This window comes from Ambystoma mexicanum, chromosome 13, assembly GCF_040938575.1.
Source record: "Ambystoma mexicanum isolate Mex_15411 chromosome 13, UKY_AmexF1_1, whole genome shotgun sequence".
Taxonomy (NCBI): Eukaryota; Metazoa; Chordata; class Amphibia; order Caudata; family Ambystomatidae; genus Ambystoma; species Ambystoma mexicanum.
In genome coordinates, this window is record NC_090938.1 from 604,348,634 (window position 1) to 604,420,722 (window position 72,089).

At 45.6% G+C, this 72,089-nt stretch overlaps 1 long non-coding RNA gene across 1 annotated transcript; it reads right to left on the reverse strand.

Moving 5' to 3' along the window:
• Window positions 1-14,547: 14,547 nt before the first annotated feature.
• LOC138520638 (uncharacterized) lies at window positions 14,548-54,702 on the reverse strand. Its single transcript, XR_011282829.1, has 3 exons — window positions 54,544-54,702; window positions 27,852-27,956; window positions 14,548-15,868 (listed from the first exon to the last, which is right to left on the reverse strand). It is a non-coding gene; the product is annotated as an uncharacterized lncRNA (long non-coding RNA).
• Between the last annotated feature and the right edge of the window lie 17,387 nt (window positions 54,703-72,089).

Sequence of the window (72,089 nt, forward strand, 5' to 3'; positions counted from 1 at the left end):
AATATGCAACCCTTTTAGCTTCTTCCTTTGGGGCTTTGTTCCCGCAAGAGATAAAATCTGGTTGCTTAGTGTGCGCTGCGCACTTAACGACCGCTATGACTACTGGGAGTTGTAGTGCCTTAATAAGCCTATCCAATAAGGATGCATGCTGCACTGGAGTGCCATCTGGACCGAGGAAGCCCCTCCTCTTCCAACGTACTATCCCTGTGTGTACAGTTGACGTCACATAGTGGTAGTGACTGTACACCATCACTTCCTGTCCTTCCTGTTTCCCGAGCGCAACAATGAGCGCTACTAAGTCTGCCGCCTGCACTGAAAAGCGAGACGGTAGCCTTGCACTTGCTACAACTTCAAATTCTCCATTTAATCAATGTCTCACAACTGCAGCGCCTGAATGCCTTTCCCCACTAGTCTGATCAATTTTCGAAGAACCATCAATAAAGAGAATCTCCCTTCCCGCCAAAGCATTTTCCTTCACACAAGGTATATCATCATAAAATTCAACATAATTTGCACAGTCATTTACATGATCACCTTCTTCTATTGGCACAGCTATAAACGTGGCAGGATTCACTATTTTACATCTTACAATTGTAATCATTGGCTTTGAAATCATTACCTCATATGCTGAAGCTCTTTGAGATGTCAATGTGCCTTTGGGTTTCTCTAAAATGGCAAACAGAGCATGCTCCACGAAGAGAGTCATGGTGCAACCCATAACTATACTTGTAGACTTCTCAAATGCGAATGTGGCGGCAGACAAGGACTGTTCACAAGGAAAGTGTCCTCTCATAACTGGGTCTAATTTCCCACTGTAATAAGCTAGAGATTTGTACCCCAACTTAGTTCTCTGCGTAAGCACTGCTGTCATGACTGTCCCATTTGTGTGCAAAAACAAATAAAAGTCCTCAGCATAATTGGGAATTCCCAAAATAGGGGCTGTACAAATTGCTTTTTTCAGTTCCTCAAACCCTTCCACCATTTCGTCAGTCCATTGTATTTTTACTTTTTCCACCTGTGCTTTCTTTAAAGCTTGCAGAAGAGGTCTTGTGTATGTACTGTAATCAAACACCCAGGCTCTGACATAGTTATATAATCCCAAGAATGTTAGCATCTGTTTTACTGTGTTTGGTTTTGATATTTTCATAATTGCCTCAGCTCTCTCAGGCGTCACTTTCTTTCCTTCATGTTAAATCAATTGACCTATATATAACACCTCTTCTTGACAATATTGCAACTTCTCCATGTCTACCTTACATCTCTTATCAGCTAGAATAGTCATTAACTGAACATAATCTTGTCTACAATCATCTTTTGTGGTGCTACAAATTAGAAATGTCATCTACAAACTTTATCAGGCAGTCTTAAGATCAATATTGACTAAATCCATCTGTAAGACCCTATTAAAGATTGATGTGGACTCACAGTACCCTTAGAGCAAATGAGTATGTTTCAGTTGGGTTTGGTGGAACTTATATCAAGTCTTGTGAGTCCTTGTGCAACAGGATCAAGAAAAATGCATTGTTCAAATCGATTACCGTGAAATATCGAGCTTCCACCGGGGTACTACATAGTATCGTCGCCAGATTAGGAACGAAAGGAAACTCTGCATTTACAATCTGGGTAATCAGTCTCATATCTTGTATAAATCTCCATGACTCTCCTTTAGATTTCTTAATTGGATACACTGCAGTTTTAATAGGACTATTCCAATGGCACCAGAATTCCTTGTTTCATCAGTGCTGAGATATGGGGTACTGCTTTGCTCAAGATAAAATCGCTTTATTTTAACCTCCCCTATTCCCATCAATAAACCTCTGTTATAAGGGCCTGTGGTCCCAAAGACGCTTGTAACCCTTTCCAAATATTCCTGAAAAAATGCTGGACATTGCCGCATTATCGCCATTCGCTGTGGAATTTTCCTTTTCTCTATTCTTATCCAATATGTAATGCTCATAAAGAAGATTACTTCATTGTCTGTTTGTTCTTCCCTGAACATGTGGTCATCAGTTATGCCAGTCAATCTAACCCCTTCCTCGAGAGCTATTACTGTTCTCCATGGTCTACACTCATCATCTACTCCCTCAAGCATTGTCATTTCCTTTTGTACTATGGCTGCTTCCAATTCTATAGGGATAGTTTGTCCCACCTCTTTGTACATAGGTATTTGTGGTCTAATCTAAACAAAAACTTCTCAGGTATCCTCACAATTTTTCCCACTAAACCAGTTAGCCATGTCAATAGAATGCTCACTCCATATAGAAAAATCTCTGGATCTACTGGAACGCCTCGCAGAGCCACTTGCCAGGTGAATGCCAGTATAGATTCTCCCATGTTTAAATAGTGTGTTCCTGGAGTGGAACACACTGTTCCTTGATCAGTGAACGAAATCATCATGTTGAGTTTTGTCATTAAATCTCTTCCCAAAATGTTAACTGGTGTCTGTTCTAAATATAACAAAGGAACAGGCATATCACATTCTCCTATAAAGACTGTTTGACACAAGAACAAGTCTGGCGCTGAGATTTCGAAAACAGAACGCAATAGTTAGTTGTCGATTCTGCATTAACCACCTCGAAACCTTAAAACATCTCACGCTGTACTGCTCTGATCTGAACCCTGCACTTCGGACAAGTAGTTAATCAATACTCCACTCTATCTGGAGAAGAGCTATGGTTGAAATTTGCGAACCCAAGAGAAAAAGACGTCTTCAGCCTGTCAAACTTTCTGCATAAACTGGAAACCATGCTACCAGTTTAAGACTGAGAAAGACCGACTTAAGAACTGCAACTAATAGAGAGGAAGAGATGTTGAATATGCAACTGCAAAACCAACTAACAGACACCGACTTGAAGAAATCCTGCCAGGAAGATTGTGTGCGCTTATGTGTGAAGTTTCTCCTTTTCATGAGTGGAGAGACTTCTGTAAACTGTGTTTCGCATGATTGCTCTCGACCTCTCTGCCTTTGTAAGATGTGTATGGAGGGATCACAAATCTTTTCAAAAAGTTTGTATAAACTAAATGAAATAAATAAAAATAAAAAATAAATAATAAAGACTGGTAATTCATTAGTAAAAGGAACTCGACTCGCAGCTCCAGAGAACCCTTGAGCATTCATGGCAATTCCCGACATTGGATATTTTCCCTCTCGTATACATGAACGAGTAGCTCCAGTGTCTACTAAAAAAGAAAAAGATTTGCCTCCTATCATCACATCGTCCCTTGGATCTTCTTGGGGGTCTAGTGTCACAGATAGTACTGAACACATCAAGTCACCCTGTGAGCTTTCCTATTGTGGGTACAGGTTCCTCCCCATCCCTGTGAAAGGATTCCCTTCTACCATAGTGACACCTCCTGTCCTGGGTGTCAGGTCTTGTCCTGTATTCGCATACTGCTTTATCTGCATAGTGGCTTATTGCGACTGCCCTTGTGGTGGATTCATGTGCAGTCATTCTTGCTGTTGCGCCTGCTGCACCTGCAGCGCTTGTGTCTGATGCAATGTATGATCTCAGGTGAACCCTTCTCTAGTCTGTGTACTATATGGTGGAGGATAAGTTGTCCCACCTCTTGAAAATTGGCCACTTTGTTAATTTCCTTGGCTTCCACATACACGTGCAATGGGCCCTGTCATCCCACAAGTACAACATACTGGAGGTGCCCGTCTGAGAAGCCCTCCTTGAGTACTTTGTTCCTCATTCTATGTACCTTGAAACCCAACGTGATTATTTTCAAATCCTCCTCCTCTTCCTCTATAGTCTATACGACTGCCGCGTGGCGCAAACCCATATCCACCTTGATCCATTGGGGGCAGATTATTCGCCTACGATGTACTCACTGCTTTCTTCATTCCCAATCCTTCTCCGCTTGTCAATACCGCCCCTTTTATGGCCATTTTTGAGAATTTTTTCTGAACCAACTTGGCTTCCTCAATTTGCCTATTCTCATCTTTCTTCTTATTTTTCACTTGTAATACCTGACAATGGTGTACTATTGTCAACCGTATCTCAGCCCAAAGCTTTGCTTCCATCCCCACTTGTTTCTTCATCTGTCTCTGTACTGGCTCAGGCAACCCTTCACATAAAAAGTGGTAAAATAATGCCACTGTCTTTTCCCACGGCTCGTGCTGCCATTTCTCCTGAATACCCTGAATGTAAGCAAAAGGGTCTTTATCTTTCTTTATCTTATGTGCCATAATTGCACCCATATCTGATGTGTCAGGATACTGTACCCTGAGTGCTCGTCAAACATCTGCTCTACAATGATTAAACGGCACTCCATCATGCCCTGATTTCTTTGCTGTCACACTTCAATACCCCGCTCTTCTCCATATGTCGTTAGCTCTCTCCCCAAGAATGGCAGCCAGGAGACTGTTTATGTCCCCTATGGCCAACATGTTTCCTCCTGTCATTTTTTCTAATTCATATATTCATTTCTCAGTGCCCGAAGTCAAACTCGGGAGTTTACACTTTAACTTATCCTTGTCCATGGAATATACTGTGGTCTTGCTCCACCTTTTTCCAATAAGGGAAACTGCATAAACCCTGCCCCACAGTCGTATCCTGCTATTAGTCTATCCCTGACAGGGACGACCGTCCCTGGCTGTCTCCTTGTGGGTAACAACCTTAACCTGCTCACATATGGTGGCGACTCTCCTTTCTCACTGTACGATCGTCCTCGGGGACGCTCAGGATATGCTATAGGATCTGGTATCCTATCCTTAGGTTGTTCCAGATCAGACCATCTCACTTCCTTGTCCATTTGCAGGCTTCCTTCAGGGGCACACGTGCTCCCTCCTCCTCCCTCGAGGGTAGACTCTTTCCTTGTCTGACATGTCTTGTCCCCACCTAGTGTGACTATCATTCCCTTCACAGTTATCCAGATTCAGTCTACTTAAAGAAAATGCTCGACGTTCATCACTGAAAAGGCTTCCCTCCTCTCTTCGTGATCGAGGCATTGGGGATCGATCATCGTTCCCTCGAGTTCCATACTTGCTATTTTGCCTCAACTGTTGATAGACCTTATGAATCCTTTCTCCAATGCTTTCCACATCAAATCTTTCTTCATCTAATGCAACTCTAGATACCCCTGGCATTGCTTCCTTTGTTGGTAGGAACTCTTCTATTCTATCCCATCGTATTATTGGTAATCCCACCTGGCACTTGGAAAGCTTTAGGTGATACTGCACACACCAGTCCAACCCTGGATGGGAGCTAGACCTGAATGGAAGCTACAATGCCGCTCTCCTGCTAACCACTCATCTTAAACCCTGTGACGTATGAATACGCTTCCTTTTATGCTTACCTGACTTCAGCCTGATTCCTGCTCCAAGTGTGACTTACCTGAGGAAGCTGGATACTATAAAAACCCATTGGATTATGCCATTACTTAAGGTATGACACAACCCCACATCAGGAAATGATTCCAGTTGATGGGGGAGGGGGAGGCTGCCAGGTGTATTATTGAGTACCAGTAAAATAGGTAATAACACCTACTTGGCAGTGCTTACAACCATGAAAGCTTTATCACAAAAAGCTTTATAAAAAGTAATTTAAAATACTAGTTTGCAGCACTTACAAACATCAAGAAGTGATTCTTAAAAAATTATTATCTGTGGCTGGAGGCGATCAAATAAATGCTCTGTTTTATGTATGTGTCGCTCTTGCTTCAATAGTTTATGAAGCTGCACAGCGGGTTACCCAATGGCATGCAGCAGGAGGAACACGGATCACAGAAGGGAGCTCTTAACTCAGTGTGCTATCTAGCCAGCTCAATATTGATTAGGGTGAGCAGGGCATGATTGTTCTTGTAATACGATATACCAGAAAAAAATACGAGGCAAATGGAGTCCAAATGTAATTGATTGTTGTCTGGATTAGTTAGAATACAGTTTAGCAAGGGACAGAGCAGTGACACCTCTCTCCTCCAGGTTTACCAGCAAACTGAAGAGTCACTTGGTAACATTACAGATGTTGACAAAAGGCCCAGCCCAGGTACATTTGTTACCTGAAATAAGCAAAACCCTTTTCCATAGTATTGCTGCAAAAGAACATTTCACTGTGATTTTCAAAGGTGTACTTATTTTGAGTCCTTTTTGCACTCAAAGGGTTCTATGAATTGAAAAGGCTGTGTGCACAGAGCCTGCAGGAATACTTGGCTTTTGAAAGTAGCAGGAATAAAGAAACTGTTGTACACTGTATAGCAAGAACTTCGGAAGCCTTCCCCCCGTCTTGCCTATGGTGCACAGGAGAGAGAGTAAAACAAGCTCATCAGTTGCCGAGTTACAAGGCGGCTAATGACACCATTTTCTTCTCATGGGCTGCTGGGCCTTGGTCTCAAAAAGTGCGCTTGTTTTCCTTGGTTATAGTTTACAGTCCCACTGCAAGTCTGCCCAGTCCCAGGCTAACTTGTTCAGGGTGAATATTTCACTGGTCCCCCAACAGACTGCTAGCTGCCCACCTTGCATTGTCTTTGTAAAACATTGGCACACATAGAGGCCTTGCTAGTGGAGGGCTGAGGGGGCTATAGCCCTGGGTCTTTTGGTTGTAGCCCGGGGACTACAACCAAAAGGCTTGCTAGCCCCAAGTTCTGATAGTTCTGACATTAGCGTAGCCCCTGATGTTTTCCAGACCTAGCAACACCCCTGGCTTGTGGGTTCTCTTTAACTTCCCCTGATGCCCGGGGGCAGATTCACACCAGCCCCGGCCACCCACCTGCTTGGCCTGCCCCTAGAAATGGCCCTGCTTCTCCGTAATCATTCCCTTCTTCCCCTCAGTCCCGCTCTTCTCTACCATCCATTGACTGTATCCCCACAAAGTCACACAAATGTCATCCTGGTCCTTCTCAAAATGTCCACTGCGGTCCCTCCTCGTCGGTCCATCTCTCGTTGACCTTCATGTTCCCAGTAAAACAACTTCCGTACTCGCCTGCCTGCCATGTTTGACTTTGCATCACTCCATAGTCGCATGCTGCTGCACAACTCCTTTCTCCCATGGCGCACTGCGGTGGGTATCATCCTTCATTCACAATAGATCCTCTAAATGTCTGAAGCATATTTTTCGTGCTTGTTAAATGTCTCAAATAATTCAAAACTGTACACATACAGTTTGTTTGCAATTGTTACTGTGATGTTGTAAGTGATTTCAATCCGGCACGTCACCTAAGTCTACGCCAAGCGTGTAATGCGCAACTGAAATTCTTATTTCTTTGTGTCTAAAAGTTTTTTTATCCTGAATGATGTACCACTCATATCACACCCCTCTCCTAGAACCCCCCCCTCATCCCCGGTCACACTGAACCAGGAATCAGGCTGGTTTGCAAAGTTAAAATATTTATTTATGTAGTTACAAATTAATCACATTATGTTTAATGGGTATACAATAATCACCAATGGGCTGATGTAACACTAACAATCTCTTTAATCACAATGAGTAATAATGAGCAAAAACAATCCAGCACAGAAAGAATACTTTTGTCTGTGTGTTCAAATCAAATAGCAGTGTGGTTACTATTTCCCCCTGCACACCCCTTAACCCCCCAATAGACAATGTAAGAGATAGGAGGAGAGAGCATGTATTCAGGAATGGCAGAATTCAAACAAAATAACAATCCCAATTCCCCCCTGCAAACACAAAAGAACAACGGAATTGATTGGCAAGCTGTCAAAATGGTTTTTAAAGTTATCTAGAGAATGGATTAGGTAAAACACTAAACATGGGCTAAATTGCTAAAATTGTTTAAATTCTTATGGAGCCGCTTTGGATAGTTGCACATAAACACTAGCCATGATTTAATACTAAGAAGCAATGTGAAATCTTAAAACTAAGGTCGGAAGCAATCAAAAACTGTTTTACACGTGTCAGAAATTCCCTAAATGAAAATTCGTGGCAAACTTTTCCATGCGCGATAATCGTGATTACGGGAGAACTATATGGATATGGAATGCAGATTTAGATGCGAATTAAAGCTGTGGATGTTAGCTGTTAGCTACAAGCAGAAGTTGAAACTTTGTTTCTAGCATAAAAACTGAACAAGGTATGGACGTTTTAGTGGAGGTCGTTTTTCTGAGACAGGCGCAAGAATGGGAAAACAGGAACGCACTTTTAAAAGACAAATGGATTTCTTACACTAGGGGATGACTATGAAGAAACAAATACCACACAGAAGCACAGCCACTGGATCAGGGCGACTGCCTGCCGAGGAGCTCGCCTTCTTTAGATGAAATATATCAGCGCAAAGATAGTTACCATATTCGTTATCATGGCTTTTTCTGAGTTGGTTGATTCGTTTATTAGGGCCCAAAAGCCTCGGTAGTTCCTTTGATTCAGTGCCTTCAGCATTATTTCGGCATCTCTTTGCTCCATCTTTGCTCTGTGTTGTTTACACCAGTTGTTATATTGGTTCTTCGCTCTTTTTGTTGAGCCTTGAATCATTTCTCCTTTTATCGTAAGAATTTCTCTTAAGGTTTTCCTTAGTTCTCTCTTCTTTCTCGCTACTTCTGGGTCGTACGTGTGCCTTCTATAGTTTTGAGTCTTTTTACAGAACTTATTTTCAGTTTTGTAGATTTCTAGCAATTGCTGATATTCGATTCCAACAGTTGAACTTTTTACTTGGCATCTTTGCATTTGGCCAGATATCTCCTTAATGTCCGTTTTTTTTAGCCTTAATCTGTTTCTCCCTAGTCCCACTGAGATGTCACAACACCACTGTTCCCTTTTCTTAACTTTGATCCATTTCCATTCTGTCGATATGATGTTATGGTCACTTTGATTGTCTTTGGTGACTTTGAAAGAGATTATTTTGTGTAATATGTTTTCAGAGACAAAGATATAATCTAATATAGATCTCTGGTTTCCTCTTTCCCATGTCGGCTTTGCCGGAATGCCTCCTCTTGTTGCTCCATTGAGCATTGAGAGATTTCTGAGTGACATTTCTTCAAGCCAACAATCATTTTTGTATCTTTCACTGTCAGTCTTTGTTGTTCTCTGTTGATATAATTCAATTAACTTCATATTGAAGTCTCCACACAACAAAATTACTGCTTTTGAATCAGTTGTCAGAATGGAATCGATGGCTTCGATGATGTCATCCTCAAGCTTTTGATTTGAATTTGGTGTTGAGTTCCAATAAATATTTAGCATGTGCACTAGGCGTGAGTGCTTCTCTTTCAGCTCCACTTGCTCTAAACAGACTTCCTGCAGGAAAGGTGACCAGATGCGGGCCAATTTGATTTTTAGACCGCTTGTTCTCTTAATTAGAGTCAATTGACCTGACATTGGCCGCCCTTTTTTTTGTTTTACAGCTGGATTTATTGCTACTTCGAATTCATCCACACATGGCATGGTGGTAATCCATGTCTCTTGTAAGCATATCAAGTCTGCCTTTTCTAAGATTGCAGGAGGGGAATTTAGGAGATGTGAAAATCCTCTAGTATTCCACGAAGCTACCACTAGCTTCGTTATCTCCTCGTGGCATTAGCTCTTCTTTACATTGTTTAGCGATTTTGCTAGCCAGGACCAATTTTTCGATTCTCCTTCCACATCGATTCGTTCTAAATCGCTGCTTCTTTCCTCGTTTGATTTGTCCCGATTTTCTATTGTTATTTTGGTTTTCTTCTTTCTTATCTCGTCAGGTAAGCATGATTTTTCTTCATCGCTATCTTCATAGGTTAGCTTGGCGTTATTAGCGCACTCCTGAGTTGCTCTATTTTCTATTGTTTTATTTGACTGCAACTCTATTTCTTTTATTTTCAGTGCTTTTACATCTTTTGTTTTTTCATAACCTTTGTCCCCTAGTGTGTTGTCAACTTCATACACTTGATATCCCGCGTCCAGAAGTTGTCTTTCGCTCATCATGAGTAGTTCTGCGTCTTTTTTGTCGTTGATGTGTAACAGCACAAATTTCTGGTTCATATCAGGGATGATTATTGCTCTTAGCACTGGTATTTTTTTGAATTTCTGTAGAATGGTGTATCGGTTCAGAGGAATATCACTTTTTTTACATACTATCTTTTCGACTAATATTCTGTATTGATGGTTCGTTACATTCTCCTCGACATTTGTGGTGTTTTTCCATGGCTTAGCTAGATCTTCAACGCTTTCCTTGTTCGCCAGTTCAGCTCTTGCTGGTTTCTTCATTTTCTCTTTATGGGATTCTAGTTCCATTTTGTTGTTCTCTCGCTCGTTTGTTGATGAGTCTTGTGTTTCTTCCTTATTCATCAAGATGATTTTTGGGTTCAGCATACTCTTTCGCCTTTTTTCTTCCAAAGTGAGGAAGATTAGAGGATCTTCAGCTTTTTTGTCAGCTTTCTTTGTTGCAGCTAAGGCTTTATTAGGAGTTTCTGGCCACAAAATCACTCTTTTGCTTGTCATTTCTGTTTCTCTCTCGTTCTCGCACTCTTGGGCATGCAGTTTTGGTGTAGTTACCATAGACTCGGGGACCCCTTGCCCATTGGCTTTGTTAGTTACTTTGGCGTTCCCTTCTGTGGTCTCTTCTTTATTTTCGTCTCCATCGGATATGCTGTAAATTGAAATATTCAGCAATTCTTCATCGTCACTGTCGGAAGCTAGCTTGGCTATGCTTTTCATCTGGGAGTTGACTTCCTCGTTCCGAATTTCTGATTGTGCCTTTCCATCCACGGGTACAATATCATCAGTCTTTTTTTTCTCTTTCAGTGCCGGTTGCTCAGAGTTATTCACTGTTATATTTAGTGCTTTAATATTCCTAAAGAAATTTGCTGAGCTACGAGTATTCTTACTCTTTTGAGCTTGTTGATTCTTTGTTTTTCTTTTGCAATCTATTTGTTTTGGATTGTCTCTATTTGTCTTCATCCCTTTGCTCACTCCCAATGGAGCTTTCGATTGCTCAAATATGTCGAACCACTCTCCATCCGTCTTTTTTGCTGTAATAGAGGTTGCATTGCTTGTTGCTGCCTTTCCTTTTACATCATTGTAATTTTGGTTACTTCGTGGCTCTGGATCGGAGGAGACTAGTTCTTTGACGGCTTCTAGTTTCTTTTGGGAAGTGGTCCTAGCCACCTATTTTTTCAGGCGCTGCTATTGCTGTAGTCGATTTAGATGACCTTTCTTTCGAACTTATCTTATTCTCTCGGGTTTCTTTCCGTCCGTGGTCACAATCTTCCGCACTTATTAGTAGCACCTTGTCATAAATGCAATTTTGCATAGAACCCTTTTTCTCAGCCTCTCTCGTTTTCTCCAGAGGTTGTTTGTTTGTTTTAGGAATCTCACTTGTTTCCAATGGTTCCAGATTGGTCGTTGGATTTGTGCTCGTTTGATCTTTCTTAGGAGCTCGCTTTTCATTTTGATCACTCCTTCCTTCTCGTTCATTTTGGAGAAGCGTGAGGGCTTGTCTCGTCACTTCAGCTAAGAGTTTCTTGTCCTCAGAGTTGTTTCTTAACGATTCTTTCAACGCTGTTATCAAAATATCGTTCCCTATTTTAGATGACAGAATCTCAGATGACATCTCCTTTAAGTCAGTCTCTAGTTTTATCATTTTAGAGTTCAATAGGGCAATCAGAGTCGTTTGGTCTCTACAGTTCTCATTCAGGTTCTCAAACAACTTCAGCAATGGGGCTACAGCGGTCGTTGTAGCTGACATCAAAATGGGACTCAACTTTGAAATTGTTGCCTCAATGTAGGGCGAGATATCTTCTGGGTCATTTCTTTCCTTCGGAAGTAACTCATTAGACTTCCGTCGCCTTAGATCTTTGAGGGTTATTGCCTCAACCTCACCCTCTGAATCTGAATTTAAGGAATAACAACATTTTGTCTTTTTCGGGGATGGCATCTCTTCTGTTTTTTTTTTGTACACTTATGGTTCTTCCTTGGGTTCTGCTTTTGCATCGTTTATCCACACTTCCCTCATCACTCTCAGAGCTTTCTCTTCTTCGACTCCTCTTTTGAGACACTGTGATTTCTTCATTTCTGGATTCGAATGCTGGGGAGTTTGCTTCAAGGATCAATACTTCATGAATGCTCTTATGTTTAGGACATTGGATCTCCACGAGACGTGGGCTACCCCCATTAGAGCTTAATTGTGAAGGTCTCCGTGACTGTATTAGACTGGCATTCATCCTTGCCAAGTCTTTTACTACTTGGTCTGCAATCCCTAGTGAATTTCTTCTTTCTCCTGGATTTGTATTAATTTTCGGTCCTGTGTTCTGTAGTGCAGTTTTTTTCCTCCATTCATCTTGGGTTGACCATGTCTCAACAATTTCGTCCATTCTGTTAGAGGCATCAGGACCTTCATTTGCTTTTGATTTAACTAGAGGTGGTTTGTGCATCTCTGCCACCTTTAACCATGCCAATAGTTTTAGTGATGAACTCGAAATTCGTTGCTCATCCGAGTTCGAGGGTCTTTGATAATTCGCAATGTTTTTAATCGTGAGCTGTCGCATGGGGCCAGTATCTTGGGTCTGCTCGCCGTGCCGCGGCTTACAGGGAGTGGTAGACTTCTCAGACTGCATATTCTCAACCTGATGAATCATTGCCGGACATGTTTCAGTGTTCATATCCCGGTCCGCTTATCCTCCGACTTTCCATTCACATCCAGCGCGTTTTCTGCCTGGGCCCCCTCGCCTTTTCCTGGTGTCACACAAGGTTTGCTGTTCTGTATCGCTGGGGATCTTGGTTGCTGATCTCCATTATCTTGCCTCTATCCCACAGTAGACCCATCATTATCTTTCTCTTCATCTTCATCTAGCTCACTTTCACTTTCGATGTCATTTCTTACGTCTATGGTTTCGTTCGCAATGTTAGTGCCTCTCTCTCGTAACAGCTGAACCGCCACCACGTTCCCGCGGCACGACTCAGACTCGGGCAACTCTTCACCGAGTCGAGTCCACTGAGATGAAGCAGCGGACATCATCCCAGATCCTCCCTCTCGGGGAGACACACCCTCCTCATCCGCGGCGGCAACATCAGAGGTATGCATTGTAAATCTTATTTTTCCGTTGAAATGTTCGTTTATACTTGACGTACACACTGCGTTCAGCCCTCGCTTGGCTTGCGCTTGTGTGTTTGCTTTATTTGTAAAGCCCCTCGTGGTCATTGACATTATTGGTGTTTTAACGGTATTGAATATGTCTGTGCTGGGCTCGGCACCGCGCTATGGAGGGCAGCCTACGCCTGATCGCGCGCTTACCCGCTACTCCTAGCTCTTACCGTGTTCTTGGGTAGCTGCAGAGGACGGGTGGCTGCAGAGGAGGGGTGGCTGCAGAGGACGGGCAATCCCAGTTCGATTTGCAAGCAGCTGCCTTTTCCTCGCGTACCTCTCGAGTCCCTCGAGGCCCCAGGGAGTCCCCAGGGAACACAGGCAACACACTCTCGCACACTCCGCTACGCTCCGCTCCGTAGCAGTGGGGGGTTTTAAAGTCTTGCTCCGCCTCCAGCCTCCAGCAGTTGTAATGGTAAACAGACTTGCCAAACACAGGCAACACACTCTCGCACACTCCGCTATGCCAGTTTTAACAATACTAGTACAGGAGGAGGATTGGAGGGATAGGATAGAGAGTTTAGACAATTCAAAAATACTCCTAACAATGCAGGTTCTGAAAAGAAGATAGGATGGATTTAGGATAGGGATTGACTATGGACAGTACATATGCTAGTGACACAGTCCTATCTATAGATACTCACTAGATCTGTTTTTAAACAGCACCGTCAGGATCTGCTCAAGGAATTCTGGTCAGGGATTCTGGTCAGGACAGACTGATGGGCACACCGGACTGGACTGGGTCGGATCTGCAATGGCTGTGGTCACAGCATGGCACAACTGGATTGGATCTTTTGGTTCTGGCAAAAATCATTTTATCAGGCAGCAGTGCAGCACAGCCTGTCTGTCTTTTGGTTCCCCTTAGGGGGTGGGATTCTGGAATTTAAGGCCTAGCTGAGAATGGTGCAGCTATGCAATGAGCCTTTCTGTTTGCCAAGTTTCTGGAGTCTGGAGCAAGGAAGATGGATGGTTCTCTAGCAGGGTGCTCTGCCAGAAATCGGTAAGTGGGTGAATCTGTCTGCGTCTTTTCCTGTCCTGAGCTGTCTCTATTTATGCTTATGATAAAGGGGAGTGTGTGCTGGTTTATCCTAAGTGCGCCCCCTTTCCAGGGATTGGTCAGGGTCTCCTCTCTTCCTTGATAGGAGGAGAAAACAGGGTTTCACCTTTATGATGTGGGTTTACAAGGCCTAGAGTCCACCCCTATCCTCTTGAACACAAAATCTACTTTTACTACAATACATATTTACATGTGTGCAATCTCTATAACAATCATATATACAGTTTACATATTTTGTGTAGCAGATACTCCTCCAAACCCTGTTGCTGTAAGATCTTGTGTCTGCTTTTTACTGAATTTTGCCCTTTTTGTCCGGAACACATTGTCCAATTTTGGAGCAAATTTCTACAAATGTGGGCATTGTATATGGGCATAAGCGTGTACAATTTCCTACTTTTGGCATAAATCCAATTGGTGTAAAACCATATTTTCCGCCATTTCTTCCCAGAACATATCACAGAGTTCTGGCGCCTCTTAAAACGTGCTGCCAAAAATTAGATTCACAAATCTGTTGTTTACATATTTTTCACAATTTTACACAGTTAATTATCAGTCTTTTTAAAATGTGCTTTTTGGTCTTTGTTAAGCAACGACTGGTTGTTTGTCCCCACCTCCTTCTTCTCCCTGCAGCTCAGAATCAGTCTCCTCCCAGTTCCTCCTGGCAGAGGCCATTTACAACCCTTCATAATTAGCATCTCCTTGAGCTGGAGGAAGTCCATTGTCCCCTTCCCACAGCAGCCCAAATTCTCCTCCCACCCTGTAATCATCACTTAGGTGTGATTTCCTGGTGGAGGGAAGCAGAAGGGAGAGGCCTGACCTCTGTGGGGGAAGCTGTTATACTGATTTGGCTGCTTTTAGTCAAGCTTACATTCAAATGTCATTCTGTTGCATTTATTTCTTGGTTTAAAACACACTTGAAATTTAAAAACAAGCAGCTATAACACTGATTCCAGATTCTAAACCATGGGATTAAACAGTTACATCCTAGGTTACTCTCAATAACAGGTCACTTAGCTTTCAGACATTAGATTTCAGTTGTATAAGTTTACAGTTTTAATACAGGCTTCTGACAGCTGTAATTCAGGTGCCTGAGGGTACTGCGCCCACATTTTGACAGATTTCACGGGCAGGCAACTTTTGTTGTGGATGTTTTTATGACAAATTCAGTTCACAATGATTTCTTGAACTTAGTGAATTGTAGCACACAGCAAGAATATTGAATGTTTGATGGTGTTTTGTACCGGCATTCTACAGTTTCAGCAACTAAGAAAAAGGATTTAAAAGCAAGATTTTGGATTTCTTACAGCAAAGCACCGCTTTTCCCTCTGTGCTTCATTTTTACTTGTTGTGAAGCCCAGTGACATGTTTCAGGAGTGGGATCTCTGTTCCACCACTGGCAACGTGCATGGTCAATTTGGCAGCCATTTTTTCATGTTACAAAGTGCGATTTTCAAAGGTTTTGGCGCGCGCAAGGGTTTTGCGGCCATTTTGATAATTCTGGCACCATCAGAACACAGGGATGCTGCATGGCAGAGTAAAAGTGGGGCAATACATCCTACAGAGCCCCCCCTGCCAACTTAAGTATGACCGCACATCAAGGGGAAGTCGGGAGATTGGGATGTTCATTCTTTCTTTTTGGTCCAAGTGGAAAAATGCGTCTGCTTCTCCCATCAGTGCTGGATCGACAGGTTCTCCTCGCTCGTTCTGGATGGGAGTATGGAGCGATATTCCGGGCTCTTTGGGTCTTTCTTCCTGGTCCCCGAGTGGTCCTCCTCGGTAATTCGAAGTCCTTGGTTTCCAATACTATGAGACAGAACAGAGCAGGGTTATGGACGTTTCCCCACCACTAATCATGTAGTGGCGCAGATGCATACATATAATATACTTTACAATTTTCCCCGCCTGTAATTACTACTGATTTTAACAGGTGGAATGGTTTTACAGTTGGAATTTTCTAGGGATCCGGAATATCCCCCTCTGGGTCTCCATTTGGCTCCTCTATTTGCCACAGAGTATGCCTGGGATGGCAACTCTTCAGCTGGTTGATGTGGACACACTTGTCTTCCCCTTCTGCCAAACTGCCCTTGGGGATGCAGATTTTGTAGGTGACTGGTGAGATTCTGTCTACAATTTCAAAAGGACCCTGCCAGCTAGGAAGAAATTTGCGCTGTTTGGCCTGGTTCCTTTGGAAACTGTACAAGTAGACAAGGTCTCCTACTTGGTATTCTTTTTAAGTTGTCTTAAGGTCATAGTGGGTCTTCATACTGTCAGAAGATCTTTCTAGATTCCGCTGAGCATAGGCAAAAGCATGTTGAAGGTGTTTTCTCAGATTCTCAACCTACTCATGAGTTGTGGAGGCATTTATCAAGGTCTGCTCTTGGGTTCCGTAGAGCAGATGCTGGGGAAGCACCATCCTTCGTCCACTCATCAGCTCAAACGGAGACATTTTTGTTGCAGAAGAAGGGGTAGATCGGATGGCCATCAGGACAAGAGGTAATCGAATGTCCCAACTTGGCCCAGAATTTGCCACAAACTTTTTTAATATGCTCACAATTGTCTTGTTGTATCTCTCAACTCCACCACTAGAGGCTATCCGTTAGGCAATGTGTAGTTTCATTTTGACCCCAAGTATCTCCCACAACGTTGTCATCACTTCACTAGTGAAGTGGCTACCTCGGTCTGACGCAATCCTTTGGGAGTAGTCCAAAACGCGAGAAGATGTGATTGATCATCAGGGCAGCTGCTGTTTCTGCCTTGCAATTTGGGGCCGGGAGACATTCCACCCATTTAGTGAACAAGCATGTTACGGTCAACATGTACTTGTTCACCCTAGAGGAGCGAATCAGGGGCCTGATGAAATTGACTTGTAAATCTGACCAAGGCAGGGTCATCCCGCTCTTTTGGAGGGGAGCAGAGTGTGTCAGTGATGTTGGCTGGAATTGTGCACACACAAGACACCCCTTCAAGTATTGGTTGAGGTCCTGCCCCATGTGTGGCCAGTATGCAACCTCTCGCAAGATTTCTAGTGTCGTATGAAACCCCCAATGACCGGCTGTGGCCGTATCATGGGCGTGACTTAGCATCAGGCTTCGGAATGAGGTAGGGACCACCCACTGGTCATGGCCAGCTATGGATCTCCTTACCAACAAACCGTCTTGGATTCGGAACATTTTTGGACATTTCATCAACACTCTGAGGTCCTCTTTCCCTATGTAATCGGTATCCGTCAGGGGAAAGTTCTAAGGGTCCTCAATGTGTTGATAAAACTTACCAATTATTGGATCCCCTTTTTGAGATGTAATCAAATCAGCCTCTGGGCTCTCCTTACTCCATTGTTCAGTTGAGAGTTCATTGTGAGCATTTGTCTGGGACCTAGTGATAGCAGTGACCTGGATTTCCCCCAACAGGGACTTGATCTCAAGTAGATCCCCTTGGATAGCTCTGGTTTTGGCCAGCTGAACAGCTAGGTAATTTCCAGTTTTGTCTGGTCCCTCTACTTTAGAATGACCCTTAATCTTTTTCCAGTAGATGGTCATCCCATTCGAGGTGACCAGATCATCAATATTTTGTATTAATTTCCCATGTTTCAATGGTTTGTTATTAGCACATAGCATGCCTCTGGTTTTCCAGTTAACCAGGTGCTCCACGAACCCATTCAGTACATAATCCGAATCAGTAATTATGACCAGTTCGTGGAGTTGTTGTTGGACAGCAGTGAGGATGGCTTGATGCACAGCCATCAGCTCTGCCACTTGACTACTTCAGGGACTGATTTTGTACCCAGTGGAGGGTTCTGGGGCATCATTCACCCATGCATTGCCTACGACGGCCACAAGTTCTTTTTCCCTGTTGTTGTCAACATGGTAGGAGCACCCATCCACATAAACAGTGGGCATTCCCTCACACTGGTCTTCTTCATAGACTTTGTGTGGGGAATTAAGGTATGCCTGCATGTTGTTCTTGATTTTAAGATTTTCGTCCTCGAGACATTTTTCTCTGGCACAATCATGCAAGTCAGCCAGACCTTGCGCGAGGGGACTCTTCTTGTTTTGGCCATATCTGACCTCCACAGGAAAGCCTTGCATTGACAGAATCCAGGAAGTAAATTGGGAATTACTCACATTTCTGGCCAGGATTCTGTCACTCTGAAGATATTGCAAATTGTGGTGTGGAGTCTCCACTATGATGTGTTCCCCCTGGATGAACGGGCGGTAATTCTTCAATGCCCACACCGTTGCCAGGAGTGCCTTCTCACAATCGTTGAATTTTTCCTCCACAGAGGATAAAGTCTTACTCGCATAGGAGATTACTTTATTGATCTTGTCATGCTTTTGATACAAGTATGTATTTGAGAACCCTGTCTCCAAGAAGAAATCCTTGTTTTTGACAGGGTAAGCTATGCAAGGCACTTGTGAGAGGCTGCTTTTGAGGTGTCTTACTGCCTCGGTTTGTTCTGGACCCCACTCCCACTGGACCCCCCTTCAAAAGATGGATCAGGGATCTTGTGATCTTTGCGTAGTCCTCAATGAACTTTCTGCTGTAATTAGTTAGTCCAAGGAGGCTCCTTAGTTCCCGCAGAGTTGTGGGGTCTTTCAATTTCTGGAGTGCTTCCACTTTCTTTTCCTGGGGACAGAGACCCTGAGGAGTTATCTCATGCCCCAAGAAATTGACACGGGTTCTGCACCACTGTGCCTTTTGAAATGAGAGTTTTGCTCCAGCAGCCCTCAACTGTGTCAGGACATAACGGATCTCCGCTATGTGTTCCTCCACAGTTGAGATTTTGACTAGAACATCAACTACATAGGCCAGGTTACCCCTTTCACCCAGGTCGGGCATGGCCTTGTGTAGAAAAATGTTGAATTCATTGCCGGAGTTGATGTTTCCGAAGGGAGTCCGGGTCCACGTGTACTGCTCCCCCCGAAGGTAAAAGCCAGCTTGTATTGGTCCTCCCTACTGACAGGTACAGTACAGTACCCATTGGTCAGGTCAATGGCAGTGAATACCTTTGACCCCTGGATCTGGGCCAGCCCTTGGTCAATATAGGGAAGAAGCCATCGGGACGTATGGAACCGTTTGTTGAGCTCCCTTAGGTCAGCACAGAGTCTCCACTGGCTGTTTGGTTTCAAAATCCCCAGCACCAGATTATTGAAGGTGCTGTGGAATGGACGAATTATCCAACGGGACTCATGGTTCTTAATTATTTCAGTAAAGGACTCCATTGATGCAAGAGGCAAGCGGTATTGCCTCACAAACACTGGAGTCATGCCAGGGACCGTGGAAATTGTTGTTGTGTGGATATCGATGCGACCACAGTCATATGAGTCCACCGCAAAGAGATCTTGAAAATCTAAGAAAACTTGTTTCAATTTTTGCTTTTGCTCCAGAGTCTCACAGGCGTCAGCTAGGTTGACTCTCTCTTCAATCATCTGCCTGAAGCCTGGAAAGACTTCTGGTTTGGCTATCTCAGCGGCCTCCCCCAGCTGGGTGGAGAAGTCGCTGGTCAAAGTGCAGATTTGGACTGATGGCTTCAGGTGGGGAAGGCAGTCCTCGTGGACTTGGAAGATCACCTCATCCCTCCTGAAGTCACAGGTCACATCTTCCTTGCCATAAGGGAAGGAAGAGTACAACAGGAAATTCCCCCCATGCCGGGTAAAGATCCTGTCTGGTGTTGTGTCATCATCGCTATCACTGTCAAAACAGTCATTGGGGATTGGTCCTAATAGCTCATTACCTAAATCTATGGAAAAATGTCAGACATCAACCGCCATTCCAATAATGGTGCCTGCGGCCAGAGTGATACTCTTTAGGTCATTGTTATCCACCTCTATTGGAAGGGTGTTGTGTTCTATTTTGACTAGTGGTGTTGGGTTTACCCCCAACCCTTGCTGTTGGAAATGAGCATTAAGATGGACATAGGCGTCAGGGTTTTTCAGTTTCTGTCCTCTTTTAATTTTTACTTCCAGTGAGAATTGTTGGGTCCGTTCTGGGATGGTGACTTCCTCTCCAATCTGAATTTCAACTGCATGTGGCAGCAATTGAGCTGACCAAAATGCTTTTTCTGGGTCATCAAAGTCCATGGGATTACCCGCTAATCGGGACCAGGTTTTGAAGTTTATTAGGTCCAAACTAATGGCAAAGTGATTGAGAATGTCCCTGCCTAAATAAAATGCACCAGGGACATCTCGTACGACCCAACAATTATGGACTATGCTCTTGTTGCCTATGGACATTTTGAGCATACACCTGCTAGGCAGGAGATGTTTGGAATTGGGTGTTTCCAGGTCCATTTCCCATTTGTCTAACAGTTTAAATGTGGGAATGGCTGGATCTTTTGGGAGTTTGCGGAACATGGCCTCACTGATGAAGCTCTGACAGTTGTTCACACATACTCGAGCGAGAACAGAGTCCTTCCCTTCATTTAAATGAATAGGGATGAACAAATGCTCTCCAATTTTCCGACTATCAGCCAAGCTTTTAGCTGATTTCTCATCTTTATGGACTATAGGAATGGGATTTTCTGATTGTGGATTGGTATAGAATTTCAGAGTGTTTTCTTCCAGTGTGGAATGCCACCTAGACTGGAAGGAAGGTTGATTTTCAGAAATAGAGAGGACTCCCCATCACCAGTTTGTTGTCCTACTGCAATTACTGTCACGTCTGGGATTGATTATTCTGGAAGTGAAATTCAATTTGGTCAGGTTTTTGTTCAACCATGTGGCATGTGCCGTTTAAACTAACATGGTTGACACTCTGTTTCAATTTTATTGGTCGGTTAGTCTGGGTCCAGAGGACCTTGTTTACACAATCTATGAGGGGAGACAACCTATGCAGGATGTCATTCCCTAGTAAACAAGGTGTGCCCTCTGGAGTCACAACTATGACCGAGTGCTTCAGCTTGTGTCGTCCAATTTTAATGTTCAAATCTGCAGACCCCTCAACGGGAATTTCCTTCCCGTCGAAGTTCTGAAGTTGTCTAGGAAGAGGGGTGAGAGGAATTTGGTATTTCTCCCCCCTTCCCGATTCAGTTGATCAAAGGCCCTTTTTGACAGAAGGATAGCTTGGGATCCAGTGTCCACCAGCACCAAAATTGTACATTGTCCCTGTATTTGGACCGGGGCATAAAATCTTCCCTCCTTTTCCTCAAGGGGGAAAAGATAATGCACATTTTTGGCCAAATGGTGGGTTAATTTCCTTGCTTTGGACACTGGCAGAGAGGTGATTTGGGCAGGATTCTGTTTGGGATCTTGGGAATCTGAAAATAAAATGTGACAGCTAGATATGGGTGAAGAGTTGGGCTCCCCTGGTTCTGATTCTGGGCTGCCCCCCCTTTTTGGAGGCAGTCACCAAGTTGGTTTGAAACAGGGGATTTTCATGCTGGTCATTCTGGGTACTGAACATGGGTGGTTCTAACTCGGTCCCCACATCTACCCAGTCTGGATTTGGATCTTTTGGGACCCATTTTTCTTTGGGAGGAGTTCCCCCATCCATGAAGGAGAAGATCATTTTCCCAGGATCCTCTGAGGATCCCTCTCCTTCAAACTAGAAGATTTGTACCTCCTCCTCAAAATGGGTCTTTTTGGACTCTTTATTTCTCCTACCCTCTGCTCCTTGGGTGGCAATATTTCTTGGCCAGGAGATTTTGGTTCTGGTTCCTGGGTTTCCAGGGGCTTTCCACAGGTGGGGAAGGAAGCTTCCTCCAAGGCCTTACGCCCCCCTTCTCCTTGTGCCTCCTCCCTGGGACCCGGTGGTTTGTCGGGGTTCTTCACACGTCATAGTTCCGGAGCACCAGACCCTGGATTCGAGGAGTTCTGAGCCGCCATGCTCATCTGAGGGTTCTGTTGAGCCCTCAGCATGCGACCCAGATCCTGTGCCATGTTCTGGACCTGGTGCTCTAGTTTTAACACCCGCTCTGGCTGGTACGGGGTCCTCAAATCTACCCTGGGTTGATCCCGAGAGGGGTAACTATCCCTTCTCGCAAAATACCCCTGGTTAGGATAGTTCGGGTACCCCTCCACTCTTGGCCTCCCCTCTCCCGGATTGGGCTGTCTGGGCTCAGGAAGGTGGGGAAAGAAGGATGGGTTGTTTTTGGGGTTGAAATTTGGTGGGACCTAGGAAAGAAATTTGGTCCGGCATTTGGGGGATTACTGCCCTCCCGGGGGAAGTGAGGAGGGAAGTTCCCCGGGTTTTCTGCTGTCTGGTTGGATCCCCCTCCTTGGGCTGGAAGAATCCACACATAACCGAGGATGGGTCTATTTCCCTTGTAGCGTAGGCTGATGTAGTCAGGGGAGTTAGGGGTCCCATTTGTTGGGTTGCCTCCCTGGCTCCCTGTTTGTGATTGGCCAGAGGGCCTTCTGGGTTTGGGGTTGTTTGGATTCTGTGTGGGAAGGTTTTTAGGCCCCCCCATGTCCAGATATTAAATGGGGGCGACCTTCACCTCCGCCACCTTAGACGCAGCAGTGGTGTTAGTTGTTTTGGGGTTTTTGGTACTATTTTTATTTTCCAATGGCTTCTGCACCTCATAGATGCGTGTTGAATGACCCAGTCTAGTGATCTTTTCTCGTGAAAGCCCCTCACTAGCTGGGTCATCATATACTTAGGGAGAGCATGAAAGAAGGTGTTTACAAATTCTTTACTGTCAGTGCGCACCCTTCTAGTGGTCTGCGCAAAGGCACGTTTTAATTCCTGAACAAATTCTTGTGGGGCCTGGTCTTCCCCACATTGTAAGTTATAGGTTGCCTTGCGAGCCTCTTGAGGATTCCTATGAATGGAAAAATGTTTCAGGGTGGCCGCCCTATAGGTGGACCATCTGGAATGATTCTGATCCTCCAGCCCCGCAAAGAAGCTGGAGTATTCAGGAGAAAATGTCCACTTTACATATTGAATACAGCTTTAGCTGTCCTTCAGATGGAAAGTTTCCATCATCTGTTCAAACAGCTCAAGGTGCTCGCAAACCAAATATTTTGCATTCTTGTGGTAGGGCATAATGACGCTCCTAATGGCTTTTATTTGTTTCAGGGGATCCTTGAGCAAAGCCCTCTTAACTTTGTTGGCTTTTTTAGTTCTGGTCACCCTGGCCCACTCATCCTCTGACTCAGAGGCACTGCTACCAGAGGTGGCTGTCTGGTCTTCTAGGCTCTCCCGGATTCCGCAAGTTTGGGAATGGCTGGCAGAATGTGGTGGCCAGGTTTCTTGGGACCTGTGGCGCTCAGAAGAGTCTTCTGACTCTTCCTTGCTCCCAGGATTGGCTGAGTGCCCCCCACCCACCCTGTCCTAACTGGGAAGAGGTTTTCAGTATGCTCTTAGTGGGCCTACTCTCATAGAATTCCCCACCAAATGTTAACGTCTGATCTCTGGGTAAGTTATATTTCTGAGGATCCATTTCTCTGATCTTCCCCTCACTGGAGTCTTCCTGATCAGAGAAGATGGCCCTAGCACTTGGGAACCCATACACAGATGCACGCCCATCTATTTCTGGGAGACGCTGACCTATTAGCCCCATATTCCTAATTGGGTTGAAGTCTACCATCCCCGTGGTCCTTGGCTCATGTGAGCCAGCGAACATGGGGGTGGCAGAGTCCATGGAATTGAAGAGATTGAAGTCTCTGGTGCCAGGGTTCCTGAGGTTATGCTCAGGGGTTTCCCTCTCCCAGCGGACCACATCTCTCTCAGCCCCTACTCCCTGCTGGCATGCAAGAATCTGACCCTTTTGTTCTTCTATTAAGGCCTTACTGGTATCTATTAATTGTTCCTGCATGGCTACCTATCTATGGAGCCTGTCATTTTTCTCACAGAGAGCCTCATTGCCTCTCTGGGCTTCCTGTCTAATTTTGGAGTATTGGGCCAATTTCTGATGCAGGAGGGTCGCCTCCTGAGTCTGATCCTTCCTAGCATGGTCATTCTTTGCCAGAGCATCTTCCACCCTACTTGTGTGCTCTAACAGCTTTTCATAGTCCCTTTTGAGATCACCCAGTCCCTGAAGGGCCAGGTAATTTTCTTCCACCTTGGTTTTTAAATAGTTGACTTCCTGGCCTAAGGCGTCCCTTTCCTGAATTAGAGTACCCCTCTTTGCAGCCAGTTCGTCCCCCTGTTTTTGAATGCACCAGCTTTCTGGCGCTCTTCATCAAATTCTGTTTGAGATTCAAGGTCTTTGAGAATTAATTTATTATTTTCCTCTTTTAAGGATTCTAGGTGGTTTTGCAGGGTGACTATCTGGTCTGCACAGACTCTATTATAGTTCAATTGCTGCTCCAGCTTTTGTTGGCTCTGTAATAGAGAATCCAATCTTTCCTGACTCTCTTTTTGCAGTTTCAGTACTTTGCTATCCTGCTCTACAATCTCTTGCTGCAAGAGATCCAGATCTTCCTTTACTTTGGTCAGGTACTGTCTGGTTTTATTCTCTGATTCTTGGCTCTGTTGTAGCCTTTGCTCTGCAGAGTCCAAATCAGTTTGAGTTTTTTCTAGGGAATGTACTTGCCTCTTTGCCAGATCTAGGTTTTCGGCATATTTTTCCTGTATTTCCCCAATGTAGAGGTACAGGTACGCCGCTATTTTGGCAATTGTACATTGCTCTTCTTTTACCCTTGGAGCCATATATAGTTCACTAAGTGCCTTATGTAATGGACCCTGGTCCTGCCATGTATCTAATCCTGTGGCAGTGGCTTGTTTGATTTCCTGCAGCCAAACATTCTGATCCTGCTCTGTCCATTCACCCCTGACAGTTTGTGCAGTGGGTGTTCTTTTGCCATATTAATTTCCACTGGGGTCGCCATTCCGGAAATATTAATTTCCTTCTGACTTATATCAGAGTTATTTTTACCTTTGCAAAACAGGCCCAATTCCTTTGAGTGTTTCTATTGAAGGGTGTTTTTACAGTGTAGCACAGTGTGGTAGCCCAACAAGGTGTATGTACCCCGTCAGTTAGCACACTGTGTTAGACTGTCACAAGTGGTATGTCTAATTCAGGATCTCGTGACAATCCCCCCATATGTAAGTGATTTCAATCCGGCACTTCACCTAAGTCAACGCCTAGCGTGTAATGCACAACTGAAATCCTTATTTATTTGTGTCTAAAAGTTATTTTATTCTGAACGATGTACCAGTCATATCACACCCCTCTCCTGGAACCCACCTCCCCCCCCCCCGGTCACACTGAACCAGGAATCACGCTGGTTTGCAAAGTTAAAATATTTATTTATGTAGTTAGTTACAAATAGGGCTGTACCGAATAGCATATTTAGTATTCGGCCGGATACCGAATAGTTTGTCAACTATTCGGCCGGAGCCGAATAGTGAGCCTAATAGTTTTTTTTTTTTAGGCAAACATATTCTAGGGCATAAAAAATCAGCATTTCAATGAATAAACTAAGGAGGCATTCTATTGCATGGGTACATATTTATTAATTGGACACATCTCTGTAAGCTTATGACAAAAGACAAAGAAAAAAAACAAAAGTTACGGGAAAAGCCCTCACTCTTAGTAAGAGTAACCTGTTAGGGGAAGGTTGTATTTTAGGAAAACAAGCCTTTCAACATTTTCAGCTAAGAGGCTACTTCTGTGTTCGGAATAAATATCTCCAGCTGAACTGAACACTCTCTCGCTGTCCACACTGGTAGGAGGAGGTGCCAAGTACACACGCGCAACTTTTGCCAACCCTGGAAACCGAACACTGTTCATGTCCCACCACTCCAGCGGGTTTGCAGTTTTAGGGAGCAGCGGCTCTCTCAAAAAGACAGTGAGCTCAGTGTCCAGGGAACTTATGGACTGACTCACACCAGCCGTGGACTGCTCAACAACACTGTCCCAGAATGCCCATATGCCACATGGTGGAACGCTCTTCTTGGGTGGTGGCTCATCCTCTTGTGGGTCAGGGTCTGCAGGTTGCCCCTCAGGAGGGGAGGACTGCTCACAGAGGGCTAAGGCAGTAGAGTGCATAGAACATTTCACATTGTTGGCCACAACATCATTGCTGAAAAATGTTAATTTGAACCGCGGATCGATGCCTGTTGCCACACAGTAGATAGATATAGCCTCAATGTCTTTGAATTTTGCCTCTACAGCCTTCAATAACTCTGCTTTCACTAGCTTCACACCAGTGTCCCTAACCTCGCCAGAGCTCAGGTAGGCCCTTAAAGCTTTCACAGCAGGAACCACCAAGGAGATGCTTGATGCATGAGAGCAAATCTCCTTTGTGAGCTCTGCAAAGGGTGCCAACAAAGATAAAACATTTTCTGCCAAAAGCCACTGGCAGGCAGAAAGATTTGACACTTTATCGTCCTCCGCACAGTACAAACTTACTGGCCGCCTCTGCCCTACCAGTCGCCCTAGCATCAAAAAGGACGAGTTACACCATGTAGATACATCTTGAATCAACTCAGCAATTCAGGCAGCCCTAGATCTTTTTGCAGTGCGTGCAGGCGGGACGTGGCCGAACTAGAATGTTTGAAGTGGCCTACAAGTTTCCTTGCATGTGCCATCATGCCTGACACAGATCTTTGCACAAAAAGGCCATCATGGATGCAAAGCTGTAGGGTGTGAGCAAAACACCCCACACTAGCTAGGTCTGCTTCTCTGAAGGCCTTGCACATGTTAGAGGCATTATCCCGAAGAATGAAGTGCACTTTGGAATGGCTAATTTGCCACCTTTCTAGCATTTCTTGAAATGCTAATCCTATTTTGGCACCAGTATGGCTTCCGCCAAAAGCCTCGCACTGCAACAAAACTCCATGCCTTTTCATGTTGCTGGCCAGCCAATGCCCTGTTAAGCTCATAAAAGATTTCACAGTGTTATCAGATGTCCAAATGTCCACAGTAAATGCAATTTTCTCAGCCCTCTGAACCTCTGAAGCAATAAACTGGCTCACTTTCTCATACAGGTCGGGGATGATGCGTGTTGAAAAATATTTACGTGATGGTACCTTGTACCTAGGCTCCAATTTATGGAGTAAACGCACAAAACCGACATCCTCAACAACAGAAAATGGTTGCAAGTCTAGCGCTATCATTTCGCCAATACTGCGATGCACTGCATGTGCGGAAGGGCTGTCCATAGGCCACGCTTGTTTTTTGTCCAGACAATCTTTAATGGACAGCTGTGACAATGCCCTCTTGCACTTTGCGGGAGACACATTGCTATTGATTCTCCCAACAACTGCCTCTTTTTTCCTTTCATATTGGACATATTCATTGTGATGTTTGGACCTCAGATGGTTGGTCAGTGCTGATGTGCTGCACTGTCTCGAGTTTGCAGATCCACGAGACAAATCCGCAAGGCACACAGAACACAGTGCCTTGGAGTTATCGTCCATTTTTATGGTAAAGTAATCCCACACAGGGCTGGTTTTCTCCTTGGTGCTACTCATGCCGACAACGAAGGGGGTTCTGCAGCTCTGGGCGAGGGATAGGGTTTCTGCTGGGTACGTCTCCTAGATGTTGCTTGTGGGCCTTTAGGTAAATCAGAAGCTCGTACTAGTGACAAAGAAATGTAAAGCAAAAGTCAAACTTAATTTTTTGGCAGGGCAGTACTGCATGATGGCTCTGGGCTCTGAAGTGGTATCGGGGTTCCCTTTAAAAAAGTTTTTGAAAAAACCTTTTATCAAAAATAACTATGTAAAAAAACAAAATATGAACGACAAAAACCTCACTTGAAATTGCCAGGAGTTGGAGTCATTATGTACATCCATTGACGGCAGCAAGCATAATATAGCAGTCTTTCATTTATTCAGGCATATGAGTGTTAACCTCCCACCGCAAGCTTACAATGAATAGTAAAACCCCCATAGTACTCACCAGGATTGTAGGCACTAAGCAGGCATCTGCATCTAGGTGGTGTAAGTCCGTCTCAGGGGTGAGCTTCCTTGGTAGGAGCTGTGTCTTTTCTGGGCTGTGGTATAACTAAAGTAAAGAAAAGGATGATGTTACTGCTAGACAAGTGTTGCAGGATTAAGAAAATGCACAATTTTTCTACTCATCACATTTTGTCACAACAAGTCTACAAGAACAAATACATGGCCCAGGACAACTGGATCATAAGATCAAGAAACTATGGCCTAAAAGGAACAAACTATGAGACTCTTTGGGACGCAGAAGTCCATCACAGCCAGCGGGACTGAGATCCACTCATAAAATATTTCAGACACAGAACTCTATGGAGGGCAAGGCTAAAAGCAACCCTGGGGGCTGCTCCAGCAGGGACATCATGGCACAATGGAGGGGGTGGGGGAACATGGGAGAACATTGCGGGACAACAGTGGGGGTGGGGGTAAATGGCAGAACATTGCGGGACAACAGTGGGGGTGGGCGGGAACATGGGAGATCATCATGGGACAATTGAGGGGTGGGGGTGAATGGGAGTACATTGCTGGTCAACTGTGGGGGTGGGGGAACATGGGAGAACATTGCGGGACAACAGTGGGGGTGGGGGTAAATGGCAGAACATTGCGGGACAACAGTGGGGGTGGCCGGAAACATGGGAGATCATCATGGGACAATTGAGGGGTGGGGGTAAATGGGAGTACATTGCGGGACAACAGTGGGGGTGGGGGTAAATGGCAGAACATTGCAGGACAACAGTGGGGGTGGGCGGGAACATGGGAGATCATCATGGGACAATTGAGGGGTGGGGGTAAATGGGATTACATTGCTGGACAACTGTGGGGGTGGGGGGAACATTGGAGAACATTGCGGGTGGGGAGGGAACATGGCACCCCTGCTGCCTGACCATGATGAGGGGGCACATTTGAAAGCGAGGCCGCCGGGGTGGCTTCAGTGCCCCGGCGGCCTCATGAGTCTGGGGGGGTGCTCCTGTAGGAGCGGCCCCCCAATGCAAAACAAATGTCGGGCCACCGGCTTTGCACCGGTGGCCCGACCAGCATACCTGCAATTACTGCGGTGAGACCGCGGGGGTGCAGGGCACCCCCGCGGCCTCACCGTGATGAGGGGGAATGGGGGGCACATTAGAAATCGAGGCCGCCGGGGTCGGCAAAGTGCCCCGGCGGCCACATAACTCTGGGGGGAGCCGCGGCCCCCCTATGCAATACAATGTTGGGCCACCGGCTTTGGCCCGGTGGCCTGACAAACACAACATTATTGCGGTGAGGCCGCAGGGGTTCCCTGTGGCCCCGCAGCCTCACCGTGCTCAAGGGGCGAGGAGGGTCACATTTCACAGCGAGGCCGCCGGGGTCGGCAAAGTGCACCGGCGGCCTCATGAGTCTGGGGGGGGCCCAGTAAAAATAAATGCAAAATAAATGTCGGGCCACCGGCTTTGCACCGGTGGCCCAACCAGCATACCTGCAATTACTGCGGTGAGACTGCGGGGGTGCATGGCACCCCCGCGGCCTCACCGTGATGAGGCCGATGGCAGGGGGGTCACTTCCCTGGTGATTTCTCTGGGTCCGGGTGCTGGCATCTGCTGGAGCCCGTCTGTTGGCATAGGAAGCGAGGGAAGGGAAGAACTGTTCCCTTCCCTTGCTTCCTATTTCAACACGTTAGGCTGGTTCCTCTGTGGTCAGACTGCAGAAGCCAATAGGCAAACAGCTTGTTTGGCTTCTGCAGCCTGAACACTGTCAAACTTTCTATGATTGGCTGTCATCTCCCAAACAGGGAGAGGGCAGCTAATCATAGAAAGTGGACTTCGGCTTCGAGTCCCTAAACAGAAACTATTCTGCCGAAGCCGGATAGCTGTATTTCAGCCGAACTTCGGCAGAATAGGGACTCGAAGCCGAAGTTCGGTACAGCCCTAGTTACAAATTAATCACACTATGTTTAATGGGTATACAATAATCACCAATGGGGTGATTTAACACTAACAATCTCTTTAATCACAATGAGTAAAAATGAGCAAAAACAATTCAGCACAGAAAGAATACTTTTGTGTGTGTGTTCAAATCAAATAGCAATGTGGTTACTATTTCCCCCAGCACACCCCTCAACCCCCCAATAGACAATGTAAGAGATAGAAGCAGAGAGCAGGTATTCAGGAATGGCAGAATTCAAACAAAATAACTATCCCAATTCCCCCCTGCAAACACAAGAGAAAAACAGAATTGATTGGCAAGCTGTCAAAATGTTTTTTTAAAGTTATCTAGAGAATGGATTGGGTAAAACACTAAATATGGGCTAAATTGCTGAAATTGTTTAAATTTTTATGGAGCCGCTTTGGATTGTTCCACATAAACACTAGCAATGATTTAATACTAAGAAGCAATGTGAAATCTTAAAACTAAGGTCGGAAGCAATCAAAAACTGTTTTACACGTGTTAGAAATTTCCTAAACGAAAATTTGCGGCAAACTTTTCCGTGCGCAATCATCACGATTACGGGAGAACTATATGGATTTGGAATTTTCTAGATGCAAATTAAAGCTGTGGATGTTAGCTGTTAGCTACAGGCATAAGTTGAAACTTTGTTTCTAGCATAAAAACGGAAGAAGTTATGGACGTTTTAGTGGAGGTCGTTTTTCTGAGACAGGCGCAAGAATGGGAAAACAGGAACCCACTTTTAAAAGACAAATGGATTTCTTACACTAGGGGATGACTATGAAGAAACAAATACCACACGGAAGCACAGCCACTGGATCAGGGTGACTGCCTGCCGAGGAGCTCGCCTTCTTAAGATGAAATATATCAGCGCAAAGATAGTTTTAACAATACTAGTACAGGAGGAAGATCGGAGGGATAAGATAGAGAGTTTAGACAATTCAAAAATACTCCTAACAATGCAGGTTCTGAAAACAAGATAGGATGGATTTAGGATAGGGATTGACTATGGACACTACATATGCTAGTGACACAGTCTTATCTATAGATACTCACTAGATCTGTTTTTAAAGAGGACCGTCAGGATCTGGTCAAGGAATTCTGGTCAGGGATTCTGGTCAGGACAGACTGCTAGGCACACCGGACTGGACTGGGTCGGATCTGCAATGGCTCTGGTCACAGCACGGCACAACTGGATTGGATCTTTTGGTTCTGGTAATAATTCTTTTATCAGGCAGCAGTACAGCACAGCCTGGCTGTCTTTTGGTTCCCCTTAAGTGGTGGGATTCTAAAATTTAAGGCCTAGCTGAGAATGGTTCAGCTATGCATTGGGCCTTTCTGTTTGCCAAGTTTCTGGAGTCTGGAGCAAGGAAGATGGATGGTTCTCTAGCAGGGTGTTCTGCCAGCAATCGGTTAGTGGGTGAATCTGTCTGTGTCTTTTCCTGTCCTGAGCTCTCTCTACTTATGCTTATGATAAAGGGGAGTGTGTGCTGGTTTATCCTAAGCGCGACCCCTTTGCAGGGATTGTTCAGGGTCTCCTCTCTTCCTTGATAGTAGGCGAAAACAGGGTATCAACTTTATGATGTGGGTTTACGAGGCCTAGAGTCCACCCCTAGCCTCTTGAACTCAAAATCTACTTTTACTACAATACATATTTACATGTGTGCAATCTCTATAACAATCATATATACAGTGTACATATTTTGTGTAGCAGATACTCCTCCAAACCCCGTCGCTGTAAGATCTTGTGTCTGCTTTCTACAGAATTGTGCCCTTTTTGTCTGGAACACATTGGGCCTCATTACGACCCTGGCGGAAATCGTGGCGCCAAATGCACCATGGAGCACGGCGGAAAGCTGCCGATAGCGCCATGGGGGTTGGCGGATTTACCGCCCCATTCCGAGGTTGGCGGGGCGGCAAATCCCCATTCCCCATTTTACCCTTCCCCATTCCCATTTTTGCCCCATAGGGTATAATGGGAGTGGGGAAGGCGTTAATTACGCCACCGTAAAATACGGTGGCGTAATTAACAACAAGGTCCCGTAGCGCCATGGATTTCTCCGCCCGGAAAAACCAGGCGGAAAACGCTCCATGGCGCTACGGGAACTCGTAGTGGGGCGGACGGGTCCGCCGCGAATACCGCTGGCGTAAACCCACTCCGCCAGGGTCGTAATGAGGCCCATTGTCCAATTTTGGAGCAAATTTCTACAAATGTGGGCATTTTATATGGGCATAAGTGTCTACAGTTTCATACTTTTGGCATAAATCCATTTGGTGTAAAACCATATTTTCCGCCGTTTCTTCCCAGAACATATCACAGAGTTCTGGCGCCTCTTAAAATATGCTGCCAAAATTTAGATTCACAAATCTGTTGTTTACATATGTTTCACTATTTTACACAATAAATTATCAGTCTTTTGAAAATGTGCTTTTTCATCCTTGTTAAGCAACAACTGGTTGTTTGTCCCCGCCTCCTTCTTCTCCCTGCAGCTCAGAAGCAGTCTCCTCCGTGTTCCTCCTGGCAGAGGCCATTTACGACCCTTCATAATTAGTATCTCCTTGAGCTGGAGGAAGTCCATTGTCCCCTTCCCACAGCAGCCCAAATTCTCCTCCCACCCTATAATCATCACTTAGGTGTGATTTCCTGGTGGAGGGAAGCAGAAGGGAGAGGCCTGGCCTCTGTGGAGGAAGCTGTTATACTGGTTTGGCTGCTTTTAGTCAAGCTTAAATTAAAATGTCATTCTGTTGTATTTTTTTTGTGGTTTAAAACACACTTGTAATTTCAAAACAAGCAGCTATAACACTGTTTCCAGATTCTAAACCATGGGATTAAACAGTTACAACCTAGGTTACTGTCAATAACAGGTCACTTAGTTTTCAGACATTAGATTTCAGTTCTATAAGTTTACAGTTTTAATGCAGGCTTCTGATTGCCGTAATTCAGGCGGCTGAGGGTACTGCGCCCAAATGTTAACAGATTTCACAGGCAGGCAAATTTTGCTGTGGATGTTTTTATGACAAATTCAGCTTTGCAGGACATTGTAAGTGCACAATGATTTTTTTAACTTAGTGAATTGTAGCACCCAGCAAGAATATTGAATGTTTGAGGGTGTTTTGTACCGGCACTCTGCAGTTTCAGCAACCAAGAAAAAGGATTTAAAAGCAAGATTTTGGAATTCTTTCAGCAAAGCACCGCTTTTCCCTCTGTGCTCCATTTTTACTTGTTGTGAAGCCCAGTGACATGTTTCAGGAGTGAGATCTCTGTTCCACCACTGACAACATGCATGGTAGATTTGGCAGCCATCTTTTCGTGTTACAAAGTGCGATTTTCAAAGGTTTTGGCGCGCACAAGGGTTTTGCGGCCATTTTGATCATTCTGGCACCATCAGACCACTGGGATGCCGCATGGCAGAGCAAAAGTGGGTCAATACATCCCACAACGGTGGCACATTGCAAACACTCCCTCATTACGTGGGAAGGGACAGGGATTTGTGGGGGGGGGTGGGAGGCGGGAGGAAGGAGTCAGTTAGTATTGAGAGTTGAAGGAATAAAGATGTGTTAAGTCATCCTCTTGTCTCCGTCTGCTCATTGAGCAACATGCCTGAGTGAGACAGTATGGGCACCTGTTACACGGCAACCGTGAAGGATTCTACATTGGCACCGAAGGGCCTTGTAATCCACGGCCTTAGTGATCCCTCCTCGCGGTGGTGCAAGTGAAGGAAAAGACAGCGCAACACTGTCGAAGGGCGGGAACATCGACCCGCCTCCGAGTACAGCGGGTGAGGAGCCTGAGGGCAGCGGAGGCCCGCGTGGACCTCCCCTGTTCCAGCGCAAGGGCGTGGAGCATGGCTATGCCCGCGCACTAGAGATTAGATGGAACTGGTGACAAGCCATGAGCAGCAGCGCGTGAAAGAAGTGCTGCCACTATGAAATGATAACCGGCCAGTCCAGAAACAACTGTGGCCATCTCAAGACTGCGGTAAGCACCGCAGCACTCCACCTGCAGAGGCTTACAAGCGTACAGTAGGTGTGGAATCGGGACCAGGCCAATCCAGAAACAAACGCACATCTTGCAACGCATGTGGCACTGAATTACAGCACCACGTGGTCCAGGAAGAAAGAGCACGCACCAGAAAGCACACAGCTCCACCCTCAACTCAGGTGTTATTTTTTTCTCTTTCCTGCACATCCCACGGCGGACCCGGACCCCTGCATCTACCATCAAAGAGCAACTTCTCACTAAGGTTAGTGACGCCAGTGCTTGTAGGCACAGACAACACAACTTCAAAATTGTGGGGCCAAATCCTCTGCATAGAATATCAGAAGAAGGGGGTTGTGTACAACCAAACTAAGACATGTCGGGGGATGACGCACTCACAGTGCCCCTAACACCTGCAGCAACCTTGCCTAAGAGAATGCAAGATAGTCACATCACGCAGCTATCCACACACTTCGACCTAACAGAATTCAGCAGCATAGGGCCTCGCTGGAAGAGATGGATCAGAGACTTTGAGGTATGTATTAAGGCAATTGGGCCTGTAGATAAAGAAAAGAAGCACAGCAATCTCAAACTGTCCATCGGCCCCAATGTCAGAGACATCATGGATGAGCACCCCGATGATACAACAGACACTTATGCAAACCTAAAATCGACCCTGACAGACTATTTCTCTCCACACATGATTGTGAACTATGAAAGGCACTTGTTCCACACAACCAAGGAACCTAAAAGAGAATCCATGGATGCTTTCATCATGCGGCTTAGAGTGAAAATGAAACATTGCAACCTCAATAAGTTCTCAAACAACAAAGCGCTGAGGTCGCAAATCATAGTGGGCTGCGAATCCGCAGACTTCAGATAAAGACTACTGCAGAAACCACTCACGCTAGTGGAAATCTTGCGCCTCGCACGCTCGGACGCAACCCTAGCATCTCAAGTCGAAGGCCTGTGTGAAATCAAGATAACCCATGGCAAATGCAAAAGCATCAACAAGTTAGACAACCCGCCCAGAGGCAACGGCAAACCCTTCTGCTACAGCCTTCAGCTACAAATTCCCACAGGAAGGCCCATGCCCCGCAATTGTCCAACAGTGCTCAGCCTGTGGGGGAGACAATGATTTCAAAGCGGTGTGCCCCATGCATCCAAGTCAGATGCGGGGCGAAGGAAAACAATCACATGGAAGGGATAGACTAGTGCAAAGCCCCCCCAGAGCATCCAGCCAAACATTCGAGCCTCCTCCACACAGACACAAGGAATAAAAGTCTGAAAGAAGGCCACTTGACAGAACGTCGAGTGACTGGCCGTGGTATACATTCCCCACAAAGCTCTCTTCTGAAGTTACCCTGGAACTTTGGTTTGGAAAGAACTCAGTGAGTTTTCAGAGCCCCTCTTGTGCGTGCAGGGAAAAGGAAAGGAAGGAAAGAAGCCTTTGGACCAGGCGAACCAAATACAAATAGGGTGTCTACGGCAGTGTTACAGATGCACACGCATGCGCATACCTAGAAGGCATCTCCCATACTGGACAATGCTGGTGGTGCTCAAGGCCCTGCGGAGTCGCCCCTGGGTTGTGTGGGGTTCTCAGCCGTGGAAAGAGGTTGGGCAGAAACATGGCAGACTCTGTGGTCACAGCTGTACCGCGGGATGCCAACCGTTCTCACTGCCATACAAGGAACACAATGGAAACTGTGGTTAGTGCTGTATCCGCAACGCAGGCCAAGGATAACAAACGCCTCAAAAGAGCACAGAACTTCACGGTGAAGATGTGTGCACGGTTCTAGCCCTTTGCTGATAGGATTTTTTGTTGTTGTAATTTTTACCGAAAAAAATGACTATGAAAAACAATCCTTTTGGTATTTTTACCCCGACCCCACTCCCCGCCACGTTGAAATCCTTGCCTCCATTACTCGTCCACCCACCCCCATATATATTTTGATTCGAGTTTTTTTTGTAGTCGGTAACAATTACTTCATAAAAATCATGTCGGCAAAACAAAGCGATACCGTTTGCACAGTGCCCGAGGCATGATGAAACCCAGGAAGGGGGTGAGGCAACGTTTCCTGGCTTCTCTCAGCTGCGCACCTGCTCGTTAAGACCTCATTAAACGCGTGTTCCCCTCCGCACTTCATTCTCTCACTGTAAGGTGCAAGAGAAAGCATCAGCGCCCCCTCAGCCCCCCTTCCCCTCCGCCCCCACCTTTTTCTAGACTCTTCCTAACGGGCAAATCATGCAACACTCCTCCTGCCCTGAGCACTCACATCTGGATGCAGAAAGAGGTGCTCTTAGAAGAACAGTGAGAGAGTCAACAACCCACCCCCCCTACACCCCCCTTCCCCGACGAGCCACCGTGGCAGAATGGCCATTGTGTATCCGACTATTACTGCAGTCTGGCGTTTGTTGCACCCACCACCACAAACATCATTGCATCTTGGGGTGAGGATTTCTCATAACATAGGAGACCTACTTCTCACGAGCAGAACCAAGGGTAGTAGAATCTTTCAATTTTGGATAAAAGGCAGACCACTTTCTGTACCCACAAGTTATCCTCCCAAGTGCCAAGAAGCATCACCATTCCCGAATGTTGCGTTTTGACTCGCTTTAACGCAGCTGCACGCAGACAGCAGGTTTGCAGAACCCTGCAAACTGGGACCTCGAATCTGACAGCAATACATGCAGACTTTTTCATACCACGCTTTCTTAAGGGGGGATCGGGGTGTCATCCTATGCGACTGCATAAACGGCCTTTTAGTGCCACACCTTTCATCATCGTTAACATTGCATTAAAATTAGTTGTGCTGGTTTTTCAGGGAGCAAGCCAAGTAGATCTAAAGAAGGAGCAGCAGTATAGTAAAAATAAAGAAGAAGGGGATAAAGGGAGTTGCCCCCCTTTTTCTAACAAAAAAATAAGGGTGCAAACGTTTTTTCATACCGGTTTTACTCGTTTTTCAGGGAAAAAGCAAATCATGTTTAAAAAAAAAGTTAGCCGTTTAGTAAAAAGAGGGAGTAAAAGAAGGGCCAGGGTAATAGTGAATACAAAGGGGAGAAACGAAGGGCCTTGCCCCGGTGTTTTTTATTTAAAGTTGCAAATACACCGATGCAAACGGATAACGGTGCACAAGCGCTGAGGTCAAGACATGGCACCGGAAGCTGAATATAGCTGCTAGGATCCGCTGGCACCTCCGGCTGTGCTGATGGGTGGTTGGTCAGTGGGCGGCGAGATGTCCCTCTTCCACCATCATACCTGTAAAAGCAATGGCTCAGAATGTAGTGGATTGGAAGTGGAGGGGATAGCGAGATGGCCATTATTCATATTCCTCTAGAGCGGTTTCCTGGGTGTTCCCTGGGTATGATAGTGGATTGGAAGTGGAGGGGATAGTGAGATGTCCATTATTCGTATTCATCTAGAGCGGTTTCCTGGGTGTTCCCTGGGTATGATAGTGGATTGGAAGTGGAGGGGATAGTGAGATGTCCATTATTCGTATTCCTCTAGAGCGGTTCCCTGGGTATGATAGTGGATTGGAAGTGGAGGGGATAGTGAGACGTCCATTATTCATATTCCTCTAGGGCGGTTCCCTGGGTATGATAGTCGATTGGAAGTGGAGGGGATAGTGAGATGTCCATTATTCGTATTCCTCTAGAGCGGTTCCCTGGGTGTTCCCTGGGTATGATAGTGGATTGAAAGTGGAGGGGATAGTGAGATGTCCATTATTCGTATTCCTCTAGAACGGTTCCTTGGGAATGATAGTCGATTGAAAGTGGAGGGGATACTGAGATGTCCATTATTTGTATTCCTCTAGAGCGGTTCCCTGGGTGTTACCTGGGTATGATAGTGGATTGGAAGTGGAGGGGATAGTGGGATGTCCATTATTCGTATTCCTCTAGAGCGGTTCCCTGGGTATGATAGTGGATTGGAAGTGGAGGGGATAGTGAGACGTCCATTATTCATATTCCTCTAGGGCGTTTCCCTGGGTATGATAGTCGATTGGAAGTGGAGATGATAGTGAGACGTCCATTATTCATATTCCTCTAGAGCGGTTCCCTGGGTGTTCCCTGGGTATGATAGTGGATTGGAAGAGGAGGGGATAGTGAGATGTCCATTATTTGTATTCCTCTAGAGCGGTTCCCTGGGTGTCCCCTGGGTATGATAGTGGATTGGAAGTGGAGGGGATAGTGAGATGTCCATTATTCGTATTCCTCTAGAGCCGTTCCCTGGGTATGATAGTGGATTGCTTTCCCCCCACCTTGATGCACTTATTCTCTTCAAGACCTGCATCTCCAGTGATCACAGTCAAGGTTCCTTGTGTTTTTCTTTAACATAAGGATTCTGCCGTTTAATATTTGAGTATGAAGGTATTTTGTAAAAAAGGATGTTGGTGGGTTGGTGGATGCTGCAATGGGTCTCATTTAGAGGTGCGATAAAAAAAGTGGCTGTAACTCCTCAACCTGATTTGGAAAGCCTAGAGAGAGATCCAGAGCCAGCTCTACCCCTTAGGGGAATGGGGCAGCTGAGAGAGCCCACATTCCTGCCCCCCCAATTTGTTGGCAGCATGTGTGTGTGTTACTTTTAATGTTAAAGGATATTTGTACCGCGCACTATCACCACCGAGTGGTCCCCTGGTGCTCTGGCGGCTCTGAAAAAGGGAGAGGAGGGGTGAGTTAATCGGAATGAGCTGGAAAAGTGCAAGATAGGAGTGATGTGCTGTTGGCAGCCTCAGCCCAGTGGGTCCGTTGGCTGGGCTTGGGGTGTTTTTCGGTTGGTAGTCCTTGTGTGCTGTTGTGCAAGTCTATGGCCCTCATTACAAGTCAGGCGGTGGACCATGGTGCTATTAGCACCATGGTCCATGCCGGATTCCGCCATGGTGGATGGCGGAATTACCGCCCTATTCCAAGGTGAGTGGGGCGGTAATTCCCCATTCACCATTTGCACTTTCCCATTCCCATTTTTGCCCCATAGGGCATAATGGGGATGGGGAAGGTGCTAATTACGGCACCGTAAATTACGGTGCCGTAATTAGCACCAAGGTCGCTTAGCGCCTTGGACTTTAACGCCTGCAAAAAGCAGGCGTTAAAGTGTGAATCAGGCGTTAAGGGTTAACGGCGCCAACGGTGCCGTTAAACCCTTAACGCTTGACTTGTAATGAGGGCCTATGTGTGGTTTGTTTTGTTGTTGCAGTGTAGTGAAGTTTGTGCGGTTTGATGCGTTTAAGGCTTGTGGTTGTGTTTGGTTTGAGTTTGAGAGGTGTAGGCAGAGGAGTGAAATTGTTAGTGGGTTGGTTATTGATTCATGATAGCACGCTTGGTCTCGGCTTGGCAGGAGAGTCGTATATCAATCATTGAATAACCTCCATCTAGATGCGATGCAGGCTATGTTGAGGATTCCAACTAAGTGCGGCATATGCTGACACTTACAATTCTATCTAGATGTGGTGCATGCTAAGCTTAGGAGTTCCCTCTATGTGTGCACATGCTAACATTCACAATTCTATCTAGATGCGACGCAGGCTCTGTTGAGGATTCCAACTAAGTGCGGCATATGCTGACATTTACAATTCTATCTAGATGTGGCGCATGCTAAGCTTAGGAGTTCCCTCCATGTCTGCACATGCTAACATTCACAAATCTATTTAGATGTGAGGCAGGCTAAGTTGAGGATTCCAACTAAGTGTGGCATATGCTGACATTTACAATTGTGTGTGTGTGTGTATACCACTGTTATCTCAAACCATGTCTCAACAGCCCGATACTTGCCGGTGTTCTCGTGTTTCTTACAGCAACACCTTTGACAAGCCCAACAAGAGACACCGGACCATGGATCCTTATCCAGCACCCCGCCGACAACAGACTTCGACCAGAACAGTGACATCCTGTGCCTCTGGAGCCCACGATCCCCCTGCAGCAGAGGAGAAGCAAGAGAGAAGCTGCAGAGCCACCGCTACACGCAAAGCAGATAATCCCTGCCGAGATTTTAATTTGTGGCAGCAATCCCGTGAAACCCTAGACCTCTATGGACAGTTAATGGGGAAATTAGCCCCCATAAATCAAGGGCTTACTTTTGAGGCATACCAAGACCCCAAACACGAACGGGAACATGAAACCTCGCAGGCTGCCATTGTTGTTATTCCTCTGAGAGCCTGAGCAGAAGTGGGCTGGGTTTAGCCCCCTCTTTGTAAACTGCACAGCTTACTGCTCATCCAGAATGGGGAAGACAGTGCCAGATTGGCATGGGAAAGTGAACCAATGAGGAAAGGGGGAGGACTATTTAAGCAGGAAGCAGGATGTGTGGGCTATTCAGGTGAGGTTAGAGATGGAGGTGGAGAGCGACCAAGAGACCTGCAGGAGGGAGTAAGGAGTGGCAGACTGTGAGGCAATTAAAGGAGAAGGTGAGGTATTGACTAGTTAGTCCAGGTGATGCTTCTGCGTGAGTGTGCATAGTTGGTAACATGTGTGGTTAGAAACCTAAGTTTAGGGAGTGACTGTGAAATGGAGGTTATTGAGTGAAAGGATGGTGTTTGATGAGTGTGACGGAGGGATTAGTAGTGTGGAAGAGGAAGTGGTAGAGTGGATGGGGAGTAGTAGTGGGGGAAGGGAGCAGTGGTGTGCAGGAGGGAGTAGAGTGTGGTGGAGCATGTGGTAGTCAGGAGAAGGGAGCAGTAGTGGACAGGAGGGAGTAGTGGTGAGCAGGAGTAGAGTGGTGGAAGGAGGGAGTAACATCAAAGTGTGGACGCGAGACTTAGAAGGAATCAGAGATATTGAGGGATAAAAGATTGAAGGTAGGAACGATGTGAATTAGCTAAGAAGAGTAGAACGTGGAGAGGTGAGAGAGGAGCATGCTAGACAGAGGACTAAATCCAACAGGGCATTTGTAAGGCACTTGGTTTCCCCCACGCCCATAAAATACTAACAACTGGATAGAGATGGTAAAGTTAGGAAGTCCCTGGGCCAGTTTAGAGAGATAAGGCGTACGGTCTTTAGGTTCTGAAGACGGAACTAGACCATAGGGGCAACTGTCTATATCTACTAACCCGAGGGGTCGGGATGCCTAGGCTAGGGAGGAAGTCCGATACAAAAGAAGAGAGAGAGAGATGTCCCTGGGTCCCACAACATAAAAAATAAACTTGCATGCCAATGAGATTTGGAGGGATTCTTGTGCCATCTGTGACACCACTTTTACCCCTATCCCAAATGTCAAGATTGGAGGTTAAGTGGCAGAGTGCCTGCCACTAGGAATTACTGTGGGCAGGATATTGGTCTCAGACTGAGGTACTCAATTTGTGTCTCACTTCTGGAGGAAATGCTTCTCTATGGCTCAGATCGACATCCGGCTATCCACCAGTCACCATCCCCAAACAGATGGTCCGGTTGCCTTCTGGTCACGTAAGTTCACACCCCCCGAACTCAATTACGCCATCACGGATAAAGAGCTCCTAGCCATCAAGTCAGCCTTTAAGGCCTGGCGTCATTACCTTCTGGGTGAAAGACACACCATCACTGTCATAATGGACCACCAAAATCTCCAGTACCTAAAAACAGCTAAAGCGCAATCTTCACGACAACTACGTTGGGCCCTATTCTTCGCTGAATATGACTACGTGATCACGTTTCGACCTGGAGTTAAAAACGGGAAGGCCGATGTCCTTTCCCGTATGGGTATTGAAGATCAGGGGTACAAACCACCGGACCCAATAGTTATTATTCCATGTGACAAACTCCTAGGAATCACAGCAACTATAACCAAGAAGGAATTACATGATGAAATCCAAAACTTGATGAGTCCTGAGCAATTACAAGAGTGGAGTACTCAAGGAGAACATTACATGATAAAAAACCAGTTACCCTATTTCAGGAACCGTTTATTCTTGCCAAACCAAGAACTACGAGAACAAGTCATGCCCGGTTATCATGATTCCTTAATTGAAGGCCACCCTGGAATCGCAAAAACCCTATCCAAGGTGAAAAGAAATTACTGGTGGCCCACGTGGCGTAAAGACATTATCCAATTCATCCTTACTTGTGGAGTGTGTGCTCAAAACAAATCATCCAAGCAGAAACCGGCTGGGCTCTTACAACCATTGGAAATCCCGCCAGCACCCTGGCACACGTTATCTCTCGATTTTATTACCGACCTACCACCCACTCAAGGGTTTAACACTATTCTAGTAGTCGTAGACCTGTTTTTCGAAAATGGCGCATTTCTTTCCTCTTAAGGGGCTCCCATATGTCTCCATTCTGGCTAAGGTATTTCTTGAAGGCATCGTACTGCTCCATGGGTTTCCTTCAATATTGGTCTCAGACCGAGGTACTCAATTTATGTCTGACTTCTGGAGGAAATGCTGCTCTATGGCTCAGATCGACATCCGGCTATCCACCAGTCACCATCCGCAAACAGATGGTCAAACTGAGAGGACCAACCAAACGCTCAAGCAGTATCTGCCCTGCATGTTACACCAAGCTGAAGAAAACTGATCAGATCTATTATGGATAGCTGAATATGCTTATAATAATTCCCTACTACACACCAGCACTGGGCAGACCCCGTTTTAAACTATGTATGGCAGACATCCGTGTACTTCCGAGCTAGACATCCCTACAACATTGGAAATGCCAGCGGTCAAGACCTTACATACGACCATCTCTCAAACCTTCAAAAAGGTAGCTGAACACCTGCTTCAAGCTAAGGATCGCCAAAAGAGGTTTGCTGATCAACACTGAGCAAAGGCCCCAGTTACCAAGTTGGGGACAAAGTCTGGCTGGCATCTAAACACGTGCCTATTAAAGGAACCCAAACCTTCCATCCAAGATACTTGGGTCCATTCACCGTCACCTCTGTGATAAATCCTGCGGCTGTCAGACTAGCCTTGCCATCAAACATGCAGATTCACCCTGTGTTCCACGTGTCTCTCCTTAAACCTGTTCAACCTGGGACCCGAATAGCAACGCCACCACAGCCAGTAATAGTCGCAGGGGAGCCATAATTTGAAGTCAATGACATCCTGGATTCCAAGTGTGTCAGATCCAAACTATACTATCTAGTGAACACCGTGCTCGGATCTCTCTCAAAGAGGCCTGCTTCTTTCTTCTTCCTCAGCGCTCCTGCAAGAACAAGAATATCATTAATAATACTCACCTTGAAGAGCATCCCGCTTCTGTCCAGCTCTCCACCAGCCTTGCAGGTTCCTACCGCGTGGTCATCTCCATCTCGACACGTCCCGCCCTACGAAAGGACAGAAGAACAGAAGAAGAGCGTTAGTAAGCTTTCTGCAATACCTTAGCTCTCTCTCTCGAAAACAGCAAGGAGAGTTATACTCTTACCTGAATTCTGCCGATAGGACAACTTCGGTTCCGGGACATTCCGCTGATCTGAAAAGGGAAAAAGGGTCATCAGGTTAGCGCAAAAACACTTAAGAGGCGCCGCTCATCGCGCTTACCTACCAGAGCTCACCTCCTTACCTCGCTTCCACGCGCAGTTATTGCGGCACCTAAAAGGATATAGAAAAGATGAACATTGGTCAAAAGAAAGAAACCAACTAGCATTGCGCTCCGCACTTCTACTCACCTCAGCAGTGCGTTGCCATCCTCAAGATCTTCACCACCTAAGGAAGGAAAGACAAATAATTAAAGAGACTAGAGCCATCAGGACCTTTTGCAAGGCTCTTCCATTTACCGGTCGGGCTGAAGTCACAGCAAGCCCTGTCCGCTGGGAACGTGCCAGTGAAGCAACTAGGCACCTTCCAGCCCACATCACCCAACGCACCCCTGCTCCAAAGGCAGGACGGAGAGCACCCCACATCAGAAAACAAGGTGAGGAGAGAGCCCGGGAGGGAAGGTTGGGACCCACGGAAGAAGGGGGGGTCAGCAAGCAAAACCAACAGGGATTTGACCTCTGGCAATCCTGTGTTTTAGACCCAGAGTTCGCTGAACAGATTCCAAGGAGAGGTTTTAGGTGGTCGGAAGCCCAGACAGGCTAAGTGACGTCCCCGTGGATACCAGGTAAGCGTTACAGCCCATGGCGCATAGTGGTAACGGCCCGAAACGAGTGTCGGGCTGGAGCCCCTGTTTGAGCCCAGGCCGGCTCGGGCTTCACCAGGCTCATCAGGCTTTACACACGTCTGTGTATTCATTTGCACATGTGAGATCCGCTGTTGCAGGTGGGTCTGCGAAGGTCGTCTGGTGCTGTACACCTTGCTGTCTGGCCCCACAGTAGCCTCCTTTGCTAGCCTGGTCTTCCTCCTCCCCCTGCTACAAACATGTCCGTTTTCTCGACCAGTTGGGAGGGATGTTTTGCTCCAGAAAGCTGGAGAAAGGAATTTCCCCATAGGATTTATTTTTTTATTTATTGGATTTTTGTAAGGTGCCTACACAACAAATGGTCTTTCAAGGATTCAATTGGGGTTAACATTATTTCAGTGCTGCGGTTGCTCTCCCTATGTCGGAGACTCTGGTGATTTGTGGGAGATTTAGGACCTGATTCATGGAATTATTTACGTGTAAAAGGGGGATCTGCGTGGCATTCGGCCCGCAAATCCCTGTTTGACAAATGGGGATCTCCGGGCAGAAAGAACCTTGGGCATGTAAACAGCTCCAACACTTATCACCAGGTGATAAGCCACATTTAAAAAGGGATATAGGGGTAATAAAGGCTCTGTGATGAAAAAAGAATAAGGTTTGGATAAGGCTCGCAGACGCTGTGGTTTTAGAAATGCGCTGCCATTGAGGGGGGCCAGCAAAACTGATGGTCCAAGAGTAAGCAATCACCTCTCCAATCATTGTGAAGACAATCAATATTTGGGGTGAGCGAAGTTGCTAGTAAGCTATTATAATAAATAGAGGCTGTGGTGTTTGAGTTCAACATATGAAGTCATCTTTGTGCATTAGGAATATTGGAACTATGCATCAATAATTAAAAATGTTCTACTATTGCAGCAATAATGACAAGGTATTGCTTCAGGGAAGAAGCAGGCATGTGGAACTTGGCAGCAAATTCATCAAAAGTAATGGGCATACCTTGCAAAAAGAGTTTATTACAAAATGTAATGCCTTTAGAGAGCCATGGCTTCCAGAAAACAGATTTACCTTTAATTTTAATCAAGGGATTGAACCAAATGAAAGGGGAAATGAGTGAAGACTGTTTAGCTGTACATGGAACAAAAATGATTTAAGGGATAGCACAGATTGGCGAATACAGGAGTAATTAGTCAATTTATTTTTCACTCAATAAAGTAGAGGTCAGCAAGGTATATCGGGGAATCCATAGCTCTTTCCAGGCATACCCACCTAGGTAAATGGAATGATTCATCATGAGTAAACCACCACTGTGTTTGCTTAATAACAAAATCCATGGGATATTTTCTGAAGTCGAAACCAACACCACCTTGAGAGCGGGATTTTTAAGTTTACTGAGCAAAATTCTGTGATTCTTTTTTCCCCATAAGAATTTAGTTAGACAGGAATCTATTGATTTAAAAAAGGAAGTAGAAAGGGGAATTGGCAACATATGGAGAAGGTAGAGTATAATGGGAGAGATCATCATTTTAATAGATTCCAGTCTGCCCCACCAGGAGAGTTAAAGAGGGGACCTTGAGGAAACTTGCTCTCTAACACTTGCTAACGGGCTATCTGAGTTGTGTTTGCGAATAGTATTGTTGGAAGCAAAAATGTGGACACCTAAATATTTAAATACTTGGGGATACCATTTCATACCCAGGGTACGAGTGTGATAAGGTGTGCAATGTATATTAAGGGGGAGAATCTCCGACTTATCAGAACTAAGTTTATAGCCTGAAGCTTCCGGAAACCTAGCGATAATATTTAGTAGATATTGGGCACTTTGCTGTGGGTTTTTTAAGAATAAGAGTACATCATCAGCATAAGCCACCGTTTTAATATGTAGATGAACAAATGGAATTCCCAAAATGTTATCGTCTTGTTTTATGCCTTCTAGAAAGGGCTCTAATGCTAGAATAAAGAGAATCGGAGATAGCGGGCAGCCCTAGTGAGTCCCTCTAGATCAGGCTTGTCCAACCTTTTTGAATGTGGGGCCGAAGCATTCACTTTTTGTCACCCAGAGGGCCGGCGAACCAAAAGTGAACACCCTGACCCAAAGCAGTATATTCAAAAGCGATGGTGTGTGACCTTTCACACAATAGCATCAAGGGCATAGCCATGCAGTCCCAAAGATAGCTTTTGGTGTCAGGGGCAGTGATGAAAGGTTAGTTTCTTGTGATTTCTTCCAGTGTGTATGTGTTAATATTTCTCGGAAATAGTGGGGGCGACCGAGCGTAGCGAGGGAGCTATAACAATATAGGAAGGGTTTGGGGGGGTCTCCCCCCCAAGATTTTTTTTTCCAAATATGGGGCTGAAATTGTGCATTTTACAGCAGGAAAAGTGACCAAAAAGCCATATGTTTACAATCAGTTCTAAAGGGGAACATGTACATTCCATGTCACCAACAGCAGACAAGAACATTGTAGAACACAACACATTTTAATGATCACTGTGTCCACAGTGTAAAACATTGACATGCTGGTTGTGCCCAAAATATGCCTCTGTAGCAACATGTCTGTGCTGGCTGTTACCAATTTAGGCCAGCATTGTCCTCTACAAAGCATGATTGATGCTGCCTGAGCATGTGCAGTGTGCCCAATACATATACCGGCTTATCTCTTTAATACACATTCATTACTTCTGTGGTAATGAAAGAAGCATAATCCAATTCCAGGGGGCACATGGGGCAGTAAAAGTCCTCCGCCACGGCCCGGTTTATTGGTCGGACCCAACATTGCAGAAATCAATTAATTAATCGTGTCCACGGACCCGACAAACATTGAATAAATAAATCGGGCAGAGGAGCCGACTTATGAATTTCCCGGGTGGTGCCCAAATATAGGAAGTGACATAACCAGCACTTATATTACCGCATTTGCACATAGTCGCCAACTTGGTGCGAAGGGGAAGGGGGGGTGCAGAACAGTGGAAACATTGGCTTGCATGTATTGCATATACTGAAGGCAAGTAAGAAGGAGGTTTAAGCCTTCCAGTTGCATCCCAGTAGGCCAATACTGCCCCTACTCCACCCCTCTATAATCATCCAGGTTGTAGTAGCCCTCAAAAGGCAGAGCAACACAACTAGGATAGGAAAACGAAATGCCATCCCATCCTGTGAGTGTGTCAAACCTCAGAGCAAAGACTGTGCGTGTGCCTTGGAGCACAATCTCACTAATTTGGTGCAATTCGCGCAAGTGGGTGCATGGGAATGCCATGCGTGTGTGTGGGCTGCAGACCCCGGATCACTTGCTCACTTCTTCACTGTGAAACTCTGTCCAAGGCAGTACTGTCCCAATGGTGAGAAGTGTCATATTTTCACATTAACTATGCTTAAGCACTTTGGGTTATTGAATAGTGCTGCTACATTCGGAGTAATTCCATCCCTTTAAATATATTAGCTCTTGTATAACCACAACAGTGTTGATTTATTCTGATGATGATGAAGTTGATGTTAGACTTGCTCAATAGTTCTGGTTCTGTATCATTAAATGTACTTCAGATCTTCGGAGTCTCGGGAGGATAGCTCAGGAGCAACACAGGTTTTATCCCGCTGGGTACATTTTACCTCTACATCGGTGCACCCCTCTTACCAAGAGGGGTGCACAGCTGTACAAATACACCCAACCCAAAACGATTTTTTAGAAATTGGGGGACAGACTTGCTTTGCATCTGTGCCTCCATTTCTAAAAATCGTTTTGGGTTGGGTGTACCTCTCCATCCGTGCACCCCTCTTGGCAAGAGGGGTGCACAGATGTACAACTACACCCAACCCAAAACGATTTTTTAGAAATTGGGGGACAGACTAGCTTTGCATCTGTGCCTCCATTTGTAAAAATCGTTTTGGGTTGGGTTACTTCTACATCTGTGCACCCCTCTTGCCAAGCAGGGTGCACAGATGTACAAATACACCCAACCCAAAACGATTTTTTAGAAATTGGGGGACAGACTTGCTTTGCATCTGTGCCTCCATTTGTAAAAATCGTTTTGGGTTGGGTTACTTCTACATCTGTGCACCCCTCTTGCCAAGCGGGGTGCACAGATGTACAAATACACCCAACCCAAAACGATTTTTTAGAAATTGGGGGACAGACTAGCTTTGCATCTGTGCCTCCATTTGTAAAAATCGTTTTGGGTTGGGTTACTTCTACATCTGTGCACCCTTCTTGCCAAGCGGGGTGCACAGATGTACAAATACACCCAACCCAAAACGATTTTTTAGAAATTGGGGGACAGACTAGCTTTGCATCTGTGCCTCCATTTGTAAAAATCGTTTTGGGTTGGGTTACTTCTACATCTGTGCACCCCTCTTGCCAAGCGGGGTGCACAGATGTACAAATACACCCAACCCAAAACGATTTTTTAGAAATTGGGGGACAGACTAGCTTTGCATCTGTGCCTCCATTTGTAAAAATCGTTTTGGGTTGGGTTACTTCTACATCTGTGCACCCCTCTTGCCAAGCGGGGTGCACAGATGTACAAATACACCCAACCCAAAACGATTTTTTAGAAATTGGGGGACAGACTTAATTTGCATCTGTGACTCCATTTCTAAAAATCTTTTTGGGTTGGGTGTACCTCTACATCCGTGCACACAGATGTAGAAGTATACCCGAACCAAAACGATTTTTAGAAATTGAGGGACAGATGCAAAACAAGAGCATCTTGCTTTGCATCCGTCCCACAATTTTTAAACATTGTTTTTTACCTGGCTTTTACCCGGGCCGCCAGAGAGAGACACAGTATGGATGGAACAAAGGACCATCCATACTGCGTCTCTTCTCTCCGGCCTGGGGGGCCAAGCACCCGCATACTCTGCGCCCCTGAAACTGGGCCGTGGCCTGTAACTGCCTCTGGTGCTGGGGGCACCAGAGGCAGTTACAGACCACGGCCCGGTTTATTTATTTATTTGTTCAATGTTTGTCGGGTCCGTGGACCCGATTGATTTGGGTCCACGGACCCGACAAACATTGAACAAATAAATAAATAAACCGGGCCGTGGCAGAGGCAGTAACAGTCCTCCGCCACGGCCTGGTTTATTTATTTATTTGTTCAATGTTTGTCGGGTCCTTGGACCCGATTAATTTATTTATTTGCAGAAATAAATAAATTAATCGGGTCCACGGACCCGACAAACATTGAACAAATAAATAAATGAACCAGGCCGTGGCAGAGGCAGTAACAGTCCTCCGAGACGGCCTGGTTTATTTATTTATTTGTTCAATGTTTGCCGGGTCCGTGGACCCGATTAATTTATTTATTTCTGCAATGTTGGGTCCGCCCAACATTGCAGAAATAAATAAATTAATCGGGTCCACGGACCCGACAAACATTGAACAAATAAATAAATAAACTGGGCCGTGGCCTGTTACTGCCTCTGGTGCGCCGCCCCTTTTAGGGGGCACCAGAGGCAGTAACAGTCCTCCACCACGGCCCGGTGTATTTCTTTATTTGTTCAATGTTGTCTGTACAGCCTCGCGGGCCACATGAAATGGCTTGGAGGGCCGCATTGTGGCCCGCGGGCCGTATGTTGGACAACCTTGCTCTAGATGAAGAGAAAAAGGAGGACATTTGACCATTTACGAAGACTGCAGTTTTGGGATTAGAATATAGAATCTTAATCATAGAAAGAAAAGGGGGGCCAAACCATGCCACTTGAGATCTTCGAACATAAAATCCCATTCAACTCTGTTGAATGTTTTTTCTGCATCTAGAGCAATCACAGCATGGGGATCACTTGATTTGTTTAATATGTCAATAATGTATGGAAAAAGTCTAATATTGGAGGAGGACACTCTACCTTTTACATATCCAACTTGATCTTGCTTAAGAAGATTGGGTAAAAAGGGGAGGAGTCTATTGGCTAACATTTTTGCATAAATCTTACAGTCTGTATTGATAAGGGAAATTGGACGATAGTTTTGGGGGAGTTCAGGATCTTTATTGTGTTTAGGTAATACTATTAGCTTAGCTTTTAGGAGAGAGCCTTGGGCCATATCATTAGAGATGATATGAGAGTAGAGTGTGCTAAGCTTAGGGACTAGTAGATTGGAGAAATGGGCAACAAAATCAATGGGGAAGCCATCCGGTTTTGGGTCTTTCCTTTTTTAAGATTCTTAATAGCCAAATGTATTTCAGAGGGAGTAATTGGTACATTAAGTGATGAAAGATTAGTCTGAGGATAGGAGTTACAGTGTATATTATATAGGAAATTATTAACAGCAGGATTATTAGGAGGGGCATCAGAGGAATATAAATTGGAATAAAATGTTTTAAAAGCTTGAACGATTTCCTTATCTGAAAATTCCCTAATCCCTAAGTGATCTTTAATACCTACAATTTTGGTTTTCTCCTTCGAAAGTTTAAGGTAAGTGGCCAACGATTTACTCGTTTTTGGAGAATTGATATATCTTAGCTTTACATTTAAGCAGATTGGTACATGAATATTGCATGATAATTTTGTTATATTGAAATCTTAGTTTCAGAATGCCCTTGAGAATGGAGGTAAAGTTAGAACGGGCAAATTAGGTTTCTAGGGGTTTAAGTCATCTGAGAATGGATTCAGATTCGAATTTAAGCTTTTTCCTTTTGTTAGCCATGAAAGAAATAATATGCCCTCTAAGAACCGCTTTATAGCAGTCCCAATTATTGGTAATGGAAATGTCATGATTTTTATGATGTTCAGAGAAAAAGTTATTGTGTTGCTGTGTAATGAACTGCTTAAATGTTTCAATAAGCTAGTATTAAATCTCCACCTTCTAGAGTTGCAAGAGTTTATTGGGGAACCAATTGGAATGTGTACTGGGGCGTGATCAGAGATTTTGATGGATTCTATCTGAGCATCAAGGAGGAGATTAACCATAGAATGGGGATGAAAATATAATCAAGTTGCGAAAAGGAATTATGGGGCGTAGAGTAAAAGCTACATTTAGAGCTGTTGGGTGTATTATACGCCATGTGTCACTGAGGCCTATTTCAGATATAAAGTTAATAAATTGTATATGGGATGTGGTGTTAGTATACCGCACATCGGATTTCCTGTCCAGAAAAGGGTCTACAACCCTATTACAATCTTGGGGGTTACATAGAAGCACATGATTTCTGAGTTGTTTCCAAAAGGTGGGGTCTGCAGAGGTTGGCCCATATATATTGAGAATCGTGTAAGCCGTAGAATCTACTAAAATCTTAAGAATAACCCATCTACCTAACTGGTCAGATTCTGTAGATAAACCTTTGCATGGAAGCATTTTTATTAATACGTGTGATAACGCCATTTAATTTCTCAATTTGCAGCGCTAGAAAACACCTGACCCACGCCGTGTTGCTTAGGTTTTACTGCTTCTTCCTCAGAGAAATGTTATTTCTGTATGTAGGCTATTGAGGTCTTTAATATATTGAGATGTGGGAGTACTTTTTGTCTCTGATAGGATTATGTAATCCTTTAACATTCCAAGATACTATGTTGAGAGGCATTGGTCAAGGAAAAGAATTGGCATACATTGACATAGCCAGTGAATCAAAAGAAACAGTTTCATTAAAGCAATAAAGCCTGTAAGCATGTTAAATGTGCAAGAAGCCAGCAGGACAAATGAAGGCATTAAGGGAATGAGACATAAGGAGGAGGGTAAAACAAACAATGAAGACATGAAAATCAGTAATAGTGAAGTGTATCCAAAAAAAGTCAAAAGAACGGTGGCTAACGGGAACCAGCCACACCAATTCATGTCAAAAAGTAATACGATGGGGGAGGAGAACCGAAAAAAGAAAAGGCCCGCCATTCTCTGCTCCGGTGAAGGATGATCAAAATTCAAGGTGAAGAGCGTACAACATCACAGAATTCCTTGAAGTGATGGGGTTAGAAGTATCCATATCATTCCTTTTGAGAGATTGGATGTATTGTTTTAGATCCACCAAATTTTGGAAGGTTGAGGTCTGTCCAATTAAGGTAACTTTCAGGATAGCAGTGTGGATAATGCCATATCTGGCATTAAGAGCAGGCCTAAATGCCAGGAGTTCTTTTCTTCTCAAGGCTGTTATCTTGGAGACATCTTGTGTGATGAAGATTTTATTTCCTTCCCATATTAGCTACTTGATTTGTCTAACTTTTTCCATAGTGAGGGTGATATGAGTGAAGTCTATGAGGGCGAGTATAAGAGTTCTGGATGGACGACTAGTGCTTGAAGACGAATAGTTCGGACCAATTTGATGTGCTCTCTGAATGTTGAGCTGCACAGAAGCTGGCAGGCGAAGAATCTGAGGAAGAAACACAGGGTCGGATTGGCCCATCTGCCACTCGGCCTGTGGCTGGGCCAAAATCATGTGTAGTCCCTGGGGGCCGGTTTCTGCCCACACCTGGGCTGGTTTCAAAAAAATAAAATAAAAAAGAGTTTGAACAAAAACATTTTTTTTGTTGAAACAACCAAAAAGCACCCGCAACGACATATTTCATCAAAGCAAGGTATCACATGTTACCTTGCTTTGATGATTGATTTGCATGCATGATGTGTGCATCATAAATTATGATGCATGCATCATTCCCATGCTGCTGCAGAATGCGGCCAACTTTGCACTAGACCTGCAGATGAACTTAACTGGTCTGCTGTTAAATCTCAGTTACCAGTTTAATGGTATCCACTGCAGAATAATTGCTAATCTTACTATAGCCGATATGATAGCTCAGTGGGTTGAGCGCTTGCTGTTGCGATGTGCGTGTGATCTGCAGGTTGTAGGTTCGAATCCCATCAAGGCCATCTCAACCTTTCATTCTTCTGAGGTTGATAAATGAGTACCAACAAAGGTCAGGTGATATTGTGTGCATATTTGTTCTATGAAAAAGAGCTTAGGCGTAAGTGCTATACAATAACATATTATCATTTGACCTTGGACGTCTGCTTGCATTCACAGTAATTTGACAATATGGATGTATACACACAGTTATTAATGATACATATGGTGATCCATTCTTGTATTTATTTATTTTATTTTGAATTTGTAGAGCGCACTACATCCCTCCAGGCAATGAGGCGCTATAAGTAAACTTAAGGAGGCTTGCTTGTGGGTTACAAAAAGCAGCCCGGGTTTGAAGCTTAAAACATACAGTTACTTACAGGGTTATGTTGTGGAGTACAATGTTCTACATTACAGAGTATGTCGAATTCACTGTTATAGCATAAGTAGAGAAATTACACATGAAGATAGACCCTTTAGACAAAGAGCCTTGTTTTTAGGGCCCTGCGGAAGGCGGCATGGGATTCCATAGATCTAATCTGGTCTGGGAGTTTGTTCCAGAGAGTGGCGGCCATAGTTGGGAAGCTAGATCCTCCAGCATGCACTCTGCGCGTGTGAGGGACCGTGATGCAGTTGGCATAAGCAGATCTGGCAGGTCTGGAGGCTGTTTGTCTGGAGATCCTTTGCATTAGGTATCTGGGGGCGAGGCCATGAATACATTTGTGGGTTAGGGTTAGCATTTTGAAGACGACCCTTTCCTTGATAGGTAGCCGATGTGCCTGTCTTCTGATCGTAGAGCTGTGTTCCCTGCGTGATACGCCGGTGGCGGCCCTTAAGGCATTATTCTGTGCTATTTGAAGTTTGGCCAGGTTCTTTTGAGATGTGCCAATGAAGAGTGTATTGCAGTAATCCAATCTAGAGCCGATGAGGGCTCTAGCTACTAATGTATATCACATTAGTGAAATCATAACCATATTGTCCGTAGTGTACATAGGAACAATGCTATTTAATGCCACTTCCTGTTTTGTGAAGGGGTGAAATGTTGTGTTTCGGTGATGTCATCAAAGATCAAGGGTCGTGAGGCAAGGGGTGAGCCACATTTTTGAGGAGAGGGGTGGGCCACTTTTTCTTGGGTGTCCGGGCCTATTTCTTGTCCCAGTCTGACCCTGAAGAAACATATACAGGAAGGCATATCTTTTTCAATTCGTTCCGGAAGACCCATAATGCGCAGGTTGTTCCTCCTATTCCTGTTTTCAAGGTTCTCAGCCTGTTGTTGTAATGATTCTATATTTATTTCTAAATTAGTGACCTCATTAGAGACAACTACTGCGTCACTAACTCGCCTTTCAACTTCATTCATCCGGGATTCACAAACAGGCCATTTGTTGTCTAATTGCTGCAATTTAGCATTGGTGTCCTCCATGAAGGGCTTGAGAACTCTAATTTCTTATAAAATTATCTGCATGACAGGGTCTACTAAATCTTCTTTGGGTGCAAAGATTCACTCTTCTGTCTTTTTAGGGTAGTAGAAGACGACACACAGACCTCTTTTGTTTGCCCCTTTTTAGTAGCCATAGTGTATATATACGGGAAGGTAGCAACAATATAGTTCAAAAGTAATCCCAAAATGTCTCCTTCCTATATATTTGGTCTCTCCCTCAGCACTCAAAACACCATTAAAGAATAGTCTTTAGATATCAGCCAAGTGATAAATTAGCTTAGGCGAGAAATGGGGAAGAGAAAAATAAAAGACGATAAATATTGTATTTTTCCTTCGAAAAGCAGTTAGTAACAATGAAAGCCCATCAACAGAGGAAGAATTTGACCAAAACTGCTTGAAAAGATGCTTAGAAATATATGAAAAATGGTCCAATATTAATGTAAGGGCTTAAGATATAGATATAGATATAATGCAAAAAAAGAAAAGAAAAACCTTTGTCATGCAGAAAATGAGTATCCTTACGTGAGGCGTGCTACCGGCGTCACAACGGCCGACCAGCTGACAGGAAACGTCGGCTGCTAGCACTGTGGGATGACGCGGCTTCGGCCCAGCCCTCCGGAGGATCCACACACGGAAGTGCAGGCCACACAAATCTTCTATGAGGAGGCAACGGATCCGGGACAGTTTATAAGAGAAAAACGGGACTGTAAACAGGGATGATTAAGGTACGTATTAGGGAATAATGATGTGATAAAGGCTTCACCGGAGCAGAGCACCGAAACTAGGCGACTGCTTTCATCGATGCCGTGCCACGCCTAATTTAATAGAACTGTTTCCTTTCATCTATGAAAACTAGAACTGTGGAAAATTAATTTGATCAGTAAAAAGAACTTTTTAATTACAATCAGAAAAAGAAATTGCACATTAGATTAATATTAGGTCTCAATATGAGTTTGGTGGAAATTCAGTGGTAATTCTGCAGAATTACTGCCAAATGCAATTACTGTTACTTCCACTTAGTACCATGGAATTACCACAGGATTACAAGTGGTGGTAGGGCAGTATAGTTCCTCATTGTTGGCATCCGTAGGAATCCATGCAGGTCTTTGGTGGAGTTACCGCAGGCTGAATGACTGCATGGCAAATCTTCAGATTTGTGGCGGTAAGGGAAAAGATTTACCTCCAACTTTTTGCTGGAGGTAAATCTTCCTCCCTACCATCAAACTCGGAGTGCCGTGGTGCAGTGATGTGGCAGCAAAGTGGTGGTAACAGAATTGCTGCCACTTTACCACCATTTGTACCCCCACCACCATACTTAAAATGAGACTCTTCTTTTTGCTGAACTTTTATATAAAGAAATAAGAAACATTAATAAGACATAGTACATATATGATGCATTAAACATGAATACAGGTACATTAATCATTCATGAATTAAACAATATAAAAACAAAAACATCTCAAAGATACATAATTAAAAATAAAAACAATCGTCCATAAACCCGTTTCCAGTGCAACTAGTGATTAAATACATTTTCAATAACATAATTTATCAAAACCTGTTCCATCCATAAAATGAGATGCCCATGAGGAGGCATGCCCCTGTGCCATGGTGGCAGGCACCTTTGCCCTGCTTCATCGGTAGGGTAGTTTCGTGTGTGAGCCCCCAACTCACCGTCTCTGTAGTTGATGCAAGATTTGATTATTTCAAGCGCAGCAGACATATTTCTCAACTTAAAAAAGTTACTTCAAATTAAGTTTATTTGTATTTTCTTGAAAAAATGAATCACCTTTGTCAAATTTAAAAGGAAAATAATAAGTCTCATGGCACATTTTCTTTACAATACTTTCATATTGTAATGTATGATATCGATGGTTCGATACATCTAAACCTGCAATTGTCCACCATAGGTTATCCCATTGAAGTCAACGTAGAGCAACCTATCTGTAGGGGAGAGTGAAGATTTGGTGGTTAGCGATCCCGTTGAAGTTTAAGTCAGGCATGCGGCATGCTAAAGAAAGACCCCAAGACCGGGGACACTATCCAAATGAGGATGAGATGATAATGATGTCAATGGGTGGGAGAGGCGGCCCGGCCCCTCTTTCCCCACAGGCAGTGGTTACTTTGGCCCGGTGCCAAAAATAATCTAATCAGTTCGCCCTCCACATCTCCTTACCTACATTGCAAGTGTTCCAACAAGAACAAAGAATCTTCTCATCTGGCCTTGAGGGCCAGCTGATTGTAGTGAAAAGAAAGCGCTCTCCAAAACCTGGCCCCTACGTGCAGGGTCAGACTGGGCCATAACATGGCCGCGGGCACCAATGAAAAAGTGGCCCTCGCTTCCAAATGGCAATTCATTCCTTTTGTGACACTGTTTGAATAGTACCAAAGGGGGAGTTTTTTGATAAAATGTGATTCAAATAATGTCAAAACTACTAGCCGCATAGTGAACTAACTCATCAACCTGGCCCACATTGGCCAAAAAGGTGCCCCACTTTGACCCAAAAAATGGGCCCACGCCAGCATTTTGCATTTTTTTGGTTCGGCCATGGGCCTATTGCCCTACAGGCCAGACTGAGCCTGCCTTCTTTTGCAGGTCATTTTTTCTGATAGATAGGTCAGTCTGTTCAGTTGAGGTTAATTCGAAACACACATCCCCGAATGCATTAGACTGTTAAGGGTTGTAGCTATGTGGCATGGAGTCCCCTTGAAACACTGTCACAAAGATGGTGTACGAGATACGTCATCACTGTGCTGGTATTTGTGTTTTCTTTTAAATGTTGTTTATTTTGGGATTGTATGAAGAGACTCGTGTGGTGTACATATCGAGCTTCTTAAACAGTGCTTAATGGCATCCTTGCTAGCGATGCTATTTTGGAAGGCATGCAGCTACGTCATTTCACCAAAATGCCATGGGTAGCAGAAGTGACATCACATGACCCTTGACCTCTGATGACAGCACAGGAGGTGATGTCATTTAACCCCACCCCGAAGTAACATCATGGGGAGCGATGGAATGCAACCTTTTACCCCTTGAAAAAACAGGAAGTGGCATCACATATCATTGTCCCTAAGTACACTATTAAAAATATGGTTACAACATCCCTATAACGTGATATACATTTAATACAAGAATGGATCACCATATGTATCATCTGAAAAAAACATGCTATAAATGCAACTTGCAAAAAACATAGTCCGAAATGGATGCTTATTCTACTCTAAATGCTTTTTGGAGGATTTTGTCTGCATTGCGAATTTGGCGTTTTTTTAGAACATACTAACTCAGTGACTCACACCCTGAAGTGTGCCTAAAATAAACCTTTAATGAGTCTAGCAATTATTGTACAGAATTCCAGAAAGACAAATTATTTGTTATTCCTATTGTTTCTTATTTAGGGTCACTGCTAAAAGTGTTACACTTGTGGAAGCTCTTGTTTTTTTAAGAAGCTTGAAAAAGAAAGCCAGCCACTCTAGAAACGAAGAGCCACATGGCATCGGCCACAGACCAGGAGCTTGGATTTGTTAAAAAAAAAAGATCATTTTTATTTTTTATTTTTATGGGTAACAAGGGAGACCACAAGGGTAGCAAGGGAGACCTCAGGGGTCGCAAGTGAGATCCCTGGCGACCCCTAAATGACGTCCCTGAAGGCATGCACGCAGGTGCAGGCAGATGAAGTAATTGGCACTGGGTAGCCAACCTGGGAAAGATAGGCATAAACAAAGGGCACTACACCTCAGAATCAGGGGTCTGCATCCTTTGGATCTCCAGATGTTTTGGACTACTGCTCCCATCACCCCTTGCAAACATAGTCGATGTTGAAGGGCCGCAGGAATTGTAGATAAAAACATATTGGGTGCTGCAGCGTGCTTGATATTGTGGTAATGTTGAGGGTTCGATGTTTTTATTTTTTTCAGCAAAAGTTAACTGTTTTCACTAACCGGTGTTTTAAGTGGGAGGAGAAATCGAGGGGGGCTCACAGGGTGGGGTCTAAGTATTTGACTGAGGGGTGGACAAGAGATGGCAGTTTATTTTCAAGAGGTCAAAAGAGGTGAAAGCATTGTTAGCATTCATTTTTCTACCCCCGCCTCTTCTGTTGTTTTTAATCTTCATTGCCGACTCCAGAAGGCAGCCATTTGACCTATCGTGAAAGGGTTGCTGGCGACCTGCAGGGGTTGGCACCACAGAATAAGAAGGGGAGTGTGATAAATCCGCATGAGTCATCACCAAACCTCAGCATAAAGTGAGAGATGCAGTATTCATCCTTTGAAGATGAGGTGGAAATCATTCCCAGATATTTAATGGCATACTATCAATGCTCCAATCCTTCCAGAAACCTGTTATAAATAACCAGTTAAACATAGTCATGTTGGCACCACAGAGGCACAGGAGGTAAAGAGAAATCCATTTGAATTTCGTTAGTCTATCCTAAAAATAACCTCTCCCTCTAATGTAAAATTGCAGTCTCTTTATACCAAACCCCCTTTCTCTGGTAACTCTCAGTCTATAGAACAATCTAATGAAATTGAAAATAAAAGAGCAATTTAATATCACTCATTCTCTTAAGAACTCCAATTCCCAGAATGCCAAAAGTACTGGTACGAAGAAGAGGAACTCAGAGGCCTTGGGGACTCAGCTGGAGAGAGGTTCTGGTTGTGTTGTGATGAAGTTGAAGTGGAGGAAGAAGCAGTTCGGAAAAGTGCGGGAGGCATAGCGGAGGAAGCTCAAGCCATCCACGGTGCACGTGCACCCATTAGAGAAGCCCGCCAGCAAAAGCCACCCCAATGGGTGAAAATCCGAAGAACTGCAGATTACTCGCAGCGTAAAACGGCGTAATAAAGAGAAACGCAGCTGCAAGGAAGACGCGTTACTGAAGAAAACGTGAAGCAAACTGTGGAAGCCACTGAACATGAACAGAGCTTCTATTGCTCCCAGAGGAAACCACACTGCTTACCTGAGGCTCGCTGGGGCGGGAGAAGAGACAGAGTGTCATCTGAAGCACCGCAGCAAGACCTGACAACTGAAAGGAGCCGCCACGAAGAACCGGTGAGTGTTCAGAGAGTGAGTACTAACACCGGGGCGCTCTGTGAAAGAAAGTTGTCACAACTTAATGTATTTGAATACCAAACACTTAATGAATCCAAGAAGAACATATTTAATGTATATCATTTAATGAAAATAAACAAAGATAAGTGGCAAAGAAGAAAGTCTTTTGGCAAACCCACAGAGAGGAAAAGTTGGCACCAGTATTGCCTAAAGCTGAAAGGCTGTTATAAGACTTTGTGCAAACACCAAGAAGGGAAAGGTGGGAACCAGTATTGCCTACAGCAAAAAGACTGTTATAAGACTTTGTGCAAATAGAAAGAAGGGAAAGGTTGCAACCAGTATTGGCTATAGCCAAGGGGCTGTCAAGAGGCTTTGGGCAAAGTACCAGTGGGGAAAGTTCCTAACCACCATTGCGCATCACCAAGAAACTACAGGTCTAGCAAATCAAGACAACCCTTTGGAGTTGTTCATATCCAGCATTACCAACAGCCAAGAGGTTATGGGTGACTCTTAATAATACAACCAAGGCATAAGTTCCCTTCTAAGAGATATATTTCTGGAAAAGCTTGTATCTCACATTGTCAGCAGTTAGGAAATTGTGAATCCACGTCAGAAGACTGGTGTGGAGAATACTGGAACCAAACCAACATGTTGGAAGTTAGTGGTACGACTTTTCTTCCTGGCAGGTGAGTATACCAGTAAAGGGCTTATAGTAGTTAGTCCTGCTAGGCGAGTCGACCAGGAAAACAGTTGATGATTTGGTAACCTGGTGGCAGAAAGAGTTGCGGAAAGAACCTTTGTTGGATGAAATAGTAGTTAGTTCTGGAAGGCAAGTGAGAACATTGTGGCAGAAAGAACCTGTTTTTTAATGAAAATAATTTATATGCTTCATTCAATGTTCATAAATCAATGACACAAGTTGTGTGCTATGCTGACAAAATTGAGAACGTTTAACATGTTATTTTCACAAGAGGACGTTTTCTATGATAATAGAACAATTGTATTTAGATTTTGGAACTTGTGTGTTGGAAGAAAGTCAAGTATCCTTGAAAAGGGATATTATGGAAGATATTGGGCCTCATTCCGAGTGGGGCGGTAAGGGATAACGGGCACCGGTAAGGAGACCGGTGCCGGTAATCCCTTACCGCCCTACTACGAGTTCCCTTAGCGTGTCCCTCCTTTAATGCCTGGTTTTACCAGGCGTTATGGACAGGACCCGCTAAGGGACATCAGAGCTAATAACGGTACTGCAAATTGCGGTACCGTTATTAGCTACTTCCCCATTCTCATTGAGCCCTATGGGGGCTCAAATGGGAATGGGGAATGGTTTTTTCAGTGGGGACTTACCTGTCCCGCAAAGGTCGGACTACACCGGTAAATCCCCATTGAACGAGAACGGTGCCAGTAACGTTATTGGAGGCAGTCATGGCACAAGTAGCGCCATGACTACCTCCAATCTTATAATGAGGCCCATTGTGTTGTTTGAACTATTACCCAGTTGGAGTAAAAAGGACATTTGTTATTTCATTGTATTGAATATTGATTGTATGAGTTAGTGTGAGGGCCAGAAGGATCTTGGAGACTATGTTGGTTTTCTTTAGTTTTAGTTTGCTAGGCAGGGACCTCTCTGTTAGGTTAGGGAAAGTGGGCCGTTTATCAGAACCCTTTTTACTTTGAATAAATGGCAAACTTTGAGAAACCCTTACCTTTGTGACCGTCTCGCATTTCTGACCCCTCACAGCTGGCGGGTACCATAAAATAAATGCTAGCAAGCTGCCCACCTCTCCCACTGACTTCTAACCAAAAGGCACTGACACCTCTTGTCTTGCCTTTGTAAGAGGTCAGTATGAGAGTCAGGTGTATTGCTAGCATTCATTTTGCTGCACCCGCCTCACCCTTTGTTTCTTAATTTCCTGCGCCGACCCCTTCAGTTAGCGCTTTCACTGTGGGTACGGTGAAATGACTGTCTGTAGGGGTTTGACGCTAGTGGGGAGAGCCCCAGCAGAGCCTGGCGCAGGTGTACGTTTTGGAGACTGCTAGGGCTCAGCCACAAACTACTTAAAATGATGTCTCTAATCACATCTCACTCACACTTCATCCCTGTCCGGTTTGGCAGATGGGAAGAAAATCAAGTTTTCTCCCCCTTTGAAAAGAAGAAGCCTTCTTTGGGCCATTGCTGCTTATTCTATTTTATTACAAAGGTGGGATGCCCTGAGTGAGAGCCTGCAGCACTTGAAACACGACAGAAAAGCGATGAGCAAGAGACAGGAAGGATTTCGCTGTGAGCGCAGGCAAAGAGTACACATGCGCAAACAGTATCGGTGCATATCGAGTCCTTGTGGGAGGGGCAAAGGACATATGTCCCGGGAGGATAGCTCAGCAGCAACGTGCTCGCCTTGGAAACAAGACGAAATGAAGCAACACAGGTTTGATCAAATAAAAAATAACAAATCAGTGCAAAACCCTGCACCTGCGCAGACTTTGCCCCTTCTATTCCGATCCTCATGATTCGTTCTATTTCAGTAGATTGTGTTTGCATATTCAGTACCTGCAGAACCCAGTCCCAATCACTGAAATGTCTAGGGCAGTGGCAGTTGCCTTTTTAGTTTTGTCTGTTAGGTAGCGCTCAAAGCGCTGCCTTGAAGCCGAAACAATAGTCATAGGAAGTGAAGATAAGAAAGATATGGGATGTGAGGAGGGACACACAGATTGAGGCTGTTGCTTGATTTTTTACCCAATATTTGACTGCCCATGGCCATGCTAGTCCATGTGGCCATTCCCACCCACTGCATGCCCTCCCCACCCAAAACATATGACCCATGGATCTCTTTCAGCCTAGCTCTCTGCTTTCTGAGCAGCCATCAGAAAGGTAATGGCTTAATTGCAGCTATAAACCATTTAAAGAAGCTCCTGATGCGACAAAACTGTCTTAACCATGTGTGCCATGGGCCGCTTGATTTATAAGCAGTATATGTGTCCTTGCATCCGTTCTTTGTATTGAATCCCTGTTTAAAATGTGGCTTTTGTATAAGGACGGGATATGAATTTGCCACACACCAAACGGTGTCTTGGGGCTTTAATGAAATGTTTTAAAATCTTGCAACCCAATGCTTTTCATTGTATTGTCTCCAGGAGTTTCAAAGGTTGGACATGCTTTTTCCAAGGGATTGGGGGGTGGGTCTAAATTTGTGTGCATGAAGATGTGCGTATATTTTGTATGCAAACTCATTTGTAGACAACAGCCCAAATAACATGTATTCACACTTCCTTGAGTTGTTCTTAACTATGCATTTGTATTACTGGTTTAGCCATTGGAATGACTTCTGCTCACAATGATGTACCGTCCTCCGCCCCACCACACCCGCCCCACCGCCACTCCACGCCTTGCTTCTCTGACCTGATCTCACAAGTTGCAGACATGCTGAGCTGGGAAATGGGTTTAGAAAGAGAAAATAGGTGCTGGTCTGTGGGTATTTTTTTATTTTGAATGGGGTATTTTCAGAAGGGCATATTTCGATGTTCATATGCTGCCAATGTGACCCAGTGGCCGATTCGAACGCCAGCAAATGCTGTTTAAAGCTTGCAATGCTGGCAGTGCTGGGAGAGGGACTTTTCTCCGATTCGATGTTTTTTTTAATATCCTGGTCATTGCTCTTATGCAGTGATGCCCTGCGTCCGTCAGGGATCCCAGTAGCGGAGGCAGCTTTTGGTGCCAGGGGGGTGATAATAGGGCACCAGCAGGAGGGTGGGAGCTGGCGCGCTGGGCACCAGGGCTCCAGGGGCGGCGGACACCCGCCTGCCCTCCGTGGCTCTGTCCCCGCCCCCCTCCTTGTCCCTGCACGTGACACAGCGCCATTTTGGAAGTCCCTGTTATAGGTGCTGACCATGCTGCGCGAGGGCCCTGGACCTGCTTTCTGCATTGACTGTTCAGTCTGTGTTTTTCTTTCTTCTTTGCTCCTTTGTGTTCGAATGTAAAATGGAGGACTTTTTTAACCGATTTATTTTACTACAAAAAAGGCAGATGGTAGGTTGGTGCCAGGTGTATAATTAGAGGGCATGGGGGAAGGTGACAGGGGGCGGGGGTCTCCCCCTGCATTTTGCAGTAAACACATTGGTAAAATCAATATTCTACCATGAAATGCGTTGCTCTAACATAGAACCGTTTTTCTTCCATGTCCAGGTTGGGAAAAGGGGGATGGGGGGTAATTTGGTAGTTCAATAGACTGTGCACCTATATCCACTACTGACTGTGCTTAATTGCTCAGTGTATTAATGAACACGTATGGTGAGGCTATATGGCCTAATTCACAGAAACATTTTATAATGGCAAAACCCCCATTGGAAAGCGCTCTTTGAATCGGGGCTAAAATGTAGCCTGAAGATGCCATGTGCAGCTTAGACTACCAAGGTTAAAACGTCTTTACATCTGGAGGGGAATAACAGGCTTGTTGCATACTCTGTGGCTAATTCATGGAATAAATGTGCGCCGAAAGCGTGAAAAATCTAGCGCACGTGTGCGAATCACACGCGTGCGATTCATGGAAGGCCCTGTGCGTGTTTTTCTCGGGATGTGCGCCAAATACGTGCTTACCTTACATGTCACTGCGACTTTTCAAACACGTGCGCGACAGGAACGGGGAAAGCGCACAACTTCTCACGCACACACCTAAAAAGGGGGTGGAACACGGGGAACAACGTGTGAAAATGTAGGCATAACGTGGGAAGTACCACTGGGAAACACACATAATGCCCACACGCTAGTGAACAACACATATTCATGGAATCAAATAGGGAAAATCCATGCAAGTCAAAACACACGCACATGCACAAATATGTCCGCCAAACAACAAACAAGCATATACAGCTACGATGACTGTCCCATTCCTCACAGCAGTGATCATGGGACACCGCAGGAGGAGGAGAATAGGCAGGCCCCACATTTTTTTGACCAGGACCAGCCTTTTTGGGATGCCTGATGACCAGGTCTATGGCAGGTATAGGTATCCACCTCATATCATCCTAGGCCTGGTCACTGATTGGGAGGATGAACTCACATCACCCACCCTGTGCTCCCAAGCACTGAGCCCCTTGGAGAAGGTGCTCAATGTACTGCATTTTTTGGCCACTGGGTCATTTCAGCAGGCAACTGCCATAGTGGGGGGCGCCTCACAGCCCACGCAGTCACGTTGCCTACACCAGGTGTTGGCAATCATCACTGCGCGCCCCTCAGTCCGCAGGCACATATACGTGCCCAGAACACCCGCAGAAAGGCAGGCCATGGTCCTGGACTTCTACAGGGTGGCACACTTCCCCAAAGTGCTTGGTGCCATAGATTGCACCCATGTGGCCCTATGTCCACCTAGGGCCACTGAAAACATCTAACGCAACCGCAAGCACTGGCATTCCATCAACGTGCAGCTTGTATGCCTTGCCAAGGGAATCATCACTTCTGTCCATGCCAACTATCCAGGGTCCACCCATGACAGTTTCCTATATAGAATGTCTGCCCTGATCCGGGCCCTGGAAGCTGGGAAGCATGGCGACACATGGCTCATAGGTAAGTACAAATGCCTGTGCACATGCATGCATGTCACACACAGACAAATACACAAACCCAACTAATAACAACCATCATCACCTCCCCAGGGGACAGTTCCTACCCTCTGAGCACCCACATGATGACGCCAATACAGAACCCCTCCACACCACCCCAGGTAAGATACAACACAGCCCATATTTCAACCAGGGCCATAGTGGAGCGCACATTCAGAGTGCTCAAGTCACGCTTCCGCTCCCTTGACCGCTCTGGCAGCCAACTACTATATGCACCCCTAGTAGTGTGCAGGATCATTGTGGCAGCATGCGCCCTACACAATGTCGCAACATGCCGGGGCGTACCCGTGGACATGGGGGTGCCCCCACATCCCCAACCACATACACATGCTCTGCTCATGGGAGGGGAAAGGGTATGTGGCGAGTTAGCCCAGACCCAGCTTGTGTTCACATTTTTACCTAAACTCCCACCCCTGAGGAGTGCACACAGGCCTGGCACATACCAGGTAACAATCGATGATGACAAAGAGACAGTCAACTGTCACAACCTTAACACCCTGAGAATGTTTTCACGGAAGTGCTACATTGTGTGCATCCCTAGCTACTTAAACATAACCAAAAGGAACACATGCAAGGTGCACATCCCACCACCCCCCTGCAAAAAAGGCCATGTAAATCACTAGTATGTCACCCAAACCCCCCCAACACCCATGACCCCTGTCCTCCATGCCATGCCATGGCATGCAACAGCTGAACAGCCAACCAAATGCACAACACATGACACTATCGTCATTAAGTGCAACGTGAGAAATGTAAACCGGCATGAGACATTCACACCTGCCTTGGAACCTGATGAACTCACTTGGCAAAAATCTCCCACATACAAAGGGGGTCATTATGAGTATGGCGGTACGCATAGACAGTGCCGGTACGTCACTGGCACCGTCCATACCCTACCGCCATATGACAAGTAACCCTGGTGGGTGGCAGGCTGTGTGGTGGTCGCCACAGCTGCACCTGCAGATACCACTACCGGTGGGCCGTGTCAGCACATGTTACTTACTGTCGAGTCGCAAGGGTGCCAGGGTCGGATGCAACAGCAGCATCACCTGGAGCCACAGTGGGTGGTGGCATGGCTGCACCAGCATGTGACTGGACATCCTGCCCCTGTGGTGCACCCCTGCCTCTTCCCACTCTACGGACAGCATGATCTCCACGTACTCCCTGGTCACCCCGGCCACGTGCCCGACCACTCCCAACACTCGCAGGACACCCAGCTGAGTCCCCGATAACCTTTGGTGGCCTCACAACCATGGCTGGCATGTACTAATGCCAATGGGAGCTGCACTGAACAGTTCTCCTGGTCAATCGGGGTGAAGGGGGCAGGGTATGTGATGGTAGACGCACCGCTGTGCTCCTGCAAGGCTGCCTGTGGATCCTGGGGATAAATGACGTTCACGCAATGCTCAGACACCCCAAAAATACAAGAAAAACATATACGCAACCCCTGTAGCCCACGTGCGTGTAGAAAAAAACTCACGCAGTACGCTGTGGCACCCAGGAACACACAAAGCATACTCAATTAACACACAGGCTACTATGACCTCAACAAATGCGATACGCGACAAACAGGGGCACCCACAGTGGGATAAATAGCGTGCAATAGCGTGCGCGACTCACCGTCTGCTTGGAAAAGAAATACACGTCGGCACTGTAACCACTGCGAAGTAATCACGTGTGAACCCCAAAGTAGGAAAAACACACGCGTCAGTCTCCATTGAAAGCACGTACAGCACGCTGCAGACCTGCGCGGACCATTAACATGTGCAAAAGGAAACGCCTGCGCGCATTACGTCACTTACGTGCTTACGCGCTAAGGCGCTTTCCTTGAATTACACGCTGATGTGTTGTTTTTTCACGTGCCAATTCACTCTGCATCAAGCTGGCCACGCAACAACACACGGAAGACCACGCTCCTGCCCAGAAGGCCATTTTCCTGCCTCCCAGAGCCCCAAGAAACCTCCTACAAGCCATCTGCTGCTGCCTGCCTGCCTGCCTGCCTGCTGCCAAGAGTGCCCTGCCATTTGGTGCCTACACATCAGCCATCTGCAGGGGTCCAGTTGCTGTGACCACCGCTGCTGGAACAGAAGACTCGCAACTGGTATTCAATCACTCCACAGCTCAGCCCCTGGACCCAGTTGCCCACCCACACCTGCCTCGGGGGTTACCATGTCCGACACAACACCATCAGGCACCACTGGCAACCCCCCCAGCAGGGAGGCAGAGGGCTGCCAGCTTCAGTGCTAATTAAGTTGGCATCCTGGTGGAGCAAGCCCTGGGGCATCATATGCCCTCTTCACACCATCGCGCGCCAACAAGGAAGGACGGAAGAGGATCTGGAAGGACATAGTGGGTGCCATCAAGGCGGCCGGGGTGACACCCCGCGACATCAAACACGTCCAGAAGCGCTGGGAGGACTACAAGTCCAGGACCCTCGAGAAGGCCCGGTGCTTCTTGGATGCAGCAGATGTAGTGGGACGCCGGGTCCACCTTACCACTCAGCAGATGAGGGTCCTGGAGCGCATTCGCCCAGTGCTTTACCACCAGATCCTCAGGATGCAGGCCCGTCTAGAGTCGAGCGGTAAGTGCCCATGCATTCCCGTTTAAAACAGTGCATGTTGCAGTGTGGTGGTAGTTAGCTACTTGGCTGTATGTGTGACATGGGTCATGTATGGATGTGTGTGTGCAGGGACATGATGGTGCTGCATGTGAATCCAGACAGGCGTGACCCACATGGATAGTGTATGTGTTACAATGCATCATGCGGCGCAGCATGCGGAATGCACATATGTATGCATGCCTGTGTCTGTAATTGGACATGTTGGGGGTGTGAGAGATGGGTGCTGCTGTCCTGGACATGCATGGTGTACATGTCCGTGTGTCTGAGTAGTGTGTCAGTGACTGGTCAAAGCCATGGATGCATGACAAATGTCTGTCACAATGTGTTGATTCACTGATACAGTCTAGTCGTCCTTGTATTCACTGTGTCTGGGGGTATACAGGGCCAGATGCATAACCCTCCGGTGATGTGTGTGCATGTGATTACATGTCCCATGATGCATGTGAGCTTCAGCCTACCATTGGATGTTTCTACGGTGCCTTGCACATGGATGCAAATGTTTGTTGCATATGCCATGCCTGTTCCTGCATGTGTGTTGCCTGCACTGACCCATGTGTTGTGGACAGACATGATGGAAGTGAGGTTTGACAGTGCCACTCATGTGCTATTGCTTTGTGTCTAGGGGACTATTGTATAGTACCCTGATGCTTGTGTTCAATGTCTCCCTTTACACAGCGGCGAGTGAAGAAGAGGGCAGAGACGGCGCTGTAGAGGAAAGCGGCAGGGATTCCTCCACCGGCCGGCAACGCAAGGCTCAGTCACCCACCGAGGAAATTCCATCATCCAGGAGCGAGGGAACTGGTGCCGCATCCGCCACTACGGGTGCAGCGGAAGGGGCGGGTGAGCCCCCACAGGGGCTTGCGATGGCGGAAGAGAGTGCAGAGCCATCCAGGTTGGTGGTGTGTACGGAGGAGGAGTAGGCCGCTTTAGAGCCGCACATGGGGCCTGTTGGGGGTGGTACCAGTGGTGCAAGTGGTGGAGTCCAGGGGCAGGAGGCAGCACAGGTCACCGCAGAGGGGCCTGTGCATGTCACTGCCCCTGACACTGTGACTGCATCACCATGCACCAGCAGGGATGGTCCATCCCAGGCCCGTCCGCAGGTAGGGGGAAGGTCCACGTCATCTGGCACTCCTCTACCAGCGGACGTGGGGACCCGTGACAGGATTGAATCTGCCCTGCTTGGTGTCGCATTCCGCTCACATGTCATTTGTGATGACGTGCGTGCTTCCTGGGGGAACCACGTACGTCATCACAAAGAGATGTGTGCCAACGTGGCCCAGTTGGGAGGGATCATAGTCGGGGGTTTCCTCCATGTGTTGGCCTGTCTTGTGGCCCTCTCCTCCTCTGTGCACATTATACGCCAGTCGTTCTCCGTGCTGTCTTCCGGCACAGATGCCACCAGGGCCCCCTGTGGACCTGCCCCAACCAACGCAACCAGGCTGGTGGAGATCCCATCCCTGCCACAGTCGGGAGTCAGAGCTCCAGCACAGGTGGTCACCCCAGCAACTGGACCCCTGGCAACGGATGATGTGCAGGCACATACAAGCAGGGCACCTGCACGACGGCCCCGGCTGTTGCCATCTACCCGGAGGCAGTCGTGGTGGCGGCGGAGGGCAGCAGAAAGGCAGCGGCTGGCTCGGCATAGGAGACATGTGGCCTCAGGGCCCTCTACATCATCGGGGCAGTGTACTGCTCTCCCCCGAAAAGTGCACGAAACAACCATAAATCATCAATGCAATTATAGAGCAAGTACTTTGAACCAAAAAAACAGACAGACACAATAACTCACAACCACACACTCTTAGAAGATAAATCAGCTCTTTACGGCTATTTATTCAAAGCTTACAAGTACATAGAAATAACTCATAAAAATAGTAAGGTCATAGATTACAGAAGAAGTAAAGAAGTCAAAAGGAAATACATCATCGTGAGCGTAATAGAAGTCCTCTTCTCGTCCAGAAGTGGCTGGAAGACCCCGTGGACAGCCAGGTCGAGAGCACCACAACACCACGGGAAGGCCGGACAGAGCGTCCTTCTGCGGCAGAAGTCTCACCTGACCCCCTCCGGGCTTCGGCATATGTACATACTCCAAAAAGGGGAGTTAATTCTCGAACATTCTGGAAATTGCACTTGCGCAGTTGAGGAACAGCCGTCGGTTGCCAGCTGGGTCAATCGAGAGCTCCCCCCAAGGAACGCAGGGCCTCCCTGCTCTAAAAACACGCTCCACGGAGACCAGTAGCAAGCCATAACAACTTTAGCTTTCCCAGCAGAAATGGCCTTGACCGCATACCAGGTTTGGAAAAGCATGTTTGTCTCAGCACTGTGAATCTAACACTTCAGCAAAATGTGTGCATTCTTTCACTGCGGTATGAAGTAAATATCCAACATGGCTCCGAGCGCTCCCAGAATGCATTGCGCGCCCGCGCCATTTTGAATCAAGCATAAATCAAGCATAACAATTCCACCCTTTGGATATTTATCTTCCGTAGCCAGGTAGCACAGGAACCGGTCTCTGAAACCTACAAAATGTTAAAACTAAATTGGGAATACATTGAATGCAACAACAACAAGTAATTATAATAGACAGTATAATAAAAATGCAAGCAAAAATATAACGTAGTGTACCCCCAATATCAGGTATCCATGAAAATAACCAATCCCACCAATTTCTGTTACGATCTTGAGACACTTGAGAAATGAAATCCCTCAACCCTCGAATATGACTTTCAATAGACCGTGAGTGGTCAATTAAATTGAAACAACACATACCTTCAAAAGCATTACACCCTAAATTATTTTTCAGCAATAGGTAATCAACAGTAGCTCTGTTCTGTAAAGTTGCTTTTCTAGTAACTTGACTATCAAGGTGTAATTCTTCTAAAGCCTGCAAAGTATGATTAAGACTTTTAACTACTAAACATGCTAATTTCATCAAAGATTTGTAACCTCCAGCAGCTAAACCCCAAACACCCACTAATGAAAGGGTTAATGCTAGAACCTCAGCTTCTGATAGCAAATGTACATTTGAATCACAGTCAGGAGATAGCCCTACGGATTCAAAAGTTGACCTTTTACCCCGAGTTATTGCTGAGTGTAAAGGAAACATCATTAGTCCTAATCGAGTCAAAGCACATGGACCTCCAGAAATGTTAGCTGGAATATAAGTGTATGTAATGTTACCACATGAAAAGAGCCATCCTGTTGGAAGCTTCACATGATTCAAATGACTAGCAGTTATCACTGTATGACTGCAAGACATAGTGTTATTTACACTGGTGTATTTGCGTGACATTCGCGAACATAGTCTCCTCTCGAACATAGTGTGATTATACTGATTGGTCAACTGTATTTGTCTGCATTTACCTATTTCGTGTGCTTTGTACGTCATAATGTAACACACATCACCTTGAGTTATGTTGTAAGTAATCACACGTGTCAAATTTCTCCATTTCTTGTCAGTCTCTTGGCAGAACCGACAATATTCATAAACTGAAAAAGATTGTCTAATGTCTGAGTCTTGAACTAAAGAATCATTATGTGTGACGCCGAAGATATGCTTTAAAACCGGAACAGGCATCGGCACCGCTACTAAACATGTAGTCAATAAAGCTTCCGCATTGGGCACATCAGTAAGACAAAAGTGTGATATATTCAGTACTTGCTGTGCCAGATATATCCACATAGTCTCTTCTTGTGTAATCATAGGAGAGTGTTTCCTCCTTCCTACAAATGATTCCGACACGGCTGGCATCAAGGTTGTTCTCACTTGCTCCTGATGTGTTTGTCGCATTTCACGATCCATGTCTCCGGTCTGGCGGGCTTTTCGGCACTGGCATAGGGCTGCTTGGGGACAACATTATTCATCACTATCAGTATCCCCTTGATCACTGGCACAGATGTGACATTTGTCACCCGGTACCATACTGTCTGAAGAGCCAAACCCGTGATCCCCACGGGTAGTTAACACTGTAGGAGGCTCCCCTTTCTTAATCATGGACAATTTAATGGGAATGACTATCAATTGGGCCACTCGATCACCCTTGTGGATTGATAACAATTGATCCCCACTATTCATTAGGATGACTTTGATCTCTCCTTGGTAATCAGCATCAATTACCCCTCCCAACACTTGAACTCCCTTCAATGCTGGGCTAGATCTAGGGGCAATCCATCCCATATGCTCTGGGGGAATCTGTACTCCAATTCCTGTTTCAATGACAACTATTCCTCTTGGATCTAATCTAATTTCTTAATTAGAATGCAAGTCTACCCCCGCTGACTCTGGAGTTGCTCGATAGGGAGCTAAAGAACCTGGGGTAATTTCCCAGTATAACAATGTTTCTCTGACTGAATTGGGTTGAACCTGTAAATTAGGAGTCATTAATCGCATCAAAGGAGTTTCATGTTCATACACAGGCCTATTGTTTAACACTTGCACCGCATCAAACACACGATCACGCCAGCCTGCCAAACTGCCATCTCCAGATTTGCGCAACTGTTCTTTCAGTAACCCATTCATTCGTTCAATTAGCCCTGCCGCAGCTGAATGGTAGGGAACGTGGTAGACCCACTCAATGCTCTTTTCCTGACAAAATTCTTGGACTAATTTGCCTTTGAAATGTGACCCATTGTCACTTTGAATCTGCAAAGACACTCCATAATGTAATATGATCTGATCTAACAACCTGATGGTGTTCATTTGGGTTGCACGTTTGCACGGCAAAACCATCAAATATCCCGAGTATGTATCCACAATAGTGCATGCATATTGACAATCTCTGCTGTTTG